The sequence below is a fragment of the Amyelois transitella genome, chromosome 27 (assembly GCF_032362555.1).
Source record: "Amyelois transitella isolate CPQ chromosome 27, ilAmyTran1.1, whole genome shotgun sequence".
NCBI classification, from domain to species: Eukaryota; Metazoa; Arthropoda; class Insecta; order Lepidoptera; family Pyralidae; genus Amyelois; species Amyelois transitella.
Window position 1 is genome coordinate 3,559,467 of NC_083530.1, and position 60,948 is coordinate 3,620,414.

Here is a 60,948-nt window from a genome sequence, read left to right on the forward strand (position 1 = left end):
TCCCGGCAAACGTGTTGTTTTCCCATATAAATAATATTTAAGTAATTTCTAATTTAAAAAAAAATGTTAAGGGTGGACAACCATTATCACTAAGGGGTATGGAAAAAAGTATGCAAAAATAAAGCCAGGAGGAAGACAGTTTAATGCACCAGCAGAAAGTACTCTATTAACAAAGTAAGTTTAATTTTAGTATGTCTATTAATAATTTTTGTATAAATTATGATTGACTAGCTGTGCCCGCGACTTCTTCCGCGTGGAATTATTATTTTTGGCATCATTGAAGCCATTCCTCCTTGAGGAATAATTTTCCTCGGTTTTATTAAGATTTTCCATTATTTCTTCGTTCCTAATAGTTGCAGCGTGATGATAAATAGCTTAAAGCCTTCCTCGATAAATGGTCTATTCGACGCAAAAATAATTTTTTAATTCGAACCAGTAGTTCCTGAGATTAGCGCGTTCAAACTAACAAACAAACTCTTCAGCTTTATAATACTAGTATAGATATCGTAATTTGCTAGACTTTTTGAACCATCTTTCCTTTTAAATAGAATAACAGGATATGAAACTCCATTTATTGTCGCAATCGTAAGTACGCACCCTTATCATAAATAATTAATAGCTCAATTTGGATAATGCAATAGATGTGTCCCCCCAAACCACAAATTCTGTTTTGAAATATCAGCAAAGCACTGTAACAGTATCCATACATATTTACATAACGTGCCGTGTGATTCCCAGCATTTTATGTAGAATAGGACCACTCCATATCTTTCCCATGGATGTTGTAAAAAGCGACTAAGGGATAGGCTTATAAACTCTCTAAATCTCAATTTCATCATTGAGACGTACAGTTGAACGTGGCCTTTCAGTCTTTTCAAGACTGTTGGCTCTGTCTACCCCGCAAGGGATATAGACGTGGATATATGTATGTGTTTTTATTTACACACATTTAAACATATATATATTAAAAATTGTAACTGAGCGATGTCTGCGTTTAAAAGACATCGCCAAAAAATCGATATCGGATCTATATTTGATAAACAATCGATAAGGAAAAATCTATATAAGATAAACAGAAGCTACAATAGACTTTATGTCTGTCTGTCTTCTGTCTGTTTATATGCTTTTACTTGCATAAAGCAAAAACTATTGCTCTGTTTTGAATAAATAATATATCTTGTAACTGTGTAAATTTCTGTGCAATAAATAAATAAATACATACACGACAAATTACACATATTGAGTTAGCCTCGAAGTAAATTCGAGACTTGTGTTACGAGATACTAACTCAACGATAATATACTTTTATAATAAAAAATTATAAGCATCCGAGACCCAGGACAATCAGAAAAAGTTCTTTTCTCTGCCCTGGCCGGAATTCGAACCCGGGACCTCCGGTGTCACAGACAGGCGTACTACCGCTGAGAGGCCGTTATAAAGATATTACAAACAAACAAACCATTTAATATTCCGGAAGGAGTATTTAATGCAGTACTAAATATTTCACAGATAGGCCTGAATATAGCAGTATTATGGCCATAGAGTTCGGAATAATGATAAGACTGTAGAAGTGGACGATTACAAGTGAATTGGCGCCTTTCTGACAAAAGGACAGGTTAAGAGTACCCGAAACCGATGAGCTTGTTTGAAGAGAGTAACGAATGTGAATGAAGAAAAGGAAGCATACAAGGATTATGGCAAGTGGAAAGACATAGTCTTCCCTTCAGGGATAGAGACGTAATTATTTTGTATGACGTCGCAACTGATGCTGATAACATAACATTTTTATATCATATTTCAATTCTGAGGATTTTTTACAGCTTTACATCTGCGCAGAAAACTGCGTGTTACCCAAGAAGACATATCTCTCCTGTAGTTTAAAACTACAGGAGAGTATAGGCATTTCTATTGTCACATATTATTCCGATGTCTATGATTATGGTATTTAGGAAATGCCCACCTAAGTTGGGGAAGGTGCTTACTTGGTTGCGTTGTGGGTATGTGGTTATTGTCATATACATAATATTTGTGTGGTAACTAGTTAATTTGAATAGATCCACTCTATTTCTTTCCCGTTGATGTCGTAAAAGGCCACTAAGGGATATTCTATTAAACTTGGGAAACTCTCAGTATATCAACCTCAATTCAATCAATAACTTAAGCGAGGCCTTTCAGTCTTTTTAGACAATTGACTTTGTCTACCTCGTGATGGATGGAAACGTAATTATAATTATGTATGCAAGCATATATAATAATATAACGCTCTCAAAACTGACATTTTGTAGTGCATCCGTCATACCCATCGTAAAGCCATTCAAAATGTCTTCCCGTAAAGAATAGCAATAAACGTAACATTGTCTGTTCCTCACATTGAGTCACACACGAGAGTGTGCATGTGCAATGGATTTATTTGTCATTTTATTTAATGCAAATAACACTAGTCTACAAGGTTCGGGCAACAGAACACTGACCTATATCACGATGTAGCACTAGCATTACTGATTACAAATATGCTTACCAAAATCTGTCTAGACGTCTGGTTTTTTTTTAAATATTTTTTTTTATAATTTACCCGCATACAGGCTAAGATAAAAATGTAGATGATAGTCAACTATTTATTTGAGGGTATCTTTATAATTCATATGATATGATAGATAGACAAGTATAAAATGAGGGTATCTTTATTTTTCTTATGACACTACTACACAACAAATACTGGCTTTGCGTATTTTCTGTAATAACTTGGTTATATTTAAAATTTGTTATTAAAATGAGTGAAAATTCTGATAAAATAAATTGTGTGAATTCCCCTGATACGTTTTGCTTCATTTGTGGCAATTTTACACCCGTAACTCAAAGGAGACCAGTAAGTGAGAATGTTAAAGTGATGTACGAAGCGTATTTCGGTTTTACAATTGGTCACCAAAATAAAAAATGGGCTCCTCATATTTGCTGCATTACTTGTGTTGCTAGTCTGAGAAAATGGATGACTGGCAAGCGTTCTTCGATGCCGTTTGCAATGCCAATGATGTGGCGTGAGCCTACTGATCACAGCTTGGACTGCTACTTTTGCTTAACTAAGACCAGTGGACATTCCAGGAAGACGAAAATCAATATTGTCTATCCTGATACTTCTTCATCTACAAGACCTGTTCCGCATGGCCAAGAATTTCCAATACCGGTTCCACCACTCGATATTGCTTCCACTAGTGCAGATTGTATCAGTAGTGCACCTTCAGCATTTGATCCAAATTTTGTGATAAGTACTAATGAACCCCACTTGATAAATCAAGCTGAACTTAACGATTTAGCCCGAGACCTTAACCTTACAAAAGAAAACGCTGAACTTTTGGGCTCCAGGTTACAACAATGGAATTTATTAGCAAAAGAAACAAAAATAAGTGTGTTTAGAGATCGTAACAAACATTTGTCTACGTTTTTTACTTCTGAAAACAATGTCTGCTTTTGTACAGATCCAGATAAACTAATAGAAAATTTAAATATTTCTCATCAGCCCAATGAGTGGAGATTGTTTATAGATTCCTCTAAATCGAGTCTTAAGGCGGTTTTGTTGCACAACGGAAATACAAAACCATCGATTCCTGTAGCTTACGCTTATAATATGAAGGAAACTTACGAAAATATGTCCCTTATCCTTAGATCTATAAACTATGATCGTTATAAATGGCAGCTATGTGGAGATTTAAAGGTCATAGCTTTGTTACTGGGTCTTCAGGGAGGTTTTACCAAATTTTGTTGCTTCCTTTGTCTCTGGGACAGCAGAGCAACTCAAAAGCATTACATTGTCAAAGAATGGCCTAATAGAGATTCTTTTGAACCAGGAAAAGAAAATATAAAATTTGTGCCACTTGTTGATCCCAAAAATGTTCTTCTGCCCCCTCTTCATATCAAGTTGGGACTAATAAAAAATTTTGTAAAAGCTCTGAACAAAGAAAGTACTGCTTTTCTATATTTAAAAAGCGTTTTTCCTAAATTGAGTGACGCTAAACTGAAAGAGGGTATTTTTGTGGGTCCGCAAATAAGAAAACTGATGAAAGATGAAGACTTCGAGAAAAAGTTAAATGACACCGAATTACAAGCTTGGAAGTCATTTCAAAATGTGGTCACAAACTTCTTAGGGAATAGAAAAGCAGAAAACTATAAAGAACTTATAGAAAATCTGCTGAAAAGCTACCAAAAAATGGGCTGTAGAATGTCGCTGAAAATTCATTTTTTGCACTCACATCTAAGTTTCTTCCCCGAAAATTTGGGAGCTGTGAGTGATGAGATGGGTGAAAGATTTCATCAAGACATTCTTACGATGGAAAAAAGATATCAGGGTCGATGGGACTCCGCAATGATGGGCGATTACTGTTGGTTCCTTACAAGAGAATCAGATTGCGAATATAAAAGAAAATCTCCACATTCAAAGGGAAAAACAACTTTAGAATAGATTATATACATTATTAATAATTTTATGTGTTTATTTTTTATTAATTACAATGATTTCTTGCTATTTTATATCTCGGTTTTTTATTTTTTCTGTAACAAATTGTACAATTAATAAAGAAAAAAAAAAAAAAAAACCTGACGTCTAGGCAAAATTCTAAGCTCAGATTCGAATTAAGCGTGGTCGTTTTACCTAGAATATCATACTCTGGTCTCTGTTGCTCTCCTTAACTTCAATTTTGTTGGGTAGTGTAATAGGTGTGTCTTATCATCCCTGCAGGTTATATTCAACCCATGTTCCAAATTTCATCAAAATCCGCCTAGTAAATTTTGTGTGAAAGAGTAACTTTCGCAATAATCCACACAGCAATGTTCACACACAATTACAAGAAATAGAACATAGTTATAATATAAATCAATTGCAAAGGCGGACTTATATTAATAAGAATACAAAGAGAGAGAAAAGGAAAACGTTCGGAGAAGAATGCTTAATCAAATCTGGAAACTCCTGGAGAAAGGTTAGATCTAACGTACTCTAAAATCGACGATTTTACATGGAGAGAATTATGAAATGAAGATGAATGTGAAGTGTACAATAATTGTGATTTTGTGAATATATAAAGGTACTCTCACATGCAGACATATAAATATAATCACTTATATATATCCCTTGTGGGGTAGACAGAGCCAGCAGTCTCGAATAGATTAATAGGCCACGTTTAGCTATTTGGCTTAATGATAGAATTGAGATTTAAATACTCGTAATAACTGGTTGACAGTACATCGTCTTAAAAATAATCCCAAGTTTATAAGCCTATTTCTTAATCGCCTTTTACGATTATGATCCCGATATGATTTACGATCTATGGGAAAGAGATGGAATAGTCCTATTCTTTTTTCTATTGGCGCCAGAACCCACACGGCACGGTAGTGTCTGTTCCTCCTATAAATGAAAAACATTGTGTTCTATAGGTCCATTTCTAGCGATAGTTGGTAAGAGGCAGCTATTTTTTTTCTAACAACCACACAACGCAAGGTGTCTCAACTATTATATGCGCACTCTTGTCGACTTTCAATACTTACTCTTTGGCTCCCAATTACGCTTTTCAATTGTTTACGCTCGTAAATATGCAATGTGAAATATTTCAATATTGCGTTATATGGGAACTGAATCATAGGGGCGGATTTTATGTGCTTTTTATGAGACATTATGCTTTTGTTTTGTTTGTAGGTGCTCCTTGTATCTCCCGGCTTTTATTTAAAAAAGTATGTATGGTGATAGTGATTTAAAACATAATTTTGTAATGCAGTTACTAGTTTGTATGATTCAATGGACTACTTTGTGTAAGGTTCAATCACAGTCCTCAAGGCTAGATTAATAGAAGTACTTTAAAAAAAAATTGTAACCAAATCAGGTTCACTTTTAGATTTGGTGGAAACTAACTATCGTAGCCCTAACAGAGACGTTAGAGACACGTGATTCTGAAGTACATACATACATACATATGATCACGTCTTTATCCCTTACGGGGTAGACAGAGCCAACAGTCTTGAAAGTACTGATAGGCCACGTTCAGCTGTTTGGCGTAATGATAGAAATGAGATTCAAATAGTGACGGGTATCTAGCCCATCGCTTAAAAGAAGAATCTCAAGTTTATAAGCCTATCCCTTATTCTGAAGTACCTTCATATATTTCTTGACTTTTCCATTATAAGATTATTATAGGTGGACAAAACATAAGAAGTTGACAGCAAGAAAGTTGTTAATTGTACTCCGCATTTTTTGCATGCGATCTTAATATTATTGAATCATACTTCTGCTTACCTAAATGTGGAAGGCTTCCTCACAACTTTTTTCCCTAAACACAACCAAAAAAAAAAAGATTATTCGTGAATACGATGTTTTGCTGTTGTGATATTTTGAGATCATCATATATCCAGAACCTCAAGCCGTACAAGATGACGTCATCCACGTACAGAATGAACACAAACGCCTTTGTGAGTTATCGTCCGAGATTGAAGGTAAACAAACTGGACAGCCTGTTGTCCCGGTGGAAATTGCGAATAGCCTATGCTACACAAATATTATTCTTACCAAACAAAAGCCTACAACTTTGTTTGTTTGGAAATGGACGAATGAATTCATCAATTGTTCTTTCTTTCATCAAAGATTGACAGCTGGTCCTCCAGATCCTACTAATATTGTAAATGGGAAAGTTTGTATGGCAGGATGTCAGTATGGATGTTTGTTGCACTTTCACGCAAAAACTACTGGACCGATTATGATGAAATTTGGTATGTGAAGACCATTCAATTTCAAATTACATCAGAAGTGTTTTATGACTATGTGTTGTGTTTTATACTTTGACACAAGAATTGTAGTTACTATTAGGTACACTGATTTGATAAGATTTAATTGAACTTCTGATAAACTTTGGATTTTTCTTTAGTCGACGGGCTAGCAACCTGTCAGTATTTACATCTCAATTCTCTCGATAAAATGTTTCTATAGTGCCATGTGGTTCCCGGCACCAATAGGAAAAATAATAGGACCACTCCATCTCTTTCCCATGGATGTCGTTAAAGGCTACTAAGAGATAGGCTTAAAAACTTGGGATTCTTTTTTTAGGCGATGTGCTGGCAACCTGTTTCTATTTGAATCTCAATTCTATCATTAAGCCAAACAGCTGAACGCGGCGTATCTAAATTTTCAAGACTATTGGATCTACCTACCCCGCAAGGGATATAAATGTGATTATATTTATGTTAATAATTAAATGCACAGACACAATATTTAGACTTAACTGTTAGCAATTTGTAGCGTCAAAAACAAGTAAGTCGATATTCTCTTTGTGATACTTATCTAGTGCCACTTCACGCTGCGACTTCAAAGTTGGGGCCACCAAAACAGCGTTAATGCTCCCGTAATCCGCTTCTTCTTCTGAGTCGCTACAGTCTTCCTCTACTTTCTTTAAGTCTTCTCGTATATTGCTTAGGAGGTAGAATATGGTGAATGTAGATTTATTAGTGCTTCCAGATGGTTTTCAAAGACCATTTAGCTTGGCCATTAAACCTTATCTACTTTGATTTGCTAAACATTTCTGCGTGTATTTACGTATGTTCGCGATCTATAACTTTAGAGCCATTGTTCTTTATTATCAATAAAATTTGATACGAACCATGGAAACGTTATAACAATTAGAAGTTCGTTGGGTATGAAAATCGGTTGAGTAGTTCAAAAGATTAAAGTTTGAAAAGTGTAACTTGATTACTAAAAATTTTCGCTGAAAATACATTTTTAAGCTGAACAATTTTGTAATTGAACTAACATTTACAAAGATTGCCCTGTGCCGCATATTTTTTCCATGGATATCGTATAAGGCGACTAAGGAAAACTGATTAACTTGGAATTCTTCTTGCGATGCGATGGGCTAGCTTATCACTATTTGAATCTCAATTTCATCATAGTTGAATGTGGCCTTTAAATCTTTTCGAAACTGTTAGTCTGTCCCCAAGAGATATAGGCGTTCCTGTATGTAAGTTTGTATATAAAAGTACTATAATTAGTGATGATCCATAGTTTCTACCAATCTCCTCGGGCCTGATAAAATATTAACCCATCTCATGGCCACACATCAACCTCTCGCCGTCTCAAAGTGTGCAAGAGGGCACTAGAGTGACAAGACGTCTATTGTTCTGTCTCACTCTTATCTCTTGTTCGAGATAAGGATGGAACTTTCTATCTTGCTTCGCGACGCTTTGATTCTATTGAAAAGACTTCTAACGTCTATAAGCCATTTTCAGCCATGCAGTCACATGTGAGACTAGTTTACGCCTGTGGGCACGTTCCCGTGGGAATTCACTTCATGCATTCATCTTGTCTAACCTTATTATAAAATTTATTTTTTAGTCTCATTTTAACTCTATCAGGGATACATTATTTACCGACTTGCGGACTTGCGGCATAGTTGTTGTCACGTCCTTATTCTCCAAGTAAAATAAATTTTATATTTTACTTGGCAAAATAAGGTACAATATACTTAAGTAATTAGAACAAATATATCCTTTACATATATTTGTTCTATTATTAAACAAGCATATTAATTTAATGCAACTTATACATTCCTTTTTTGCGGGAGTACCGCCTGGACAATAATAGCTCTTCGTGTAAAAACCTGACATACGCAATCTAGGATCATGTTCTAAGTTGTCTCTTGAAAAGAGTCCAGGGTGCGCACCCTGGGCTCTTCTCAAGAGAGGTGCATGTGACAGAAATAACTAAAGGACAAAAAGACAAATGAATAATAAAATACCAAACAATATCAAAAACCACTTTTATTAATACCTAATTTTAATGGCAATTTCAACATTTATTGTAAAAACATTTAGTCTACGTAATGAAGAACTTAAAAACTCAGTTAAAACTTTATTACATTTACATAAATATAGTATTTACAAAATCCTTTGGATGTATTTTATTTAATCGGAAATTTAATATGCTAATTGAATCTAATTTTTAAAGTTGTTAAACACGAAATTGATTTAAAGTATTTCTTAAAACTTAAAGAAGAAAAGTAAGTACAAAAACGTTATTTTTTTGTTATTATACCCATTTGGAAAAACACAAATAAAATTAATAGCCACAAAAATGAATGTTAGACATATTGAGAAACAAAAGCAAAACATGCTTCAATCAGATATAAAAAATATCCACTGATCATAACAAACTAACTTTCATCAAATTTCATAATTATTCAGTATATTATTGAAACTATTTTTTTTAATTGTAATTTTATTCATTTCATCATAATGTTTAATAATTTTTTTTTTAATTCTCATAAGTAGATAATGTAAGTTTAGAAATACAATCACATAGTACATAAGTAATTACAATTCTCATAGTATAGTAAAAATTCAATTCAAATTCAGTCTTAGATAAAAAATATGTATAAAATGACAATAACTCATAATTATTTTCTATTCATTATATCTAAAAAAATCCTAAATATTAACATAGTTTTCTTTGACTTAAAACAGTTAAAGCTTCACATTTTAGGCTCAATTAGGTTCTATTTCAAAACTTCAAAAGTTTTTTTTTTATATTTTAAGAATACAAAAGATGTACAATAAGAAAGACGATTTGATTAAGAACAGTTTTTGAAAATATAACACAAATGAAGCCACCAGTTTTACCCACGATCAAACCAAGAACTCTCTTACAGATCATAATACATATATAACATAACTAGAGGCCGCCCGCGACTTCGTCCGCATGAAAACCCTATCAATCCCGCGGGAACACTGAGATAAAAGTAGCCTATATGTTATTCTGGGTCTTTAGCTACCTACATACCAAATTTCATCGTAATTGATTCAGTAGTTTTTGCGTGAAAGAGTAACAAACATTCATACTGACATCCTGACATACTCACAAACTTTCGCATTTATAATATTAGTAGGATAATATAATATTTCATCTCTCTATGCTAAGTACTTTCGTCCACACGTCTTTTGTCAGTCAGTCACTTTGTTTCATATTAATTTGGAATATTTCCATAAAATTACTTAAACAAACAATCCTTACATATCTCAAATGGTTACAAATATTCATGGAGAAACTAATTTCAGACGAATTTCAGACGAAAATGCAAATAAAGCTGTCTGGTTGTAGATTCCAAATGGAATTTAGTTATGCAGGTCCAAATGTATCTTATTGCTTTTAGTTAGATAGTGTGAGAAGGATACATGTTCCCTGTTATAGAAAACTAGATCACGCCCGTGGATTCACCCGCGTATAGCGAAAAAAATAAATTTCCGTCTTCTATAAATAAATTCTATAAATTTCTCTATATGCGCCCCTAGACCTCATAAAAAAGCTAGACCCAGCGGTTTGGGCTATGTGTTGATATGTCAGTCTATCAATGTCTTTTTTTATACATTTGAATTTGAAGATTTGGTAGTAATAATATTTGTATGTTATATATAAAACTATCCCGGCAAACGGAACGAACATTGTGACACGAGAATTTTATATATGTATATCATAATGACATTATGTTAGAGCATCTTATGGTTGAGCTACCATGTCGATATGGCAAAACTATCACTTGCCTGTAACACCCCTTTTTTAATTTAGGTTAAAAGTAACATCCAATATAAAAATCTGACAAAATCGCTGATGCAAATTCCATAGAATCCTTACAATAGAATGTATTATATTAAATATAATTATAACCGAAGCGAATTCACACAAGTAATAAAATTATTTCCATTTGATGTAACCTACGTGGGTTGTCGTGAAGAGATTTCAGACCAATTATAAATTAGCTAGTAGGGACCTTATACGTGGGTGCCATTTTTCATTTGATTTCCATTACCTGTGAAAAGAAACATATTTTTAGGAAACACAATATAAGTGCGCCTATTATTACTTCTTAACAATGTTTACTTATGTTTTTTTTTAAATTAATAATTTATACAATCACGTCTATATCCCTTGCCGGGTAAACAGATCTAGCAGTCTTGAAAGACTGATAGGCCACATTCAGCTTAACATTAACATACTTATCATTCAGGCTTAATGATAGAATTGTGAATAAAATAGTGACGAATTGCCCATTAAGTTGCCCTAAAAGATAAATCCCATGTTTATAAGCCTTAGCCTCCCTTAAGTCGCCTTTTACGACATCCATAGGAAAGATATCGAGTGGTCCTATTCCTTCTTTTTAATTGGAAAATATACTATATGTATGTTCCAATCCCTTTTGTCAATCATTTTGTATCTGATTCTTCAGAGCGGTTTCTTCGGTGTTGCTTCATAGTCCAGGGTCCTATCTAACCTATCACCAACTATACCAACGACTGTTTATTCTGTCTACCTGATAAAGGAAATAAACGTACATACACACATACATAAAATCACGCCTCTTTCCCGGAGGGGTAGACAGAGACTACCTCTTTCCGCTTGCCACGATCTCTGCATACTTCTTTCGCTTCGTCCACATTCATAACTCTCTTCATGCAAACTCGGCGGTTTCGGGTACTTTTGACCAGGACGTCCTTAATTTGATCAAGATACGTTCGTCTAGGTCTTTCCACTCCGATCTTTCCCAACAAAGGTCTTTTAAACGTAATTATATATATACATATATATATATATATATATGTGGAAAATATACGTGTATATTTTTCACTTGCAGTGTTATTTCCTGCTAACTTCGTACTTGTGACTGGCGAAACAAATGATGAAGATTCAAAACTCACCCTTAGCAGTAATTTGTGTCAACTGCAAACTGGTACTGCTCCGACTGCTCGGAGGCAGGATGTACAGTGATGAGGACTGCGAAGATATTTTAGGCACCTAAGGATAAGATTTCAACATAAGGACATGATGAGAAAAGAACTTTTTCTGATTGGCCTGGGTCTTGGATGTTTATCTATGTGAGTATTTATTATAAAATATAGTATCGTTGAGTTAGTATCTCGTAACACAAGTCTCGAACTTACTTCGAGGTTAACTCAATCAGTGTAATTTGTCCCGTATATATTTATTTATTTATGGATAAGTTTATAAACACTGCAAAGGCATGAAAGCCATTAAGGTAAAAATAACGATTATCATTTAGGCTATAGGATTTGTGCATTTGGAAGAATTAATAAAACAAATAAATTGCGTTCATATCCCGTTCAAAGTAGAATACGGTTATTCCAATCACTTATTCTGGATGTCATGGACAATTTCCAAAAAAAAGCACTAACATCTAATACATCAGCAGTAAGGCGTAAAGCTTAGCAATTTTTTTTTCATGGCATATCAAAATAATTAAGCAAAACAGGTAAACAAATAGATTTTTTCACAGAAGAGAATTTGTGCCGAATAATTTCATACAATGAAGGAGTAAGAAAATCCCTAGTTTTCATATATTAACAACATATTAAGATGAATTCTTTTGTTCTTACTTGAGGTTGTGCACCACTAGTTGAAGACGATGAAGCTATGGGACTGGTGACAGGCCGTGATGATGATGATGAGGACGGAGAATTCGTTGATGTTGTAACTAGAGGAACAGAAGATACTACTAAAAAAATAATAAGTTTCAGATCATTTTGATCGAGCTCCGAAAAATAGAACTCGGAATAATATAACTAAGTAAGTCAAATATAGGTAAATATGAATGAGATTAATTATTGTTCTGACGCAATTATAACAATTTTTCTTTTCGTCTTGTGTTTTACATTGATATACAATTTGACAATGTGCAGAAAAGCGCGCGATTTAAGGCGACACTTTCCTATAATTTCCAGTAAAATATGGCATTTTCATTTTTATCTTATGTTATTACGATTTCCTTGGGAAACACAAGTTGGTAGTTGTAAACTTGTTATGTGAAGTTAAAATAGGACACCACAATGCAAAAATATAATCCTCCTCCAATGACCTGGATCCAGAGTAATGTTGGCTACGAGTTACGCGAGTGCGAGAGATTATTAAGAGAGAGATAATATTACATTTGAGAGAGATAATATTACAGCTCCGTGTGGTTCAAGGCACCAATACAAAAAAGAATAGGACCACTCCAACTCTTTCCCATGAATGTCGTAAAAGGTGACTAAGGGATGGGCTTATAAACTTGGGATTCTTCTTATAGGCGATGGGCTAGCAACCTGTCACTATTTGAATCTCAATTCTATCTTTAAGCCAAATATCTGAAAGTGACCTATCAATCAGTCTTTTGATGACTGTTGGCTCTGTTTACCCCGCAAGGTATATAGACGTGATTATATGTATGTATGTATGTAATATTACATTTCTATGTAATAATTATGCCGTATAGTTTCCAAAATCTCTGTTTGTATATCATGAAAGCTTAAAAAAAATAAAGATATAATACTTTTACTGCAAACTTCATCATTATTACTTTCCCACAATATGCTTTGTGAATTTCCAGTTGTTAATGCTTTAAAATTAAACAGAAACACACAGAGACCTTCACTGACATCAAACAAACGTTGTTTCCCTAACACTTTTAATAAATTCAAAGGCGTATTCAACTGTGACTTGGAAAGATAACACAACTAAAACAAATGGACATAGTTCAGTACCGAGTTTCCGAGTAACAATACCACATTTTAATTTACAAGGTTCTCTCAGTTTCTTTGTTGTACAATTTAATGTATTAGAAGCTGGAATAAGAAGGTACAAAATGTTATTGGGAATCGGAAATATTCTAGTTGCGTTAGCATTGAACAAGGATTAATTTTATTGTGACAAGATTTTCAATAGATTCAAGAAGTATCGTGTAGAAAGATGTAGCCTCTGCCTACCACATCAGGAAAAGGTGTTATCATGATGATGCACTTATGTCATGTATATTTTGTAAATTAAACAACTATATAATATCTAATAGATATATCATAAATTAAATTACTTTTCTTTGTAAAAATAGTTTTGTTCAAACCTTTGATACACATTGTAACTTGCGATGTAGGAAAACTTACATTGGAAATAGTACATAGTTATAAAAGAAACAAATCACTTTCATTGGCGGACTTATCCCATAAAGGGTTCGTTGTGAGTAAAACACACACATCCGTCAAACCGGCACATTGAGACAACTGGATGTGTAACCATGATCCAATATGTGTTAAGTCCTCTGCAAAGTTTGGAGAGGTTAGGCGGGAGTCGCTTCGTGTACCTGAATTACCCACTTCAGGATCGTGGTCATAGGTCATACCCTGGGATCCACTAAAAAGAGTTGAGAATAACTCGGTTACTAAAAGCCGAAAGGATGATATAATAAAATGTTCCAAACAAAGATAACCAAATTGCATTCGTGTAAACGAACCGTCAAATTTCAAATTATATTCATACATATGATCACGTCTATATCCCGTGCGCGGTAAACAGAGCCACCAGTCTTGAAAAGACTGATAGGCCATGCTGTTTAGCTTAGCGATAGAATTGAGATTCAAATAGTTTGCTAGCCCATCGCCTAAAAGAAGAATCTCAAGTTTATAAGTATATCCCTTAGTCGCCTTTTACGACATTCGTGAGAAAGAGATGGAGTGGTCCTATTCTTTTTTGTAATGGTGCCGGGAACCACACGGCTATGATATAATAAAATGTTCCAAACAAAGATAACCAAATTGCATTCGTGTACACGAACAGTCAGTTTTCAAATTAATTTGCAAAAAGCTTTCTCTTCAATCACATCCATCATGATACATACCAGAGTTAGGGTTCCGGGCGTAGTAGGGCGGCGGCTTCGCTGGCTGATTGCCGTTCACTTGTTGAACGTAAGCTGAAATTATTATTTTCGATGTAGTTTGAAGCTACTTAATTTGGCTAAGTTAAGTTTTTTTTACACGTCACTATATAATTTAGCTCGTAAGTTCGTACTAACCACCCTTTAAAATGGTAAACCTTCTGAAAAATTGTTCTACTTATGAATTGTATGTACTTCTTCTTCAACCGCTGTGAGAGCATGGCGTACTGTTACACAGGCTTGAGTCTTTAACAGACGCCAGTCTCCACCAATATTTTGTACATTTTTTGTAATTTTTCTGTGCCTACGGAGACGAAATAAATACTTTTTTACTTTTACTTTTTTTACTTTTTCTGTGCATGTGAATTTGCCATACAATTTTTATACAATAGAAGCTAGCATTAGATAAATGCGCCTATTCGCTTAGTCAACTTTTACGATATCCATCAGAAAGATTCAGGTTCTTAAATGCCGAGAACCAAACGGAACTTTCATTCAAACTATATTTTAATTTAATACTCTTGATGGCCAAATTAAATAAGTTTGTCAATGAATATTCTCACAAAAATTTACAAAGCAAAAGAAGACCTTATTACTAACTGCGATCACTTCCAGGTGACCATTAGATTTTTTTTACAGTTTGCCGCGTTTTATAACAGTTACATTGTCTTAATTAGCGTTCTTTTATTTTTAATTATTACTGGTACCAAAGGCTGATCGGATAATGTCTTCACATGGATTGCAATTTGAAATTGTTTATTTATCAATTAAAATCATGACTGAATAAAATAGGGGCAAGCGAAAACTATATCTAGAATAATGAAATCATCAATTTTATACAAGATTTTTTTCTTTGAAAATAAAGTTAACTAAGCGAATTATGAACAATAGTTTTGTATGCCTTCCGAGAAGCATCAGTAACTATTACTATAGATTCAGTAATAGAACCTATTCGTAGAACAGTACTTCTCCATTTCAGCCTACATGATTGGATTTCGTAGAAGGCGAGTAAAATGCAAAGCACTGACAAATAATGCATTAAAAGTCCTAATGGCTGGTTGGTTACATCGACGACTCGACCGTAAAAAGTCATGTAATGTTTTACGCTTACGATAGACTTGGATATCACTTAAAAGATGTTTTAGTGCTGTTGTCTATAAAACTTACTTTTTTTAAAACAAAACGTCAAACGTTATTTGTTTTAAAAAAAAAAGTAGGTAACGTCATTACGTTGTCAATGTGGTTTTCGTTAAGATATATTCGAATAAATAGTCAGACTACAGTTTTTGCACCTTTTCACAATTTGTTTGACTCAATATTCCCAACAATTACCCAAGAAAGCTGTTCATCTTTCCAAGTGTTTTAACTGCTCATTTAACATTTACTTAAATTCCTTAAAATTCGGGAAAAATAATCAGTATATTTGTATACAACTTGGTGTTCTCTAGTAACTGAAGCTAATAGCCGTTGAGAGCTAATTGACACGCGTTTGTTCCTCGCTAGTATGGTATAAAAAGTAAGCGACAAGTTAAAAAGTTAATCATTTCAAAATTTAATTTTATACCTTTTATTTACATAAATAATAGAGCTTTTTTATAGAAAATTAAATCAGGTGATGTATGAAGGTCAGTGTTGTGGTAATTTCGAAAAGCAATATATTTCTTATTTTTTTCTTAGAAATAAATAAACTTAAGGGCAACTTACTTATAGGACCGCTTCCTCTCAAGTAGGGGTTTCCATATGTCGCAGCATATCTTACATCCACGCCTCCAGGGATCATAACACCAGTGGTATTCGCCAGCGGTATCACTGTGTGTAAGAAAAAAAATAACAATTAAATTGCGATTAGTTAAACCAATCAAATGTTTCCCAGTTAGCCGTTCTTGTAGCATACTTTGTAAATTTGTGTTGTAAATTTTTTTTAGATAAAGTTTTCAGTTAAAATCTAACTAACAAGACCTTAAGAAATCTTGTCAAAAATAATAGTGTTTATTGACGACAGTTGACAGTGAATGTTAATTTCATTTCCGTACGACCCCAATAATACCGTAATACTCCAATATCAATAAGTGATACCTTGTATCCAATTTTGAAAATTAATCTATTCTATTCTATTCTATGTATGTATGTATCATTACTATAAGATTTAGAGTAATGGTGACCGTATTTAATTTCATACATACATAAACTAACGAGTTTGCATGAAGAGAATTAGAGGAAGCAAGTAGAAAGATATTGTCTGTGTCTTTCCTCCAGGAAATAGGTGTAATTTTTTATTTCTATAAAAACCATGGCTCTTATAGGACTTATAAAGATAATATCATAAGCGCTTACCATCTGGTCCAATGACGCCCGCCAGCCGTCCACAACTGGCTTGTCGACTCATGCAACCCTGGTTATATAAAGACCCATCGGTACTCCTCGATAATGAACCAGTGAGCGAGTCACAAGGCAGTGGGGGGGCATAATCCCTGGAGTAGTCTACGTAGGGCACGTAACCGTTGCTTTGAGAATGAGCCTGGATGGGGACATAACAATGTTAAGAATTATGATAGAAGACATTAGGTTTTGTGTTGTGCCGTGTGGTTCCCGGCACCAATACAAAAAAGAATAAGACCACTCCATCTCTTTCCCATGGATGCCGTAAAAGGCGACTAAGGGATAGGCTTATAAACTTGGGATTCTTCTTTAGGCGATGGGCTAGCAACCTGTCACTATTTGAATCTCAATTCTATCATTAAGCCAAATAGCTGAACGTGGCCATTTAGTCTTCAAGACTGTTTGATCTGTCTACCCCGCATGGGATATGGACGTGACCATATGTATGTATGTACATTAGGTTTTGTTTTCTCATTGCCGAAATATTGCAAGAGATCTCTTTTGGATTGCTAAGTCTGGTAGTGTAAGACGTAGATAAAAGGCGGACGGAGTTTGACTTTAGGGCAAAATGAAGCACCAAGTATATAGCCCCCTGTACGTATACATTATCACGCCGCACATATTGTCATCAAAAGTGTGATAATCGGCCGCTATTACGTCATAGATTAACTCACAAAATGGAAAGTTTTCTATCACTCACACATGCGTACAATGTCGCTATTATGATGCTTCACTTTCATTTCAAGCCGCAGTACGTCTGCCTATTTTTTCTACGTCTATGGTATTACCCTTAATTTTATTTTGCGAATTAAAAGTATTAGTAAGTTATGCCTCGACCGTTGAACTTATATTATTATTAACAAAAAAAAAACATTTTAATCAGGCAGAAACTACACGGCACACAATAATTCATTACATCGTAGTTCATCTTCTTGGGTAAAAGGGAACACACACAAACCAAGTACCCATCTATATGTATAGAAATTTTTAAAAACTACTCAGAGAATACTGCGCCCATTTTTCTTCTGTAACTTTTACAGAGAGTATCAGAATACAGAAGGTATATTTCTTTCAAAATACCTAAAACTTGCTGATAAGTGTAGAATTAGGTAATAATAGCAGTAGGAATAATAGACATCTATGATAAATTACAGCTTTCTAATATTACCTAGACTCCGAACAGATGAACAGACATGGCGAAAAAGGTACTGTTGACTACAAAATTAGTACAAAATAAGCTTATTATTAGGTATTAGCAAGATGAATAAATTTTGGTTGCGTTTCTAAAGCAGGGAGATTTTTTTCGTATCTGACTGTCATAAGACATAATGGAAAAAAAGAACACGAATTATTTAAATTACCTACATACATATATGTAATCATGTCTAAAGCCTTTGCGGGATAGACGGTGCCAATAAAAAACTAAAAGGCCACGTTCAGTTATATGGCTTTATGAAAGAATTGAGATTCAAAAAGTGACGCGTTGATAGCCCATCGTGTACAAGAATAATTCTAAGTTTATTAGCCCTTCCCTTACGACGAAATCAACAGGAAAGATATGGAGTGATCGTATCTAAAAGTACCGGAAATAACACAGCACAATTAATTGTTAATAGTATTAATCGTAAATACACGATATCTAACGATCAACTATTTTAGCAGGGTCATGAAGTGACCACTCTGCGCATTTTATTCTTTGAAGGCGCCTTCTTCACAATCTCATTGCAATCCCTGGGGTGAGCTGCAATATGCATGATATTACTTGGGGGTTAATGTTAGTTCTTGAGCTACGTTCAGCTATTTATTTTAGTTTCGTAGTTAAGTCGTGTTTAAATATTGCTTAGTTCCTCGTGTGTAGTTTTGTCTGTGAGAAACACATAAGGCGTTGTTATAAATTTATGTATAGTGCTAAGCTTATGAGCAAGTTTGGCTGAGTAGTACAATATACTTTTCTTTAATAATTTATTTCTAAGTACAGCTAATCATAAGACTGAAACAGTAACGATAATTGTGTCAATGATTCCCAGACGGGTCAATTAAGCCCTCGTAATAACCACTTTATCAAATCTTTTTACAACATGTAAAGTTTTCCAGAGTTTTGAAGCTATTTCACAGACAAAAATGAAATATTTTTTTGCTGGTTATATACAATTAATACAACCTAGAAAAGTTGGTATAAAAATAAATTTTCCTTGTCACCGTAGGACATAAATTATTCAATTTCAATTATAATTGCCTCTAACTATTTATATTATAATTTTCTTCTTTGAAGTTGAGCTTACAACATAATATGTCCGTCAAGATTCATTATAATACTGTCGTTTTAATTTTAAATATAGATGAATGTAAATGAATAAGAAGAAATGCGAGTGAGAGAGACAACTACCCCCTTGAATGAGGCGTATGCACATATCGAGTCTTCAAGTCTACTGCAAAAAATAAGACAGTAAATTTCCTTACCTTAAAATGAATGTTGTTGATTGGCTGATTGAAATCACCACTGTATCTCTGGTATTGCTTCATCAGCTCGTTGTCGTACCCTGACTCTGGAAGGGGAACGGGTCCAGCCAGTGGCAGTCCGAGGTTAGATGTCAGATGAAGGGTTGGATGAAGATCCGTTTCAGAGCCTGCGTTTGAGTTGTCCTGATAAAACAAAAATGTGTGATTTAAATTTGCTTGACAACTAGTAACTAAAAGTCTTGACTAAATGTGTAATTATAATATTAACTAGTCGCATATTATTAGCATTATATAGTATTTATCAATTTATGTTATGATTATTTATATTTTATAAATTAGCTTTGGCCGTAATTTTTTTCTTGGCTCCTGAATCAATCAAATATAAAATTTTAATGGAATCCGTAAATTGTTTACGGTTGCGCTATTGTCCTTAGTCTGATCGTTGATATATTAAGACATATTTTTATCACATCTTTCTTTTAGCTAAAGAATTAGCAGTGAATTTAGCTTTCTTACCATATCACAGCTGCCTTCAACCTGCCTCAATTCCAGCTTCAAATCACTTATATTAGAACTTCTATCGCTATCCTTATAATTGTCTACACAAGTTTTCCCAATGTCAGTTAAGTCTGGTTTCTTCTCGTCGTCTTTGTTCGATTTTCGATGACACAGCATTATTATCAACATAATTATTAGAACCAAAGTTAAAACTGAAGCACTGGCTGATATTATTAGAACGAGTGGCAGGGATTCTGTAGAAAAAGAAAATTTGAATTACAGGTTGTATCATCGATTGTGAATAATTTTAAGATTTTATCAGTTTTAGAATAGTTTCATCTTTACTGATATCCCTTTTTCAATTTTAATCTCTTCTTTCATGCACTTAATTATCTTTAAAGTTATCTTTACAAAGTACATCATAAAATTAATAATACTTACTGTTTGCGACTAAATTAATTTCAATACTATCCATTCCATAAGAGTTTGCTACTGTGCAGTTGTATTTCCCAAAATGTCTCGCTTCACTCTTTCTTATAATTAACGTAGATTTCGTCAATCGGTCCGCTAAAGTTTCTTCTAAAAACGCGTAGTCCTATAAAGAAATGAGCAAAAGAGAATCTGATTAATCAAATTAAAAATATTCTTTTACACAAAATATGAAACAGACATTTTCTTTATTACCTTTAAATAATTGTTTATCAATTGTACGTATTTTATGTAGTGAAGGAAATCTTATGTTAAAGATAAGTTCGGTTTTAGTAACTTTTACTATTTTCTTTTACTTTTTGGACAAGACGGTAAATTTTCTCAAATATCACATTAATATAATAACTTACTTGATTATGAAATGTATTGATCTCTCCTCCAGCGTATGTCCAAATGATATAATCAGGTTTAGGAATAGAAAATGATATACATTCAACTCTTACGCTGTCTCCTTCTACGCCATACTGAGTACCGTTTGATATTATTTTCGGTGCATCTGTGAAATACGATTATGCTATTTTATCACGTAGGCCAATTTATGTTCAAAATAATTAAGACCCAATGCAGGAATAATGAAAGCATAATGAGTATGTACTGTTGTCTAAGAATAAGGTCAGAAAATTTACTAAACTCTTTTTTTGGAATGTTTTAAAGCAAGATGTTGTTATTCTAAATTGTTACAAGCCTCTCTATTAGAGCGTCCTTATCTTGACATAATAAAAAAAGTCATAACACACAAATTTTGTTGGAAAACCACAAAGGGTCTTCAATATAACGAAAATTCTTAAAATTCGCGAACTAAACTTACTTCGCACATAAACTACAGCGGCCGCTTCTATATCTTGGTAGTTGTCAATGCTGGCCCTGCACCAGTACTGTCCTGCGGTTTTGTCTGTGATCGTCACTGTCAGGTTCGATGATTTCCCCACCCTCTATTAAAAGAAGATACATTTGTATGTATTTTCATAAAAATCTTGTTGAGTTTGCTTCGCAACTTTTTCATTAGTTATCAAGGGTATTAATATTATTACTACAGTAAGGAGCTATATTATCTTATATCAACTCTCTGTCTCTCTTAAATTTACAATTTAACCCGGAATCTGCTTAATAAATTTGACTATGTTTCAACATGTTTTCTTGTAGGCGATGATCTAGCAACCTGTCAGTATTTCAATCTCAATTCCTTTATTAACTCATTCAATCACACGCGGCCTTTCAGTCTTTTCAAGATTGTTGCCTCTGTTTACCCCGCAAAGGGTAAAGACATAATTATACATATGTATGTATGTATGTAACTCCAAAGTTTTTGGATTTTTTAAATTCCATTATGTGAATTCCAAATTGAATTATTGTAATACTTACTATGACCCGTTCATTTTCGTATCGAAGCCACAGTACTTTTGGGGGCGGATGGCCATCGACCACGCACGTCAGGGTTGCTGTTGACCCGGCTTCTCCTTCTACATCTTGTGGTCGGGTTTTGAATACTGGTCCATCTATAAAAACGATAACAGTTAAACTAAATATTAAAAGAAGACGGATTCATTTGGACAATTTCACTTGATCGGTAAAGCTCTTCAATACACTTTATTTGTCCGTAATTTGAGAGCCAATCTCAATAAGTTACGACATTACAACGACTGTATAATTTTGAAATGAATCCGTGTATAACATTTCAGAATTAATTTCAAATTAATTGCGATCTGGTCTCGTAATAATCATAAAGCCCCATAATTGTTCGGTTTACGAATGAAAAGACCAAAATGTAGAATGACCCTTGAAGAGGACAAAAGCAAAATTATTATCGACCATATTTTAAGTAGCTTTGGCTTACACGAAAATTTAAAACCAGCTAAGTGCGAGTCGGCCTCGCGCACGAAGGGTTCCGTACTATCATCGCGGTTGTTACTTCAATATTTCTTTTATATTCACATCTTTATTAAAATCACCAAAAAATTGCTTAAAAATTACGTTTGTTGTATGGAATTACTTTATTGTTATTTAGGTAATTATTTATTTTGAAAAGTAACACACAAGTGCAAGTTCTGTAAAAAAATTAAGCGTCTACCTGTTACCGTTATTAATATCGTATTGACCAAAAAATTACGAAAAAAACACGTTTCGTCTTTTTCATTGTTCGATTGGAATTAGACAAACTAAGTCTACTTTTGCCCCGGCGCTTTGCTTGCATAGAATTACTCTAAATTTTGATCGATTCCTAACCTTTTTCAGATGAGAATGATTATTTTGTTTTAAGAAAGTTATCTTAGCCATTATACATTTAACAATGAATATAAAACTTATTACGAGTATAATCATGTTTGTATTATGACATACTTTTTGAAGACGATATAATCTGTCACTATTTGAATCTCAATTCCATCTTAAAAGACATACAGCTGAACGTGGTCTTCCAGGCTTTTAGAGATAGTTGACTCTGTCTACGCTGTAGGTGATAAAGACGTGACTATATGTATGTTTGCATATTATATAAATAGTAAATTTTTTAATGATTCTGTAACAATTTCACCTCCATGTGAATCCAGCGTAAAGCTTTCGTTCGTTTAATTGGACGATTATAATTCCACGAAGCTTTATTTGTAAAAGGCTCTTAAGGAATCGTTGATAGAATTGGAGCATTTTTTTGTACTTTTAATCGAAGTTAGGGTCGCCGTGTTATTTTTACAACACTTTTTTTGTTATTATGAAAAAGTTGAGGAATGTTTGTTACAGTTTGAAACAAAATACCTAAATATTACAATATTTTTTTTACATCATTAAATCCTCTCTAGTATGCCGTAAAAGGCGACTAAGGGATACGCTTAAAAACTTGGTATTCTTCTTTTAGGCGACGGGCTAGCAACCTGTCACTATACGATTTACAATTTAAGCCAAACAGCCGAACGTGGCCTATCAGTCTTGACCGTATGCCTATTGATTTTGATCAAATATACCTAAACCATCGGTTCAAGACAGGTATATGTGTTACAAAACTACATACAAAACAAGTATTAAATGTAAAAGAAGTCTGCAGAGATTCTGGCAAGTGGAATGATATAGTCTCTCCGAACTCCTAAAAAGAGGCGCGATATATCATTGTTCCTATGAGAGATGAAAACATATTACCTAAGTATAAGAGTGAAATGAAATCCAATTACGTCCTGGATCCAGTAGGAATTGAAGGAGATAAAATATACATCAGAGATTAATAAAAGTAAACCAGTATAATGGTTCGAATAAAAACTAGCCGCTTTTACGATTAAGAAGCCTATAAAGAGGCTCCGTTCCTATTCCCATTTCTTGGTCGGAGTACATTTTAAGCTGTGACGTAGAAATGGGAATGTAAGTTTAGTGAGTTCTGAATTGGAATGTAATTACATGAATCAATTAAACTGAACAATGTATTCTCTCGTCCACATTTCTATTCTAAGTTCGGATAGTTGTGAAGTTGACGTTGTTGAAGAAAATGCTGCAGTGCAGTTTGATACCGCTTCTTCTGCACTGACGCTTTGGAAGCGGCAGTAAACTTAGTTTCAATTAATTTATTTGACGTTAACCTATGTTGTGAAATCAAAAGATATGACAATTATTAAGTGATATGAAGTATCTTATAATAATTAATAAAATTTTTCAATAACAATTTGCATTTGGATTTCATTAAAACAGGGTCACAATACATTATTCAATATTATACCTACGAAACAGATTACACAGATTGAGTTACCCTCGAAGTAAGTTCAAAACTTGTGTGACGAGACGAGATAGTTACTCAGCGGTACCATATTTTATAGTAAATACTGATTAAAATAAACATCCAAGAACAAAAAATAATATAAAAATCGTAAAAACCTAAAATAAATCTATCCGTTGCTGGGAATTGAACCTGGGCACTCCGACGCGAAAATTTATCGCCCTGACCACTATACCAAGAATAATGCGCCCGCGGCGCCATCTTGTAATAGGAAATTTATTTTGAGAGAATATAGAAGAAAAACTAATTTTCCCAAATTTTCCCTTAATGTCATACAAAAAGAAATTTATTAAGAAATAAGTAGTGCCCTTGTACTAAGTGCCTCCTAAGCCTTTAGTTCTAGTTTTACTTTCTTTCCTTTATCTCCATCAATATAAAACATAATGTAGTCATCTACATTGCCATATATACATTAAATTACTCATACCAATTCGAATCCTATTGTTACCAGTTAAGAGTTAAATATATAGAAACTCACATGCAACCTCCAGATTCTTGGTATTGGAACTACTGCCAACTATATTGTGTGCCTCGCATTTCACCGTCGCCTCGTTGTATCGCCGAGACACATTCGTGATTATCTGTAACAATAGGAAAATACGTTATTCTAACTGGATAGTATTATATTTTTATTTCTGATTAGCTGTGTTTATTCTTTGTAAGAATCGGATTTCTAAGGTCAAATGTGTTTCTTGAGAATTGGGTTACGGAGGAAATGATATATATCTTTCCCATGGGTGTCGTAAAAGGCAACTAAGGGAAAGGCTAATAAACTTGGCATTCTTCATGTAGACAATGGGCTTGCAACCTGGCAATATTTGAATCTCAATTCTATTAATAAGCCATGCAGCTGAACGAGGCATTTCGGTCTTGGCGAGACTTTTGCTTCTGTCTACCCAGTCAGGGATAAACAAAGTACATTAACACTTCTTACAAGACATATTTTTCGAAAGCAAAACAAACTAAGATCGAAAGTCGAAAGTAGAATAAATTATTCCAAGAATAGAGTTTGAGCAATAATAATAAATTCCTGCTGCAATATTTTCTAGACTAGCATCTTTTGCACACTATCGGAAACGGAAATAGTTCGAAAAATTTCTGAAGAAGCACGCTACAAACAAGATACAACTTTTAGATGACTCTCCGAAAATTCCAACTAATATAAATACAAAAGTAAATTTATTTGTACGCTACATTGTCTCTTCATGAGTTATCTTCGATACTAATCTTCTTTAAATTTTGCATATATATAATTCAGAGTCTGGAGAAGGACGTAGGATACATTTTCATCTCAATAAAAACAATATTGCCGGTGGGATTTGCGAAAAAACTTTTGTAAGTAGCACTACTTTGGTGGTGAATCTGCGGGTAAAAGCTATTTAAGCGTCCACATGTTAACGTTATTAATATTGAACAAAAAATTTCGAAAAAAAAAAGTTTTTTGTAATATACACCCTTAATAACTTTATAGCAGCAAAGGAATTACATAAGTTGTGTAAATTTCAGCCTTCTACCTATCACGGATTATAAAATATAGCCTGGTGTCTCAGACAGACAGCGGAGGCCCGTTTTTACCTAAAAAGGTACGGAACCCTAAATAAAAATCAAAAACAAACGAAACACCAAAGAATAATACCCCATACACAACAAAGAAGCCAACTCACTTAAAAATTTCAAAAGCAACTTTCCAACACTTACACGGGATTAATTTCAAAAGTAAAAATTTGCATCGGCCCTGTCCACGAAAAATTTACGCTGAGGGGAAGCTAAAATTTCTTGGCGCACAAACTCTGCAATATGCATTTTTCATTAGCCCAGCGTCATAAACTGAATGCACTCGAAATTCAACAAAGTATTCTGTCTGTGTACCATTGTTCTTTATTTCTGTAAACGCTCCTATTTTACGACCTTCGACTGCGCTGCTCTTTTCTAGCTAAGTGTTATTTAAACTCTATCTTCTTTTGGATTTTACTTCTATTTGTTCGGTAAATATGATTCACACGTCTTACAATTTGATTGATTTATCACATCCATTTATAGCACTACGGTCTTCTTCCTCCTGAATTTAATCCTAGTTACATCCTCACCTCTCAGGAGATGAGCCAGGAGTGCCTTCATAAATAAAGTGTCGTGTGATTCCCGGCACCAATTATACAAAATAGTACCACTCCCTCTCTTCCCCATGGATGTCGTTAAAGTCAACTTAGGAAAGTCAAAGCTTATAAACTTGGGATTCTTCTTTTAGGCGGTGGGCTAGCAACCTGTCAAAATTTGAATTTTAATTCGATCATCACGTCAAAAACATGGCCTATCAGCCTTTTCAAGATTGTTCAGTCTGTCAAACCTATAAGTATGTAATATGTAAAGCCGTGTCGTTCTCGGCACCAATACAAAAAAGAGGAAGGGATAGGCTGATAAAATTGCGATCCTTTTTTTAATCGACGGGCTAGCAACCAGTCACTATTTGGATCTCAATTCCATCATTAAGCCGAGCAGCTGAACGTGGCCATTCAGTCTTTTCGGGACTTTTGACTCTGTCTACCCCGTAAGGGGTATAGATATAGACGTGACTATATGTATGTATGTTATATCAAGTAAACACTAGGTGTAGAAGTGTAAATATTTATTAGACTTATTTATAGATATTGAAGTTCAAGTCTAGACTTACCAGCTCGTTGCCATCCTCGCCAATTAGCCTATCGTTGTTGACGTACCACTTGTAAGTAATGTTGCTAGGGTTAGCATTTGCTTGGCAACCTGAGAACAAGCATTATTTTTGTGATAAACATGTTTATTAGAAGCGTTTTAAGCAAAATAATTAAATAGATGATTTATAAAACGACAGGATGAGCATGAGTGTAGTTTTCATGTTGATTGGACTAGTAAATAATAAATAGGAAATAAAACTTATTTCCTACATATATACATAAAATCACGCCTTTTTCCCCAAAGGGGTAGGCAGATACTACATCTTTCCTCTTGCCACGATCTCTGCATACTTCTTCATTCGATTCGCTTTATCTATATTCATAACTCTCTACATGCAAGTTCGGCTGTTTCGGGTACTATTGCCTAGGACCTCTCCTTCTCTTTCCCAAGGATGTCGTAAAAGTGAACTAAGGGATATGCTTATAAACTTGGGATTCTTCTCTTTTATGCGGTCTGAATCTGAATTCGATGTTTTTTAAAATCTTTAGCTAAGGCTTTTTATTTCGTTCGGTATAATTTATTTGTCACCTCGTCTCGTAGTTGAATGTCTAAAATGCCCTAATACGAGTAATAAATGTGATGCACAGATTCAATGACCAGCGTGTCATTTCTGAGTTATCTACTATGTGTATAATTTGTTAACAGGCCTCTTGTAGCGAGGTTTACTATCATGAAGAACCTGACATTTAGTCAAATAAATGTATGAGTATGTTACAATGTCCCAAACTGGGTAACCTTCCTCTGCAAAGTTTGCGGTGACCAGGCGGGAGTAAAAACCTTACTCACCTAATCCTGTACCGAAGAGAGAACAAGAATTTAGATGGGGTCGTGTACCATATAACCGTTTGGCGGCAAGGCAGGAAGATCTTTCCACACGTACAACAAAGAAAATCCCTTGCTAATATTATAAATGCGAAAGTCTGTCTTTTTTTATGTCTGTCTGTCCGTTTCGCCTTCACAGCTTAACCACAGGACCGATTAGAATATAATCATAAAGTTAAAAACACGCGTTCTAATAAAGGATTCTTTTATTTTAAATACTAAAATGTGGGTTGAAAGTTTGTATGCAATTATTGTAAATGTACTACCCGTGCGAAGCCGGAGCGGGTCGCTGGTAAATAATAAAGTCACTTTACATACCTAACACTACCGTGTCGCCTTCTTGAATTATACGTCCACGTATTGCTGACTTAACAAACACCCTGACTTTTGGCGCGTATTGTACCTGGAACAAAATATATAATGCATAAAAACATATATAGTCATGTCTATACGAGTATCTCTTGCGGTGGACTTAACGAACACCCTGACTTTTGGCGCGTATTGTACCTGCAACAAAATATTTAATACATACATACATATCTTGTCTTGTCACGTCTTGCGGTGTAGACAGAGCCAATAGTATTGAAAAACTGAAAGGCCACGTTTAGCTGTAAAGCTAAATAATAGAATTGGGATTCTAATAGTAACAGTTTGCTAGCCCATCTCCTACAAGAAGAATCCCAAGTTTCCTTTCCTTCGCTTTTTACGACATCTATGTGAAATATATGGAGTGGTTCTATGATAAAATGCTGAGAACCACACGGCATACGATTATCTGTGTGTCTTTAAATGACAATGACTATCATTTGGTACCACGCTTTGGATGCCAATGTACAGGTGCATAGAAAAAACCTTGTCTGTGCTAGCTGCATAATCTCTACATAAATCTCATAAATCTTAACGTGCAAATTCTAAAAGTTAATCAAAAATTCAAAATGCAAAAAATTTAAAATTTCAAAATTCAAAAAATTCAAAATTTCAAAATCAAATATTTTTTTCAAATTCATCATGATTATTAACTTGAGTTTCTTTTATGAAGCATTGGGCTAGCAACCTTAATTAATTAAGCAATCTAGTTAAACCTACCATTCGAGAATTTTTGGGACCGTGAGCTCTGTCACCTCTTTGGGCGAAAATATGTGGTGCTCGCAGCTCTCTCTCTATCTCTCTGTTCCAAACCCAAAAATCTCGTCAATTCCCGTTCACGCGGGAATTTTGATTAATCCTCTCTTAGTGTACCCCTAGACTAAATACCAAATTTAAGTCTTCAGACTGGTACTGGTAATTTTTAATAATAAACATTAAAATTTAAAGTTTAAATAAACAAATAAATATAGTTATGTTTATTACGAGTAGATTAATGTATGTTCACATTTTAATGTATTTTGTAATTATTATTGACGATAAATGTACATTACTATATTTAATGCTCCTGTAAATAATATTGTAAAGGCACATAAATAAATAAAAGATAAATGTCTCAAACCATATATATATAGATTGTCTTAAAAGATTAAGAAACAAAGTCATTAAACTTTGTTGTCGAAAACAATTTCAGAATACTACGTAGAAATCTTCTCAAAGTATGGTGCAGAACGCCGCGAGGTAGAGGTCCGACCGAAAACAGGAATAAATTAAACTCCCCTACAGAGTAATAGCTTCTTAATATTCATAACATCTTTGCAAGGGAAAAAACCATAATCGCATTACAACACAATTAAGACGTGATCGACGTTTTAGAAAAAATATTTTGACAAAGGTGCAACCGGAAACACGCAAAAATGATATAACATATATCATCCTTGTTACTATGGGGAATAAAGAGACATACATACATACATTATAATCACGTCTATGTCCCTTGCGGGGTAGACAGAGCCAACAGTCTTGAAAAGACTACGTTCATAGGCCACGTTCAGCTTTTTGGTTTGACGATAGAATTGAGAATCAAATAGTGACAGATTGCTAGCCCATCACCTAAAAAAAATCTCAAGTTTGTGAGCCTATCCCTCAGTCGCCTTTTACGACATCCATTGGAAAGAGATGAAGTGGTCCTACTCTTTTTTGTATTGGTGCCAGGAACCACACGGCAAGGGTTTATACCCGAATGGAGGCTTTTATATTATGTCATATATATAGAAATTTACAAGGAAACGTAGAAGAAGACAAACGCTAGAACATAAACAGGACAATATTTTCAATTCATCCGCTAGTTCGCAGGTGTGACTAAAATGCAACTTTGCTATCGGAACAATCAGCGGCAGATTAGCGCCGCCGCGGAACAAAAGACGTCCAACTTTCGATACGTATTGGCACTGTTGTGTTTTTGTTTTGTCGTTCCCAATGAAAATTGTAAAAGAAATATTGAAAATTTTGAGCTGAAAATACTGGCAATTTTTTTTATTTTATTTTTTTTGTATCGATAATGAGTATTTTCGATTTCATTTGTTTGTGTGTCAGATAATGTTTTAATTGTTAAGATACTATTTTTCATTATCGACGACGTTTTTTTTCTAAAGATTAAACAAATATTTATTTACTAATTTATGTTCACAGAAAACATCGAGACTGATAAACACAAGAAATAAAATTACAAAGATTCTGCTTATTTCAAAAGAAATCTCTTCCAGCAGACCCGAGATAGGAAACATAATGGAAAGGGTGACAGGCGTGTACTACACTCACACAACTAATAATAGACATACATAAACAAATAAGTACATATATAAAATATAATAAAATACATATATAAATACAAAATAATAAACTTACATAAAATATGTACAATATATACCAAATTAGCAAGGCTTGGAAAGGTAATAATTTTTAATTAATTTTTTAAATTGGGACAGTGATTTAGAGTCACGTATCTCGGGAGGCAGTGAGTTCCACAATCTAACAGCATGGACAGAGATTTCTTTAGCTGCCTATGCCTTTACGAAATTTTATACGAGTATAAGGGTTTGGGCTTATTTTGTGTCAATAATAAATAAAAAGGTAGTCAATACAATTGTTAGCCTCGATTAGAAACTCCAATCTTTCCTTTTCCTGAAACCTTTTATCTTTAGGTAAAACTGTTTTTTGTAAGCCGTGTTAAAGCTTTTATGTATCATCAGGTTAAAGTCATATAATATATTGTAGTATATGTATGAAAAGAGTCATGAGTGTGGTGGAAGCGGGAGATGTCTGTAAGAATCGTAACAAGTGGAAATCCACAGTGTCTGCCTATCCATGTGGGAGACAGGCGTGTTGGTATGTATGTATGGTAAAGTTCACTTTAGTCAAACAATATTTTCAATTTGCATGTCTCACCCGAGTCTAGACGAAGCCATACAACGTCGGTATTAAACCGTATTTAGTAACAAAGCGATAAACCACTTTATACCCGTTGTATCTTCTTACATACATACATATAAACACGTCTATATCCTTTTGATGGGTAGACAGAGCCAACAGTATTAACAATACTAATAGGCCATGTTCAGCTGTTTGGCTTTGTGATTGAATTGAGATTCACCTCATCACCTAAAAGAAGTTCCCATGGATGACGAAAAGGCGACTAAGGGATAGGCTTATTCGCTTGGGATTTCTAGGAGGCTTATATATATTTGTTGCCTGAATAAGGTTACATTAAGCATGAGAAAATTTATACTAAAACGTCAATGAGCCGTGGAGCTAACCGCATGTGTCAAAAGGGAACAAATTTGATAAACCTCTTTGGACAATCCTTTTATTGTGTCGGCCAATTTAGTATTGGCGGAGATAAGGTTAGTGCGCGTGGAAATAGTTATACAATATTTAGTTACAATTTAAACTCAGGCAATCCCTAAATATATCGTGCCGTGTGGTTCCCCGGTACCAATAAAAAAAAGAATAGGACCACGTTTCTTTTCTTCCCCATGGATCTCGTAAAAGGAGACTAAAGGATAGGTTACGGCCTCTGTGGCGCAGCGGTAGTGCGCTTGTCTGTGTCACCGGAGGTCCCGGGTTCGAATCCCGGCCAGGGCATGATGAGAAACGAACTTTCTCTGATTGGCCTGGGTCTTGGATGTTTATCTATATACGTATTTATTATAAAATATAGTATCGTTGAGTTAGTATCTCGTAACACAAGTTTCAAACTTACTTCGAGGCTAACTCAATCTGTGTAATTTGTCCAGTATATAAAAAAAAAAAAAAGAAATTTCTTTCTTATAAACTTGGGATTCTCTTTTTAGGCGATGGGCTAGCATATGGATATGGATGTTTATTTATATCAGTTAGCCTATCAGTCTTTCAACACAGTTGGCTCTGTCTGCCCCGCAAGGGACATCTCAAGTTTATCAGCCTTTCCCTTAGTTGCCTTTTACGGCATCTATGGAAAAGAGATGGAGTGGTCCCATTCTTAAGTGCCGGTAACCACACGGCACGTACTTTCATGTACAATCTATACTCGTATAAAGCTGAAGAGTTTGTTTGAACACGCTAATCTCAGAAACTACATACATACATATGGTCACGTCTATATCCCTTGCGGGGTAGACAGAGCCAACAGTCTTGAAAAGACTGAATGGCCACGTTGATTTATTTGGCTTAATGATAGAATTGAGATTCAAATAGTGACAGGTCGCTAGCCCATCGCCTAGAAAAGAATCCCAAGTTTGTAAGCCTATCCCTTAGTCGCCTTTTGCGACATCCATGGGAAAGATGTCTGAATGGAGTGGTCCTATTCTTTTAGTACCTATTGGTGCCGGGAACCACACGGCACTCAGGAACTACTGGATTAAATTGAAAAATTATTATCGACGAAGGCTTTAAGCTATAGGTACCTATAACATCACACATCAACTATTAGGAGCGAAGAAATAATGGAGAATGTGAAAAAAAGGGGAAAATTATTCACCCTTGAGGCTTCAATGATGCCCAAAATAACTATTCCACGCGGACGGAGTCGAGGGCACAGCTAGTATTATTATATTTTTTCTTCGAGTATGTTTGTTCAATTTCTGTGCCAGAAACAGTGGTGTTATTTCAAACATTCGTTGACACACCATTCGCGCTGACTGGTAGAATCGTCGCAGAATTAGAACCTCTTATTTTCACTTTCCTGGTGCAAGCCGTGACCAAGCTAGCCTGACCTTTCGTGATCCGTCCTAACCTCGGATGAAGATAAGGGTGATTTACACGGAACCGACTGCAAACTAAAATAGATTATATATAGATGTGTAAGAGGATATATTTTAGTGATTTGATCTCAAATTAAATCAATCACTTCTGAATTTAATTTGTAGAGTACAAATTAAATTCAGAAGTGATTGATTTACTTTTTAAATCTTAATTATATCATGAATGCTTTTGCGAATGAATTATATTGCTCTTCCAGTTTTGCGACAAAACTACTGAACGGATAAATATCGCTTACTAAACGATACTTAGTTTTGTAAATGCTTGACAAAGATAAACATTCGCCACCCAAAACAATCAGAAAAAGTACATTTTGACACGTTTTTCAAAACCTTCCGTGGTTTGATCCTAGGATCTTTTCACTCAAACACAAGCGCACTACCATTGCCTCATATAGGCAGTCCAGAATTATATAGCTTATCTCCAGTGGAAATTTCTAGAAAAAAGTATTCTAAAATTCATATGATAATTCTTTCTTTTTTCATTGATAAATTCTTTCACAAGGCGATAATCATCTATCATAATTAATTTAAAAAATAAATACTTATATTTTTGCTCAAAATTATTACTAATTCAAAACCACGGATCGTTCACGGACCATATAAACCGCCCTTCAATTGTGATGTTAAAACCTGGAGCTCATATTACGCTGGCGGCACAGCGAGTCGAATTGGCGATTTTCCGACTCAACCCAAATTGCGGTGAGATTTTTTCCTGAACCATCTGTTTCTTTATTTCTTATATTGGTTCGGCTTATAGTAATTTATGTTCGGTTAACTTTGTATTATATAAATTTATTGTATTTGACAAAGTATTGATCAAATCGGCGACGTTTTGACGAAAAGTCAGGTAATTTAGAGCCACGAGCTTGCATTAAGCGACTGATGAATGTACATTAAGCGCCTACGTATGCACATTGAGTAAAGTGGAATGATAAAGTTACATAGGTACTTTTTTTCATTCCCCAGGAAATTGGCATGGTATTATGTGTATTTTGCTGTATTTTTATATCATTATGTGACTTATAACGATTGAAAGACGAGCGAGTTACGCAGTGGTTAAGTTCTTGGATCGTCAGATCTGGATTTGGTTTATTTCAAACTTTTTCCACTTTTTCCACTCAGGTTTCAGTCCCGGGTCACTGATTAAGTGATGTTTTTTGGATGTTCGATAAAATACATCATAAATTTCTATCCAGCAACATCAAGAAGAACCTACGCAATAATTTTTGAGTCGGATCAGATACAACGCACAACTGAAAATTTCTACGCATTAACGTAACAAAATAATGTGTGTATAATGTTATAAAAACAATATAATTCTGATATTTCCTGCAGAATCACGTCCACTCGTAGCGGGCTATTAGTATTCCAGAAACGTTTGCAAATAATATCGTCCTCGTAAAAGAAACTCCATTGACCGATCGCTTCCCCCGGGATTACTCGAGGAAAAATCCTAAAGTAATAAAGAATAAGCACATATTTATCATGATATCGCTAAAGAAGGATATCTCTGAGAAATTAATTTAATTTATTATTCCATTTTGGTCTCTGTGGGTGGATAAATATTGCTTGCAATTTCTCTTTAGAAAGATTTCTTGGTAATCAGTATAGGTATTTTTACTAAAGGATTTTTTTAAAAAGCGTATTTTTGATCGAGGTGTTAAAAACCTGATTTAATTCATTCCGGGATCGTGATCAAAAGGCCGCCCACCCCGGGCTCTCTTCAGAAAGATGAGGATGAATCGGACGAAACTAACGTCAGGAGGAAGAAGATTTAACATAAGCATCTAAACTATTCTATTTTAAACCTAATAATTCAAATCAACTTTGTAAATCTTCTAAAATTGTAGCACTTAATATCTTAATACTAAAATTATGCAAACTGTGAGAACTTTACCGATAAAGTCTTAAATAAATGCGGGCTTAATCGCCGTTACAAATTTTCTCATTTTTGGGATCCCCAATTTTGGAAACAAAGTGGTAGTCAAAACTTTGAAAATACATGGCGAAGGGTTTATGGTATATTCCCTCTGTGAGTTTAATTTTGTCCCCAGTATCAGCATTGGTGAAAATTCACACTTTTGTGGCTTTATTTAAAACGGAGATCGTAGATCTAGCAATTACTTATATTTTTTGCCATTTTAATTAATATCTAGGGAGTTGGTTCAATATCTTATTAAGATTATTGTGATGAATGTGAGCTAATCAATCTAAAATTAGAAGAGTAGATGCTAGAATTCTATTCTTATTCTAACTACCTACAATTGGGACTAAGGTAGCGGTGACAAATGAAACATAACAATGACAGTTAATGGAACGTAAAATTGGATTAGAAGAATTTATTGAATTTAAACTGGCTGAGATTAAAGTCAAGTTTGCGTTGATAGAAGATTCTCATGTTTGGAAATAAAGATGGCGAGTTTTATAGGTTTTCAAAATCTGTAACTACTATGTCTATTCCATTCTTTCATACTTTAACTCAGATTTTCAACATGTAAAACGTTTATTTATATTTTTCCAACAATTGAAAATTCAATCGAGGCTTTATCAAATAATTTTACTAATATTATAAATGCGAAAGTTTGTGAGTATGTCAGTATGGATGGATGTTTGAAATTTGGTATGTAGGTAGTTTAAGATCCAGAGTAACATATAGATAGATAGATAGACTCTTTATTGCACCGTAAGAAAAAGAAAAACAGAAAATATATATAGGCTACTTTTTATCCCGGAGTTTCCATGAGATTGATTCCACGCGGACGAAGTCGCCGGCGGTCTCTAGTAAAATATGAAGGAAGTAGTAGGCTATTACAAATATCAAATGATAGGACAAACTGCACCCGTAACATAGCACGCGCGACCTTTTTAATCGCGCGAAAAACTATCGCTGTCTCGTTTCACGTCATACTAAAAAGCGAAACGGCAAGAGCTTTCCGTGCGACAAAAAACGCGTCATGCTTCAGGGACTGGCCGCTATAAAAAGAGTTGGATAACAAAGCAAAGTAGAAGGTATAAAAGTACCTGAATCTTAATCGTAGCAGATCTGTACGCCCTGTCTGCAGTGTTCTGTGCTTGACAGGTCAATGTTTGGTTATGATGATGCCTTTGGAGACGCAGGTGAAGAATGGATCTGAAACAAGAGTATAATTTTTTTGGAGTAATATCATTTTTCTCCTATTGTAGTAATATCGGCTTTATTCCAGGTGAAAATGTTCACCAATTCACCAATCTGAAGAAGAGTCCGGGGGAGTCCTTTGACCATGGAACCTTCAATTTTTTCGCATATCTTTAGTTTTTACCGGGATGAAAGGTACCCTATGTCATTCTCCAGACTCTTTATTACAAATACACGAAATTTCATGAAGTTCGATTCAGTAAATAACACGTGAAAAGGTAACAAACAAACAAACAACCTTATTGTCGCATTTATAATATTAGACGAGATTAATTATTAAAACTAGCTTTTACTCGCAGCTGCGCCCGCGTAAATTTAGCTCCATTTACAAATAGCGACGAATTTAACGCCATCTACAAAAAAGGGACAAAATCATCACCTCCTTTTTAAACCAACGGAACAAACGCTATCTACAAAAAGCGACAAAAACTCCACCTACAAAAGAATACAGGTTTTTCGCAAATCTCACGGGAAGTATAGTTTGAACCAGGATAAAAGGTACCCCATGTCCTTCTTCAGACGTAATAAATTATAAATACGCAAAATTTCAAGAAGATCAGTTCAGTAGATAAGCCCTGACGAGGTTACAAACAAACCAACGAACAAATAAAGTTATTTTCGCATTTATTATAATTAGTTGGGATAGAGCCATTTCAAGCATCTTTGCGAACTATCGACTGTTTATAACAGCCGAGGTGTCGCTAATTGTCAAACTTCATAAATATTAATAGTTGAACATTGGAGGTGAATTTAAATTTCAATTAAGGTGCGCTGCGCTCAACTGAGCAGTTTTGCTCTATTTGTGTTGTTTTAAAAACAAATTTATTAAGTAGCAATAGTACTTTAAAGGAGAGAAGAAAAATAATAAGCTTATTTATTGTATTCGTGTGGATGAAGCGAAGGAAGTATGCAGAGATCGTGGCAAGTGGAAAGATGTAGTCTCTGCCTACCCCTCCGGGCAAAACGCGTGATTTTATGCATGTATATGATTGTAATCTCCTTGAATATAGATAGATATACTGGCTTTTACCCGCGACTTCGAAAGCGTGACTTTAGCGCCATCTGCATAAAAGTGACAAAATAAGTATCGCCTACACAAAGCGACAAATTTAGCGTCACTTACAAAAGATACAGATGTTTGGCAAAGCCTACTGGAATTATAATTTTTACCCTATATCCTTCTCCAGATTCTTCAAGAAAGTTGATTCAGTAGGAAACTCGTGAAGAGATATATATAATAAATAAATTTACTTTCTTATTTATAATATTATATTATTCGAGATTGGGATTAGTTGAGATAAATATATACAGATTATATAAACAGATAAATATCCATCAATCAAGGGCGATACTTGTGAATTTGTTTTTTTCTTTTAGATGATAGTACAGCCACCTGTAACCGGTTCTCTATCGATTAGCATAAATTTTTTTTGTCATAATTTTACATGGCATACCTTTGTTTAGCCTAATAATTGTTACGCATAATATTATTTGGCATAACTTTTTAGGCATATTTCTTTAAGCATACCAACTATTAGCATAAACTAACCTAAGAAGTACTCGCCTTATAGCGCATTACGCTACATCTGCTCAGTATGCCAAAACCAATTATAACCTCTTTTAAGCACTATTAGCGCTGACTTCTGAAGAAGTTCTCTACTTCCTAAGGTATAATCCCCAAAAAATCAAGAAATATAATCGTTGATGACATACCTAGCTGTGAATCTCTTTGCATCCGACATCGGCTCAACCGTGTATGTGACTCCTTGAGTGATGACCCCACCTTCATAATCCACCCAGGTTATCTGTGAACAATTTTTTAATTAATAATCACTGTTAATTTAATATGTATGGCAAAGTTTTTCCCAAAAAATTTGACTTCATTTATTGTATTGCATGGCTTCGTCGTAATACGCCACAAAATAAAAAAGCAATAAAGAGATTTGAATTGAATAAAGCAAAGAAACCGTTAAGCCATACAGCTGAACGCAGCTTTTCATTCAATATCAAGACTTTTGGCTTTGTCTCAAGCAATCCCTTGCTTTCAGACGTAATTAAATGTATTCCAAAATTGACAATTTGTTTTAAGCAGACCTAGAATTTTGACTTCACAACTGCAACCTTGTTCTTACCTCGGCAGCAGGCTTTCCACCAACAGACACACACTCAATATCCACTTCCATTTCTTCTAATGTGTTCAGGACAGAACCCTGGAGAATTTTAGGAGGTTCTGGCGGCATCAGAACTATCAGCCGGGCGTATCTTGAGCGGATCGCTGGTTCGCCTGTCGGCAATAGTTTAGAGTTTGTCATTAATTGTAATCATCAAAATTGTGATATACAGTGCCGTGTGGCTCCCGGCACCAATACAAAAAAGAATAGGACCACTCTATCTCTTTCCCATGGATATGGTAAAAGACGACTAAGGGATAGGCTTACAAACTTGGAATTCTTTTTTTAGGCGATGGGCTAGCAACCTGACACTAGTTGAATCTCATTTCTATCGTTAAGCCAAATAGCTGAACGTGGCCATTCAGTCTTTTCAAGACTGTTGGCTCTGTCTACCCCGCAAGGGATATAGACGTGACCATATGTGTATGTGTATGTGTAAAATTGTGATGAAGAAGTAAGACAATCAATTATATCAGGTCTTCTAAGAAGACGATCTTCTTTTCCCGTCATTCTCTTCTTCTCCTTTACCGTAGCCTTTACCCGTCTACTCTCCTAATATGAATGACATTGTCTTCTTATTCTATCTTGGGTCGTCTCAAATGGTAACTGGGCATCTTTTTAATTCTGATTTATCGATATGAGTTGGGGTTCATTCTCTGGGCTGTTCATTCATAGAAGCGAAGGGCTAGCAACCTGACACTATCTTGATCTTAATTCCATCATTAAGCCATGCAGCTAAACGTGGCCTTTCAGTCTTATCGAAACTGTTGGCTCTGTCTACCCTGAATAGGGATAAATACAAGATTATTTGCATATATGTGTAGCAACTCATTGTATAATACATAAATACGTAAGCCTAAAGAAATATACATACATACGGTCACGTCTATATCCCTTGTAGGGTAGACTAAGCCATCAGTCTTAAAAAGACTGATAGACCACGTTCAGCTTTTTTGCTTAATGATAGAATTGAGATCCAAATAGTGACAGATTGCTAGCCCATCGCCTCGATGAGTGAACAGCCCAAAGAACGAACCTTAATCGCGTCATCGACATCAATGGGAAAGACATGGAGTGGTCCTATTCTTTTTTGTACCGGTGCCGGGAACCACACGGCACCTAAAGAAACGCCGAGTACATCAGACTCGTCATTTTCGCACGCTAGTAGAGACAAGTGAAAGTCGTTGAATAGCTTGTTAGCAGCCAATACGGCCGGAAGATAAAGTTGGAAACATCTTCAATTGAATCACTGAGCGATGCACACAGCAATTAGTATGCAGCGAGCTCAGCCAGTTATCAAACTGTTTGGAACTAACGCGTTTAAGACAACTGTATAACATTTGTATTCAGGTTGTGAACAGTTCTTGGAAATGAGGATGTTGATAAAACTATATTTTCAATTCATGAGCTTTTTGGTATTGAAACCGGGAAAATGACTTTGCTTAACTGAAATCATCCTAGTAATAACTCTGTCTGTCTGTATGTAACGCTTTTACGCCTAAACCAATTTTTTTTTAAAAAGCATTAAAAGAGGATGTGAAACATTGTCAGTGAATTTTTATGGAAAACGAAGTCGCCGGCAAAACTTAATTGTTGAATAAGTCAAAGTGTGTACAATAAACATAAGGAGGAATAGATAAACATAGGTAAGATGCGATCTCACTACCCAATAAAAGCAAATGCTACTTAAAACTCAATTTCCAACTGTCCAAAAAATTTGTCCGAATAATACTAAACTCTACTTAACACTCTCGCTAAATGAAAGGCTTTTAAGTTAAATTCATACAAGCACAGTATCACATAGTTTTGCGGTGAAATGGTAACAAATAATTATTGTATTCTCGACCGCAATCAACGCTTAAATGCTTTTGAATTTCGAATATTTCGATATCATAATAAAGCTATTTAGAACAACGGTTTAACTAACGTTTGATTTATTTTTTGAATGGCTGCATTAAAAAGTTGTTTTATTTTCAGTTGCTTTTTAAAAGAAACTAATCTTTAATATAGACTTTGATTAGTTTCATTTGGGACCCACTTCAACATATTTGTGTTACAGACGGTTAATTGCAATAGCGTCAAAAGTATTGTTTATTAGACTAACTCCTATTGGGTCACTGAATAACATGTTAAACGTATAATCACTCATCTATTTGTCCAGGGAGTCAAAACTACGAACATGGACCACGCTAAACAAATAACACTACCATCCCGTTGTTTGAGAGCTTCAGAATCTAAATCTACCACATAGGTTTCATTATAATTCAGAAAGTCGTTAACCCACCAACCACAACTAAATACCCAAATGTGGAACTATAAAATAACTCAATTTAAAGGCTGTGTCGAAGCAAAACTGCTCTCGGTCATATTTAAAAGTTCTAACCACGGTACCAACTTTGTAGGTGGTTTAACTTTTGTCTTGACACATTGGACGAGTGGGCGAGTGAAGTTGGTAAGTCGGAGGTACAGTAAACTAATGTAACAGTATCATTTAATTCGCAAGTCATAAGTTATGAAGTGTCATTGTCGCATAATGCAAATTCCACGTACACAGTTCTATTTCCAGGAACAAAAGTATCCTGCGTCCTTCTCGGAACCTTATCATTGTCAAGATATGTTTGCCAAATTTTATGAAGATTTATCGAGAAGATAAAGTGTGAGGATCGGACTCACAAACGAACAAAGGGAGCTTATTCTGATAAACATTTTCAAGGCCCAGAACCTACCAAAAAATTTTTGTGCGTTGCGGAGGTCAGCTGTTAGTCGTTTTGTGTAAAAACCTGTATTAACAAATCTAGGATCATTCTCACAGGTGGGCTCAGACTCTTGTTCAGTGAAATGAGGACTGCAATCAGAGTCCAGGCAAGGAGGATGATGTAAAAGATCAACCAACTTTGTCCCTGTTAACTGGATAAAATGGTTTTTTTTTAATACCCCAGGGTTATAGTAAAGGGTGAAAGATGTAGTGTGCCTAACTGAGATAAAACAGGAGTAGCATAATAATGTAACAGTAATTGCAATACTGATCAATTTGAGCCGAAAATATTTTTTTTGTATATATGTTTGAAACGCGATGACTTTCGAACCGTTGAAATATATGAAGGATCTGTCAGTAGAATTAAAAGTTTGTAGGGCATCAGAATCAGTTAAGTAGTTTTTGTAATAATTATCTTAATTTAAAAAAAAATATTTAAAGGTTCGCGAGGTCCAAGTCCGGGGGAACGACTAGTAGGTACTTCTTTTTCTTACGAGTATTACTTAGTTCAAATCGCACAGTGTGAAACGTACTTTACAGTTCAACTTTTAATGTTATGTACGAGGTTCTGATTTATCCTAATAGTTTCCGAGTTAAATGGTTTTTGGGTTTTTCACAGCTCGCACGGTAGTTTTCCAATTGTTAGGTTTAGTTCATAACTCACATTTACACCTATTTCAAGTAGATTTATAGGATAAAGTTATTCTCTACCTATATTCATTAGAAACATTAGTTGTTTTAGTTCAATAAAATCTATGGATATTTTAACGCGTTTTTCTCGGAAAGGTAGGCAGAGACTACAACTGTATTCTTGCCACGATCCCGGCATACTTACCTATATTATTTATTATTAATTAATAAAAAACCGGAGACGTACGTTTTTTCCCGATTCAAATGAATGTTCCGGGAAGTATTAACCAAAATCATTTGTTTGTTTGTAATATCTTTATTGAACAGAAATTTACACACTTACAAGATATAGTACATAGTTATAAAAGGACTTATTCCATGAGGGGATCTCTTCCAGTCAACTGGCAAACAATAAAGGAACTAGTTAATTAAGTAAAAAAAAATCAGCAAGTGACTGTGTTATTAGCAGTAATATAATAATAAATAATATGTCTATATTTACTATATGTTTTATCTTCTACCTCTCTAAAAAGTATTAAAGATTTGTCAAGTGAAGAATGATATAGGCCTTTTCAAAGTTCATTTATTTCCCCGATATAATACCTAATTTTAAACCAGAATTTGGTACAAAGCATAATCGACTGAGACATATTACTCTTTTTCAGCGCACGCAGCACATTCACCGTGTATTTCCATCTTAAGGGAATTGTCTGAATTTGTTATGCTTGAATACACATTCGCGCTGAGACTTGCAAAGGGCGACATTTTGAATCGTCACATCTCATATGATTTGTAAGAGTAATTTTGCAACAATAATAGATATGATGAGTGGTTTTTGTTATGGTGTTTATTCATTTAGTTTTATAGTTAACTTATAGGTAAAATAATCGCATCAATGAACATAAAGCTGCCTGAGATACAACGAAGTACGTAACACATTATTTGGGCGAGTCCAAAACGCCTTTTGCAAAACGTTCTTTAGCGTGACGTCACGCCTGAGAATATTTTACACATACTTACTTTTTAATCTTAATTGATTGATAGCTACCTAAAATATTGCGTTTATGGATATGATGTCTAATTAAAAGTTGCTCATTATTTTTTTATTCATAGATGTTTAAAATTAATTTTGAATTTTGGAAATGGACTTTCTCATCGTCTTTTGAATGAATATAAAACATTGAGGCGTTAAAATTAAAACTGGAAATTCTCGTGAAATATTAAATTAGGTTTATTATATTAGGACTTACATGAAGAGAGTAATGAATGTGGATGAAGCGAAGGAAGTATGCAAAGATCGTGGCAAGTGGAACGATATACCTAGTCTCTGCCTACCCCTCCGGGAAAGAGGTGTGATTTTATGTATGCATGTTATTAAGTAATTTATATTATTTGAAGACCTTGTCGCCATCACTTTTATGCGTGTAAATCATAATGGGATATGAGAACAGGTACTTTACTTTAATTTTGCCCTAAAACCAGACTTATCAGAACCATTCTCACACATTTCTACAAAAATAAAATAGTATTCGCTTAGACTTGGGAGAGATGTGTATGGAAAAATATCACTTTTACAAGAAAAATCCAGCAGTCTCAAAAAGCCTGAAAGACCACGTTTACTGAATGGCTTATTGGTTAACTTGAGATTCAAAAGGTGACAGGTTTCTAGTTAAAAGAAGAATCCCAAGTTTAAGAACCATTCATCTATTGATTTATAGGCAAACGCTAGCACTAGATGAATGGGCTTATTCCCAAAGTCGACATTCACTGAAAAGAGATGGAGTGTTCCCATTCTAATTAAATCTTATAAAAGCTACATATATTTATCACACACAAACAGTCGTTTAATTAAAAGCTTTTCAAATACGCTCATATTATACAAAGTTCAAAGTTAAAATATTTACTTGGAGACATTCAACGGTAGAACAGTTTTGTTTGTTCATATGAGATTTGAACTTCGCTAAAACGATCCGCTGAAGTATTTAAGGTAATAATGTCGACTGGTTTTAAATAACTTAATGGACTCTCGTCGTAGTGTACTCACGGTTGTATTCTTAAAACACATAAATACATAAATAATATCGTCTATATCCCTTACGGGGTAGACAGAGGCAACAGTATCAAATAATGAAAGGTCCCGTTCAGATGTATGGTTTAACAACAAAATTGAGATTCGAATAGTGACAGGTTGCTAGCCCATTCCTTAAAAGAGTCCCAAGTTTATTAGCCTATCCTTTAATCGCCTTTTACGACATTGCACCACCACGGCACCACGCGGCATTGATTGGTACGAGTAAAGGGCTGCGGTAGGTTTTGAAACTATACTTTTTTCCGATATATAAACAGCGATAGTTTATCGCGCGATGAAAACAGCACCGCGCGTGCTATGGGCTGGAGTGAACACCTTGTTGAAAAACAATAATTTATATACACACATACATACATATGGTCACGTCTATATCCCTTGCGGGGTAAACAGAGCCAACAGGCTTGAAAAGACTGAAGGGCCACTTTCAGCTATTTGGTTTAACGATAGAATTGAGATTCAACAAATGACAGATTGCTAGCACATCGCCTAAAAAAAATCCCAAGTTTGTAAGCCTATCCCATAGTCGCCTCTTACGACATCCATGGGAAAGAGATGGAGAGGTCCTATTCATTTTTGTATTGGTGCCGGGAACCACACGGTTTACAAAATAATTTATATTCACATAACAAACAAGAGAAGCACCTCTTACTGACAGAGGACCAACATGCAGATAGTTGGCGCAAATGACACAACTTTTGTGAGCAACGTCGGCGTTCGAATTTACTACTTCGCTTGGCCCAAATAATAAGTTTTAGCGATATAAAATATATTTTATTTAAATTTGGAAACTTGTGTTTATTATATTTATATTCTTGGTCTTATTATTTTATATTATTTATATTTTTGTACCATGTGGTTCCCGGCTGCCGTGTGGTTCCCGGCACCGGTACAAAAAAGAATAGGACCACTCCATCTCTTTCCTATGGATGTCGTAAAAGGCGACTAAGGGATATGCTTACAAACTTGGGGTTCTTTTTTTAGGCGATGGGCTAGCAACCTATCACTATTTGAATCTCAATTCTATCACTAAGCCAAATAGCTGAGCTTGGCCTATCAGTCTTTTCAAGACTGTTGGATCTATCTACCCCACAAGGGATATAGATGTGACCGTATGTATGTATATATTCTTGGTTCTTCCCGCTGTTGAAGAAATGAAACGAGAAAGAAGCGTACTCCACCCATAATTCTGCTCTTATGACCGGTAGGTTTTTTATAACCATGGGTGGTGGTGTAAATGTTCCACTGGTGAGGAAAAGCCAAGCCTTTTGTGTTATAAGCTCCAATAATATAATTAACTAAGTGATGGGCTAGCAACCTGTCACTATTTGAATCTCAATTCTATCATTAAGCCAAATAGCTGAGTGTGGCCTATCAATCTTTTCAAGACTGTTGGCTCTATCTACCCACAAGGGATATAGACGTGACCATATGTATGTATGTATGGTTCTTGGTTCATTTCGCCGTTGGAGAAATGAACCGACAAAGAAACATACTCCACCCATGATTCAGCTGTTATGACCGGTAGGTTTTTATAACCATGGGTGGTGGTGTAAATGTTCCACTGGTGAGGAAAAGCCAAGCCTTTTGTCTTAACTCTAGTAATCTAAATTACTAAACGAGGGACTAGCAATCTGTCACTATTTCAATCTCAATTCTCTCATAAAGCCAAACAGCTGAGCGTGGACTCTCATTTTCTTAAAGGGTCGGTCTACTCTGCAAGGGTGATGTGACAATATGAATAAATGAATGAATGAACTAAGCAAAACAAAATTCGTTTGAGCGTTTAAGAACTGAGAAAATAACATCTATCTTATTACTATGGCATTTTATACAGCTTATTTTTTTCTTTTTCCTCGCTTTATCCGCGAAGGAAGTTATTTTTATAAATAAGGATCATGCAATTTATGGAAATCTAAGTGCAGTTAAGTTTAATATTGATTCTCGGACAGAGGTGTGTAAAATAAAACTAAGTTCAATAACATTAGCGTGTCGCGAAAAAAAGTCTATCCATCTATCACAAATATCTATCATTAAGCCAAACAGCTGAACGTGACCAAACAGTCTTTTTAAGACTGTTGGCTCTGTCTACCCCGCATGGGATATAGACGTGAAATATGTATGTATGTGTAACAAATATCGCTCTTAACTTTAATCTTGTACCACACGTCGTGACCAGCAAACTTGTTGTGGGCACACAATTTGCGGCCGCGCCTGACTTTGTCCGACTTTCCTTTGTGAAAAGGCTTTTCTTTCACGTCATTGGTACAACGAAAACATCTTTTGTAAAACACTTTAATATTAATATTTAATTAAGTTTACTTTGATGTAACTCTGCAAATCTTTCCGGGCTTAGCCCTGGCTAATTTGCTTAATATTTTTCCTTTTGCTTTAAGAACGAGGAAATCATAGACTTGCTTCTAAAGTACAGCAAGTAAAGCTGCCTTTGAAATGTTTCATCTTCTCTTATCTCATTATATATTTATTATACAGAGACCTTCTAGCAAAAGGTCAGGTCAAGAGTACCCGGAACCGCCGAGCTTGCGTGGAGAATGTGGATGAAGCGAAAGAAGTATGCAGGGATCGTGGCAAGTGGAAAGATGTGGTCTCTGCCTACCCCTGGCCCTGCTGGAAAGAGGTCGTGATTTATCGTATTTATCATTTTACATCTGACGTATCTATTCCCAATTATATCCACGTATTCTGTATATGCTCTTATCTTTAATTTTAATAACCGTGACGCGGGCTTTTTACTTATCGTATTTATCATTTTACATCTGACGTATCTATTCCCAATTATATCCACGTATTCTGTATATGCTCTTATCTTTAATTTTAATAACCGTGACGCGGGCTTTTTACTTCAAAGGTCACAACTGACAATACACACATACATATAATAACGTCTTTTTCTCTTGCGGGGTAGACAAAGCCATCGGTCTTGAAAGGACTGATAGGCCACGCTTAGCTGTTTGACTTAATAACAGAATTGAGATTCAAATAGTGATAGGTTGCTAGTCTATCGGCTAAAAGAATAATCCCAAGTATATAAGTATATAATATTCCCTAGTCGCCTTTTACGACATCCATAGGAAAGATATGGAGTGGTCCTATTCTTTTTCTATTGGTGCCGGGAACTGACAATATTGCTTGCAAATCAAACAATATTGTCTTCGAAGCTTGTGACTATTGTCTCTGTCAAATTCGTAAAGGAGTAAGACGTGGTATACAACTACAAGTATAAATGTCATTTTGTTAACATGAGAACGTTATCACAGTAATTGTAAATTTTTTTATTTAAAACTTTATTGCACAAAACAAAAATGTACAAAAGGCGGACTTTATGCCGTTTGGCATTCTGTACCGGTCTACTAGCTGATCAAAGACATTTTATGACGTAAGCATAAATTTAATTAACTTACTTCAAATATAATGTCCTAAGTGCCACAGATTTTAACCCTTTTATTTATAGAACAAGTCTAGGACTTATGAATGACACGGGTTTGACGTCATGGCATCATAAACGAGGTAATCTTAGTTTAAATGAAGTATATTTAGTTGTGTAAATAACTAGTGCCGTGTGGTTCCCGGCATCAGTACAAAATAGAATAGGACCACTCCATCTCTTTCCCATGGATGGCGTAAAAAGCGACTAAGGGCTTACAAACTCGGGATTCTTTTTGTAAGCGATGGGCTAGCAACCTGTCACTATTTGAATCCCAATTCTATCATTAAGCCCAAAAGCTGAGCGTGGCCTATCAGTCTTTTCAAGACTGTTGGCTCTGTCTATCCCACAAGTGATATAGACGTGACCATAAGTATGTATGTATGTAGAATTATAAGTGTATCAAATTCTCGGACAAAAGCTAGATTCTAATAACGGCATAAGAATCGTTATCATTTTGAATTATTCACAAGTCAATTGTAGGGATACTCCGATAGAAGTGTTAACTAGTACGTGTGCTGAATAAATGAACATTTTAATGGTGTAAGATACTGCTTCCTTGGAATATTATAAGGGAATATTAGCTTTGAATTTAGCTCTGTTTGGTGTCCATAGTTTCGTTCCTAAGAATCTATTCCGGTTACAGATATCGCAAGGGATGTATACGTGATGATATGTATGCTAAACATGGTCTTTCAGTCTTCAGACTATTTGCGCTGTATATTATGTAAGAGATAAATTCACAATACTTTTTCTACATATGTATGAAATTTCCCTGCGACGTTCTAAAATAAAAATTCTCCAAAATAACTCAACTTATTTGCGTAACCTGGTTTGGCTTCTTTTTATCAGACGCATGTCTCTGGCAAGCTATTTCGGTAACAGCACTAAGGTTTCAATAGAATATTACTTCAATATTATGGTATATTCTCTTTGATCCTTTCGATTCCACCCACAAAATCTTGTGCACATAATTATGTTGTAGTATTAATTGTGTTAAATTTAACAATTAATTATACTTTTAAATATAATACTAAGACTAATCGAATCATAAACGTTTGGAACAAAATTATATTTTGGTATGTGTCGTAAAAGGCGACTAAGGGATAGGCTTATAAAATTGCGATCCTTTTTTTTAGGCGATGGGCTTGCAACCTGTCACTATTTGGATCTCAATTCCATCATTAAGCAGAGCAGCTGAATGTGGCCATTCAGTCTTTTCGGGACTGTTGGCTCTGTCTACCCCGCAAGGGATATAGACGTGACTATATGTATGTATGTATGTATGTACATATGTACATACATAAAATCACGGCTCTTCTCCGGAGGGGTAGGCAGAGACTACATCTTTCCACTTGCCACTATCTCTGCATACTTCGTTCGCTTCATCCACATTCATTACTCTCCCTTTGCCAGGACGGTATGTATAACTGTAATTTTCGAACCGTTGGCCTAATTTTGATGAACTTGGTAGATAAACGTAGGAAATATTACTACAATTTTATAATTTGTTAGGATCAAAATCAGTTCAATAGTTGGCAAGATAATAATGAAATATATGACTGTAGTATTGAAATTTCCTACTAGATGGCGTTGAAAATAATCGGGAGGTCTACGGCGAATGTCTAGTAAAATACAAAATGATCGAATCACGAGGTGCCAATGGCAACACACCAATATTCCCATGGCTTCCCAACCCTAATGGTGAATCATAGTCGAGGGTATCTCTCAAGTGATCCAACGCTTTTATTTCGCGTTTCAGAATATTTTATGAAGGGTGCAACCCTATTACTTCAACTATCGATTTTTGCGGAGGCTTTGAAGCACCTATTTTTCTAATCCCTAAGGTCAAAGGGGAGGTTTTATTACATTGTGATGTTAGCTATTCTTTTAAGACTTTTCTTTTTACATACATACATACATATGGTCACGTCTATATCTCTTGCGGGGTAGACAGAGCCAACAGGCTTGAAAAGATTGAATGGCCACGTTCAGCTATTTGGCTTAATGATGGCATTGAAATTCAAATAGTGACAGGTTGCTAGCCCATCGCCTAACTAAGAATCCCAAGTTTGGAAGCCTATCCCTTAGTCGTCTTTTACGACATCCATGAGAAAGAGAGTGGAGTGGTCCTATTCTTTTTGTATTGGTGCCGGGAACCACACGGCAGTTTCTTTTTACAATAAGTAAATTAATGTTTATGCTATACTGAAATAATGGTTTGAAAAGTCACCCATATTGAAATTCACGAAAAATAAATTCATGGTTTTCTAACAGAGATTTCAACGATTTTTCATATGAATTAAGGTTTTAGAAGCTATGCGCTAGCAATGTATCACCATTTGGATCTCAACTTTACCATTAAGCCAAACAGTAGAACGTGGGCTATCAATAATTTTAAGTCTTGGCTCTGTCTATCTATGATTTTATGTATGTGTATAATAAAATTTTAGAAGAAACGTATCTGCCTACCCCACCTAGAATAAATGTTATATTTTAACATTCAATTTTATTCTAGCTAACCTTAAAGTACCCTTAACAAATTCTTTAAAAACTTCAGCAAAGAAAACAGATGTCTTCATAAAAAGAGCTATGAAAAAGTACGTTTTCAGGCAACGCTATAAACGAGACAGACTGTCTTTTGTCTATGGCTACAAAAATAATTTTAAATAGAATAATTTTATCTATGAATACATCTGATGTATATTTTTATTTCTTAGTTGCATTGAGCGGTATAAAAACATGACGCATTCCTCTACCTAGTTTTTTCATGTATAAAGAAATGAAATTCAGAATTTCAAAGAGCTTTAAATATGTATGAATAGTTAGATTACCCCGCTGCAAACATGTCTACATAAATTAAATATTTTTAAAACCTCCTCATAATTAAACTTCATCAACTTTCACAGCAACAGTTACAGTTCTCATTCATTCATTCATATAACCACGTTTTCCCTTGCGGGATAGACAGAGCCAGCAGTCTTCAAAGACTGACAGGTTTTTCACCTCACCTCACCTCACCGTAAAGGCATTGGTTAGTATTCAAAGTTATGTACATAACTTCGGAATAAAGGTCATTGGTACATGGCCGGGGCGGGATTCGAAACTATGACTTTTTGCGACACACGCATTTTAACCAGGCACCTTACTGATTTGGCCACCGACGCTCTGAACGTTCCATGCTCTTATCTCGACCTTAATATAGCCTATCCTATCCTATTATCCCTGCCCTTTAAAAAACCATCACAGATTCTAACAATAGATTGAATCCGACATACGAATCAGTCTACGGCTCCACACGTTCCCCAAATATAGCGAGTCAGATATAAACTTCGTTGTTCACATTGAGACAGTAATTACTTAATTAAATTCTATATCTTTCCATTTGATGTCGTTAAAAGCGACTAATGAACTTTTAGGCGATGAGGTAGCACTTTGTCAAGCAATTTGAATCTCAATTTCATCATTGAGCCAAATACTACGGCTGAACGTAGTCCTTCAGTCTTTCCATGACCTGGCTCAGGGGATAAAGATGTAATTATTGATGTATGAAATAATTGTTATATTTTTTACGCGGTTAATTACACAGATTGAGTTAGCCTCGAAGTAAGGTACTTGCATTACGACGAAACGAGATACGAAGTCAACAATATGTATATTTTATAATATATACTTATCTTATATAGATAAACATCCAAGACCAATGAAGAGAGTAATAAATGTGAATAAAGCGAAGGAAGTGTGCAAAGATCGTGGCAAGTGGAATTATGTAGTCTCTGCGTACCCCTCCGGGAAAAGGCGTGATTTTATGTATGTATGTACGTATCTACGACCCAATAAAATAACAGACCGCAATTACTGGCATAGTGCTAAAGCCAGTAGCTTGAACAATGTGAACAACGCTATAATGCGAGGGTTGACAATTTGAATGAGTAAAACAATAGTGGAAGCAGACTAGATATTTTTGGCATTCCATTTCGGAGCAGGATAGCTCTGGTCGCTGTAAATTTTGTATAGATTGCCCTGCCACAGAGGTGATGCATACATAAAATAAAAAATCACGCCTTTTACCCGGAGGGGTAGGCAGATACATTATTCTACTTGCCACGATCTCTACATACCTCCTGCGCTTCATCAACATTCATAACTCTATTCGTGCAAGTTCGGCGGTTTCGGGTATTAGTTCAAATAATAACGTTACTGGCTAACGCGATTATGGTAAAAGAATTATTTCTTAGTAAAGATATTTTTACGATGTATTCTTCGATCTTAAGCCCAAAATTTATATTCTTTGGTTGCAAAGCCCTTTACCAAAATCAGTTTGTAATAAAGCTGATATGACGCTGTGTTTTTTAACAAAATCAGATTATTGTGTTGTCTGATGTTCTTTTGAAATTTACTGAACAATTTGGAGGTATTCTTCTATGTGCAATCATTTTGCACTCAAAATATATTTTTTTTACTTGCAATCTTGTAGAAGAATTCTATCAATTCTAGTTTTATTGTGACCGTTGTTTGCAATTTATAATTCTTTCGCAAAGGCAAAATATAAGGAGCAACAGAAATTAAATTTTTATTTCAAATTATTCGAAATTATTTGTTATTTCAAACTTTGAATTCAGATTATGTCAGTAAAACATTTCTTCAAAACCACGTGATCTCAAAGCTAATATCTCAAAGGACGGGTTTGCAGCAAATGAGACTAGGTAGCCAGTTTGAGACTCCATTTTGTCTATAATATTCCAGGAATAATTGAAAAAGTAAAGACGCTATAACATTTCGTAATAATTTATTTTAGTTCGTCGATCCGTTTTCACGAAGCGACTATTAAAAATTCTAGTAACAATTCTTCAATACGCACATTTTAAATTTTATCAAAATCAGACAAACTGTTCGTAAGTTATCGCGTTACAAACATATATATATATAAATAATAAATATTTTTGCCCCAAAGTTCATTAATAGACCTCACTCGCTTCACTCGGTCGGTCAAATAGCCGAACTTATAAATTAATAGATTTTTTGCAAAGTAGTAGAATTTGGTTTTGTAATAAAAAGGCCGATCAAGGGAATTTCATTACTTCGAAATTCAGATTCATTTTCCTGATAGTCTATTACCTACATACATAAATCAGCATGTTATGCACCTCGCTGGTCCTATGTGAGTAGGGAATCACGTAGGTAAGTACATAATTATATAATCGCAAGAAGAGTACGGGATTGATGAGAGGACTCTGTGTTCTTGATTTCGTTACGCGCTTGTTTTAAGGAGTATAACATACATACAAAGAACCACGTATCCTATGTATGCTAATCTAAGTCCTATGTGTTGCTAATTTTTACATGTGGATGTATTAGGATGCGAAAAAACAGATTTTTTAAATTTAATTTGTTCAAAAATACATTGTAAACTGTCAAAAATAAAATTTTATTGACTCATATTAAATGTGCAGTGTGGTTCCCGGCACCAATACAAAAAAGAACAGGACTACTCCATCTTTTTCCCATGGAAGTCGTAAAAGGCGACTAAGGCATAAACTTACAAACTTGGGATTCTTTTAAGGCGATGAGCTTGCAACCTGTCACTATTTGAATCTCAATTCTATCATTAAGCCAAATAGCTGAACGTGGCCATTCAGTCTTTTCAAGACTGTTGGCTCTGTCTATCCCGCAAAGGACATAGACGAGACCATATGTACTCGTATGTATGTATTAAATGTTATACGTTAATAAGGTATCTGATCTGCTGCTAAATTTGATCTAAATAATATATTTTTAGTTAGAATGCTCCAACGCGCCGTCTCATATTTTTTCTTCGTTTTATACAAGACGGTATAGGTATTCGGCTCGCGGTACCGTTGTCAAAACAGATACCTTTGTAATTCAATTTCTGTCGATACAATTTAAGTTTTGCCTGTCAATTCTTTTGTACGTTTCGTTTATCTGACTGTTAAAGCAAACTGGGACTATGCAAAACATACAACGCAATATTGCAAAAATATATCAAATTGTTAAAGAAAGTTTCAATTACTTAAAAAATAGATAACACTTATCATACAATTTAAGAAGTAACTTCGTAACAAGGTTTTATTTACCTAGGAAACCCATTAAAATGATAAACATAAAAAAGATAAGATAAAAATAAGGAAGATATACCATAGCCTCTGCAAATTTTTTAACAAAAGTCCTATTATATATTGTTGAACATGAATAAATAAATCAGGGTAATAATTCACTACTGAATTATAAAGATGATAGACCGGAGAGTTATTTACCATTAAAACCACTCACCTTTAGGCCCCGAGCTGACTTGACACTGGTATAAAGCATCATCATCTAAAGTCACTTCTCTGATGTCCAACGAATAGTCACCTAAAATGAATCAGTATATTAGTGACTTTAATTCGAAATTAAAAATTGTACCACTTCGTCCCGTTCAGTCTTTTTAGACCGCCGTGTGGTTTTCGGTACTTTTTTAATTCCTATTAATCATGGATGTCGTAAAAGCGAGTAAGGGAATAGGCTTATTCATCCAGTGTCGCTTTTAGCATGATCCATTAAGGGTTATGTTGTAACCTGAGCAAAGTTTGCAAGGGTTGACAGATGGAAGTTACTTCACGTAAAAACCTCGCCCAAACTACGATCATGGTTAAAGGCGAAACCTGGGTTCGTCTCCAGCTAGGTAAAGAGACTAATGCTAGAAGGAAGAAGTGCTGTACAGTAATCTAGTAGTAATAGTAATCTAGCAGTAAGTCAGTTTACTATCGCTGTTTCGCTTTTTATTATGACGTGAAACGAGACAGCTGCTTGGCTTATAATTGCAGTAGGGTTTACGTTTCATTCATAACCATGACTCTAATATCTCATATGGTTTGAAGATGGAATTGAGATTCAAATAGCGACAGGTTGCTAGCTAAAAGAAGAATCCCAAGTTTATTTTCATCCATGTTTATATCCATGGGAGATCCAGTGCCGTGTGGTTCCCGGCACCAATAAAAAAAGAATAGGACCACTTCATCTCGTTCCCATGGATGTCGTAAAAGGCGACTAAGGGATAGGCTTATAAACTTGGGATTCTTCTCTTAGGCGATATGCTAGCAACCTGTCACTATTTGAATCTCAATTCCATCATAAAGCCAAAAAGCTGAACGTGGCCTATCAGTCTTTTCAAGACTGTTGGCTCTGTCTACCCCGCAAGGGATATAGACGTGATTATATGTATGTATGTATGTATGGGAGATCGAAGAGATGGATCGATGATCCTATTATAAAGTTCCGGGAACCACACGGTAATAGTGACCACATTACCTTCATCATCGCTCCCTATCATCTTGTATCTGTCGTAGCCAATCAGATGACGGTGCGTGCCCAGACCGAAGTCATCCTTCGTCCACTGCAGCTGGCCAGCCTTGCTGATCACTCGACACGGCAGCGTCACCCTTGATCCTACTACTGCACTCTGTAGAAATATTTAAAAAGATATTACACCATGTAACAATTCACCAGACATGATAATATACATAACTTATTCTTATTTATACATTTATTTCTTATTTATTTATTTCTTATACATAATGTTGTCTCTGCCTACCCTTCCGGGAAAGAGGCGTGATTTCTTATATTTTATGTATTCTTTTTTATTTATATTTTTCTCAAGTTGTTTAATTTATACATGCTCATTTTCTTCTTTGTATTGTACTCACAATGTTTTTGATTACTCAATCAAGAGGTGGGGCCTGATGATTTGTAATACATGTAATAACCTAGTACAGGCGTCAGCTCCCGCAAACAGGCTGTTTAGCAGTACTCCAATCTTTGTACATTAGTATTAAGACACTTGGTTTGTGGTGAGAAATAAATGATTTATGTATTTAATTGGCTTAAACATTTTTGCCACACCTTTTTTCAATGTCTAACTTCTTCGCTTAGACAAATAATTTGAGCGTAATGCTTGTAGTAAAAGTTATATGATTAGATGAATAAACGTGGATTAAATTTTATATATTCTGGTCATGTCAAGTGAATCATGAATCGACGAGCTTGCATGAAAACATGATGAATGAAAGAGCAGTCTTCGCCCGCCCCTCCGGTAAAGAGGCTTGCTTGGCTGTATCTAACCAGTTTCTGGCAAGCCATATTATTATTCATTTACTCAGTAGAAAAGAAAATTCTTTAAAAATTTGACGTCAGACTAGTGTTAAACGAAGGCAGTTATTAACATCGCATGTGAATATAAAATTGAAGAAATTAATAAAAATCATCTTTACATCAACGACGTTACTTATTTATACAAACGAAATTTTGAGCACACGATTTCAAACAGATGATATTGCGTATCTATTTCAAACTATCCAAAACAAACTAACCGCACTCACTCAACTTGTTCTTGTTACAATATTCAAAGAAATGGTGAAACAGAAATCCTAAAAAAACGTTTCGGTAGCTTACGTTAATATAAGACAACGTTTTGTCATCGGACTGATCCTTCGCAGCCCAAACATGGAATATGGAAAGTATAGATAAACCGACATTTCATATCAAAAACTTATTATTATTGTCATTATTGAAATAAAAAATGACATCAAAATTGCGAATTCAATTCCTTGTCTATATAACTTGAGCCTAAACCAAAGCTTGAAGCTTTTTTAGTTTTATTGAATCAGCTGTTTTGTGCGTGTTAAATTACAGTTTTTTCTGTCCCGGTGAATAGGTAAAGACTACAACTTTCTATCTGCTACAGTTCTTTTACTTTATCCACATACATATCACCTCTTCGGTTTAAGAAGCCCTTATCTTCCACCGCAATGTCTTCTATTTGATCAAAGTTCATACTTCCTTCTTCATAAACAATTACTTCTAAAAATACAACAATTGTGATTTATATTTATTTCTGTGTGGGTTCGAGGGGTACAACATCAGCAAAAAGCGAAAACGAGGAGTTCTGGAATAGTGTAAGAGAAGTATTGAAAGTTACCAAGCCAAATGAGAAGATTATTATGTTAGGTGATTTTAATGGATGGGTGGGTGTAAAGCGTGATGGATATGAAAAGGTGCTTGGTGCGTTTGGTGACGAAAAGGTGAATGATAATGGAAGAAGTGTATTAGAAATTTGTCTAGAGTGGGATCTTTTTGTGTCGAACTCAATGTTTCAACATAAAGAGATCCACACCTACACAAGAGTGGAAGGTATTTTAAAAAGTATGATAGACTTTGTGATTGTAGATGAAAGATTGAAGAACAAAGTGCTGGATACCCGTGCATATCGCGGTGCTGGCATTGACTCGGACCATTTACTGGTGATATCCCGGATAAGGGGTATCTTCAATCGCTGGCGGCACAGGGTAAGGGAGCAAACCAGCGCTTTGGAAAGAGCAAAAGTAGAAAATTTGCAAGATATGGATGTAGGTAAGAAGTATATTAATAGACTGAAGGATGAATTTGAAGATTTAGAGGAAATGAGCGATATTGAAGATGGATGGAAGGAATTTAAAGAAAGAATTGTGAAAGTAGCTGTTGAAGTGTGTGGTGTAAGTAGAAGAAGGAAAGGAAAAAATCACAAAAATGCGTGGATGAGTAAAGATGTGCAAGAACTTGTGCGATTAAAGAAGAAAGCATGGCTGGATTTGTTAGCAGCAAAAGCTAACTTAAGAATGCAAGAGGTTATAGATGAAGATGTGAATGAAGCACGTAAGGAATATAAGAAAATGAAAGATTTGGTTAAGAAAGCTGTGATTAGAAAGAAAGAAGAGTATAAAGAGGATTTTGATAAAAGGCTACCAGAAGACTTTCAGTCAAATCTGAAAGTATTCTGGAAATCCGTAAGGTCAGCCCGAGGAAATACTATAACCAGAGAGCTGACTAGGATCAGATGCCAGGATGGTAGCGTTGTGAAAGGAGAAGAATGTGTACTAAAGATATGGAAGGACTATTTTGAAAGTTTATTTGAAAAAAAGGAAGGAAATAAGAAAGATTTCTGCTATAGCGAAGAAAAAGAGAATGAGATGGAAGGCGAAATTGAAATGTTCGAAATTGTGGAAGCACTTAAGAGTATGAAAGCGGGAAAGGCTGCTGGGTGTGATAGAGTATCGGTCGAGATGCTTAAAGCAGGAAAAGGCGTAGTAGCTAGTCAGTTGTACTGCCTTTTCAATTTGTGTTGGAGAAGCGGCCGAGTACCAAAAGATTGGTGTAAGGCTGTTATCGTGCCACTTTACAAAGGAAAAGGGTCACAGCTGGACTGCAAAAATTATCGTGGTATAAGCCTGCTTAGCGTCGTCGGCAAATTGTATGCTAAGGTATTGATTAATAGAGTCAGGAATGAAACTGATGACAAAATATGGGATGCTCAAGCGGGATTTCGAAAGGGAATGGGATGTACTGATCAGGTCTTTTCCTTGCGGTGCATAGCCGAAAAGTTTTTGGCCAAGAGTCAAAAAGTCTATTGCACATTCGTAGATCTGGAAAAGGCCTATGACAGAGTTGAGAGGAATGAATTGTGGTCAGCACTTTCTATGCATGGGGTGAGCAGTCTCTTAATACGAGCACTGAAATCCTTATATGAGGATTCGAGTGCTTGTGTCAGGATAAACGGAGCGCACACTGAGTGGTTTAAGATTGAGAAAGGCGTTAGGCAAGGATGTGTTGCGTCACCGTGGCTGTTCAACCTATTTATGGATAGCTGTTTGACAGATTTGAAAGAGTCTAAAAGTGGATTAAGGATGAATGAGTTACTCGTCAAATGTCTGCTCTATGCCGACGATCAGGTTATACTGGCGTCATCAGCGGAGGAGTTACAGGAGATGGTAAACTGTATGCATGAAGCTTTAAAAGAGAAAGGAATGAAAGTGAACGTAAGTAAAACTAAAACACTGGTTTTTGAAATGGAGAAAGAAATGACAGCATGTAATATTTTGATTGGAGGAGAAAAAGTGGAGCAAGTGAAAGAGTTTGTATATCTAGGATCAAAGTTTACATCAGATGGCAAGTATGATAGTGATATTGAAAGGAGAGTGAACGCGGGGAACATGGTGAATGGAGCTTTGCATGCCTTTATGAGCAGTCAGAAACTATCCAAAAAGGCTCGACTGGCTGTGCACAGGGGCGTGTTGGTCCCGACATTAATGTATGGGAGTGAAAGTTGGGTATGGCAAAAGAAGCATGAAAGCAGAATAAATGCAGTGGAAATGAGAGCGTTAAGGAGTATGATGGGTGTGAAATTGAGTGACAGGATAAGGAACAGCGTGATAAGGGAATGTTGTGATGTGAAAGAAGATGTAGTTACAGGAATAGAAAAGGGTATGTTAAGATGGTTCGGTCATGTGGAGAGGATGAATGAAAGCAGGTTGACTAAGCAGATATACAAGGAGAGTGTGGAGGGAAAGGTCGGAGTGGGAAGACCTAGACGAACGTATCTTGATCAAATTAAGGACGTCCTGGTAAAGGGTCAGGTCAAAAGTACCCGAAACCGCCGAGCTTGTATGAAGAGAGTTATGAATGTGGACGAAGCGAAAGAAGTATGCAGAGATCGTGGCAAGTGGAAAGAGGTAGTCTCTGCCTACCCCTCCGGGAAAGAGGCGTGATTTTATGTATGTATGTATGTATGTATTTATTTCTGTATCTACTTTTCTTTACAGCCTCGAGCAAGGAATTTTTAATATCGCCAGATTCTCGATACAAGCCTTTTTCCGCCTCAGCCTTGTACGGTAAGGATAATATTGTCGACGATGAAATATAAAACAAGAATTATTTGAGCTACATTACATAAAGCTTTTAGTTTACTCGCTACATTAAAATAAATAGTTGACAATATTTACTCGTCATTATTAATTTTGTTTTTATATTAAAAGGTCTTATCCAAAACAAGTCATTATGAAGTGTCATTAGAATAATTTCTGCTTTAAAATTAGCTGTAACTTGAGTAGTAAGAAGATAAAAAATTTCCATTTTTTCGTTAATAACCTTTGATGAATCTTTGGCTTTTCCCACTGAAACCCTGGTCATAAACAAGATGTGACTAATATTTTTTTCTAGATAATATCATTTTATAGATAATCTAATTGTTTATCATTTTACTACGAGTCGAAGAAAACCTATCATTTATTTATCCTTTAAATTCTTCAGTGAGAGTATTCAAAAGTTAGCTTTGTTTTCATAGCCTTCAAGATAATATTTCTCAACTAAAATATCATGAAACATATTGCAATCTTTATATAAAAGTGATATGAAAGTGTAGATTCAACTTACCTGATCTTGTGGTTCTATGGCAAACTTCTGTTCCTTCAACGCACAAACACAACTACATAACAACACTAAGACCACAAAACTCCTCAAAACATCAAACTTTACAGTCCTCAAGAGCAAAAACAAAGTATTCGCATTCCTACTTGTTATTCGCGCTCTAAATTCACTCTTTACAACTTCTTCATCCATATTTTCTTCAACATTGTCTATCACCTTTCCTCTTTTTTCACAAACAACACACGTATGTAATAAATGTTCGTTTTTATGATTAAAATCTTCAATAATTTCATTTTCTTTATCCATTTTGTTTTATGTGCTTCCTCAGAATCCATATGTTTTCATTCGTATTTGAAATTTCCCACAGTGCTACTTCCTTGAATCTGTAACAAAAGTAAAACACAATGTTATATTTACAATTGTTCGTTTCTAAGAAATAATACTGTAAATGTAGCACATATAAAAGCCATAGTCGGAGAATAATGGTTCATGCGTTTTGCTGACGATATAAAATAATCATCATATGACAACTTACAGAAACGTTAGTTTAAGGGTCATCTTTATCTTACTGATGTGATTTGTTTTAATTTAATAACTTAATATTGTATTTTATTTCTTAAATGCCTGTGACTTTATGAGACTAAGCGATTTTTTTAAGGCGTCATTTATAGTTATTATGACGCTTTAACAAAATTATTTCCTTTAGTGTAAGCTGGGCAATTATGACTCTGCATCAGATGTTCCATATTCGATTTTTCTGCCACATCAAAGAATATTCAACAAGCGGAATAAATTAAAAAAAAATAAAGCTTATTAAGCTATCGAAAACTGTATTTATATATTAATTGAACGTAAAATTAAGTTATGAAGATAAATATCTTCATAAATTGAAGTGCCGTGTGGTTCCCGGCACCAATACAAAAAAGAATAGGACCTCTCCATCTCTTTCCCATGGATGTCGTAAAAACCGACTAAGGGGTAGGCTTATAAACCTGGGATTCATCTTTTAGGCGATGGGCTAGCAACCTGTCACTATTTGAATCTCAATCCTATCTTAAAGCTGAACGTGGCCTATCAGTCTTTACAAGGCTGTAGGCTCTGTCTACCCCGCAAGGGATATAGACGTGATTATATGTATGTATGTATGTATGATTAAAGAAGTTGGATACTAGTCTCGAGTTGCATAAGTCTTTCTTTTGATTGACATTTACAGATCGTCTGGTAAGAGCAACATAAAATGAAATAAAATATAAATTAACACTGGACGAATTACGTTGTTTATTTGTGTTACGTGATACTAACTGAACGAAACTATATTTTATAAGAAATACTTATATAAATTAACATCCAAGACCCAGGTCAATCGGAAAGACTTCGCTCGAACCCAGGACCTGCCATGCCACAAACAAGCGCACTACCGCTGCGTCACAGAGGCCGTTAGAGGACGCTTTACCCATTACACAAT

At 35.0% G+C, this 60,948-nt stretch overlaps 1 protein-coding gene across 1 annotated transcript; it reads right to left on the reverse strand.

Moving 5' to 3' along the window:
- Positions 1–10,630: 10,630 nt before the first annotated feature.
- LOC106140423 (irregular chiasm C-roughest protein) lies at positions 10,631–59,812 on the reverse strand. Its single transcript, XM_060952051.1, has 21 exons — positions 59,490–59,812; positions 54,558–54,708; positions 53,541–53,621; positions 38,295–38,446; positions 37,876–37,967; positions 36,009–36,117; positions 28,141–28,225; positions 26,960–27,048; positions 24,770–24,872; positions 21,903–22,036; positions 21,349–21,472; positions 20,891–21,036; positions 20,493–20,646; positions 20,070–20,305; positions 19,554–19,736; positions 17,049–17,232; positions 16,419–16,523; positions 14,679–14,750; positions 12,409–12,506; positions 11,713–11,809; positions 10,631–10,826 (listed from the first exon to the last, which is right to left on the reverse strand). Exons 1-21 carry the CDS (start codon positions 59,787–59,789, stop codon positions 10,789–10,791), a joined length of 2,733 nt encoding a protein of 910 aa, XP_060808034.1. The 5' UTR covers positions 59,790–59,812; the 3' UTR covers positions 10,631–10,788.
- Between the last annotated feature and the right edge of the window lie 1,136 nt (positions 59,813–60,948).

Coding starts and splice junctions, on each gene's coding strand:
- LOC106140423 (XM_060952051.1), bottom strand. CDS start 59,789: ATGGATAAAGAAAATGAAATTATTGAAGATTTTAATCATAAAAACGAA. Junction 27,049..28,140: donor AGGCGACACGGTAGTGTTAG/GTATGTAAAGTG, acceptor GCTTGTTCTCAG/GTTGCCAAGCAAATGCTAAC. Junction 21,037..21,348: donor CGCTGTAGTTTATGTGCGAA/GTAAGTTTAGTT, acceptor CGTATTTCACAG/ATGCACCGAAAATAATATCA.